At 34.4% G+C, this 63,250-nt stretch overlaps 6 protein-coding genes across 8 annotated transcripts; 5 read left to right on the forward strand and 1 right to left on the reverse strand.

Moving 5' to 3' along the window:
- The first annotated feature begins 10,723 nt into the window (after positions 1-10,723).
- On the forward strand, positions 10,724-27,295 carry LOC106103770 (obscurin-like). Its single transcript, XM_013283636.1, has 6 exons — positions 10,724-10,796; positions 11,648-11,853; positions 12,396-12,609; positions 23,972-24,149; positions 25,792-25,928; positions 27,042-27,295. The coding sequence occupies exons 1-6, from the start codon at positions 10,724-10,726 to the stop codon at positions 27,125-27,127; spliced, it is 894 nt and encodes a 297-aa protein (XP_013139090.1). The 3' UTR covers positions 27,128-27,295.
- Positions 27,296-30,141: 2,846 nt separating this feature from the next.
- Positions 30,142-34,761, forward strand: LOC106103776 (UDP-glucuronosyltransferase 2B19-like). The gene is made up of 5 exons (XM_013283650.1): positions 30,142-30,150; positions 32,214-33,059; positions 33,374-33,596; positions 33,902-34,121; positions 34,436-34,761. The coding sequence occupies exons 1-5, from the start codon at positions 30,142-30,144 to the stop codon at positions 34,722-34,724; spliced, it is 1,587 nt and encodes a 528-aa protein (XP_013139104.1). The 3' UTR covers positions 34,725-34,761.
- A 5,648-nt stretch (positions 34,762-40,409) lies between these two features.
- LOC106104006 (UDP-glucuronosyltransferase 2B14-like) lies at positions 40,410-43,589 on the forward strand. Its single transcript, XM_013283944.1, has 4 exons — positions 40,410-41,274; positions 41,457-41,679; positions 42,227-42,446; positions 43,268-43,589. The coding sequence occupies exons 1-4, from the start codon at positions 40,453-40,455 to the stop codon at positions 43,554-43,556; spliced, it is 1,554 nt and encodes a 517-aa protein (XP_013139398.1). The 5' UTR covers positions 40,410-40,452; the 3' UTR covers positions 43,557-43,589.
- Positions 43,590-45,259: 1,670 nt separating this feature from the next.
- On the forward strand, positions 45,260-47,507 carry LOC106104025 (UDP-glucuronosyltransferase 2B15-like). Its single transcript, XM_013283968.1, has 4 exons — positions 45,260-46,156; positions 46,321-46,543; positions 46,684-46,903; positions 47,115-47,507. The coding sequence occupies exons 1-4, from the start codon at positions 45,335-45,337 to the stop codon at positions 47,398-47,400; spliced, it is 1,551 nt and encodes a 516-aa protein (XP_013139422.1). The 5' UTR covers positions 45,260-45,334; the 3' UTR covers positions 47,401-47,507.
- Positions 47,508-47,928: 421 nt separating this feature from the next.
- Positions 47,929-49,715, forward strand: LOC106103781 (UDP-glucuronosyltransferase 2B17-like). The gene is made up of 4 exons (XM_013283663.1): positions 47,929-48,753; positions 48,827-49,049; positions 49,415-49,612; positions 49,690-49,715. The coding sequence occupies exons 1-4, from the start codon at positions 47,929-47,931 to the stop codon at positions 49,713-49,715; spliced, it is 1,272 nt and encodes a 423-aa protein (XP_013139117.1).
- A 955-nt stretch (positions 49,716-50,670) lies between these two features.
- LOC106105602 (UDP-glucuronosyltransferase 2B14-like) lies at positions 50,671-55,966 on the reverse strand. Of its 3 annotated transcripts, XM_013286032.1 has the most exons (5): positions 55,500-55,960; positions 54,714-55,270; positions 51,582-51,804; positions 51,246-51,465; positions 50,671-51,050 (listed from the first exon to the last, which is right to left on the reverse strand). In XM_013286032.1, coding segments are annotated over exons 1-5 (1,290 nt in total). In that variant the 5' UTR covers positions 55,501-55,960; the 3' UTR covers positions 50,671-50,761. The 3 variants fall into 3 exon arrangements, with proteins under 3 accessions (XP_013141486.1, XP_013141478.1, XP_013141469.1); XM_013286024.1 differs by having other exon boundaries at positions 54,714-55,966; XM_013286015.1 differs by lacking the exons at positions 54,714-55,270; positions 55,500-55,960 and adding an exon at positions 52,589-54,683.
- Between the last annotated feature and the right edge of the window lie 7,284 nt (positions 55,967-63,250).

The following is a 63,250-nucleotide window of genomic DNA, read 5'->3' on the forward strand; positions in this document are numbered from 1 at the left end:
TGTCAGTCAATGTAGATTCATTACTTAATTGTTACTATACTTTCAATTGTCAATTGTTATGGTAAAAATATGGAAACCCTTACGTAGAAATCTTTTAACACGTCTGTTAGTTTTTTTATGTGTGTGTTACGGCATATCACCGCTCCTAGTAGATCGATTTTGAAAATTCTTTTTTTATCCAAAAGGTTGTGCTTGCAGGTCGGTCCCATTTTTGGTTTAATTTTTGTAGTCAGTATTTCACCGGGTCAAATAAGTTTGTCAAACTATACATCTGAGTGATACTGCATTTACATATATATTTGGTGTAAAACATTTTTACACATCATAATTACCACACTGCGGTTTATTCATAACATCTGCAAAGGCGTCAGTAGCTTTTGCGAGATAAAAGTTGCTCTAGATAAGTTGGTCTGTGCACGCAATTAGTATCTAATTGCATGCACAGAGTAGCTTTTACAAGTATAAGTGATACTTTCAAAGCAGTTTAGATATAAAATAATTTTACATATTTTATTTCAAACTGTATTTCCAACATGAATTTAATCCTATAATTGGTTATCAAATGTTGTCACCCTAATAAATTCCAACTTAAAATATATTAAAATCGGTTTTAGTTTGAATAAAAACATCCTTTTTTCAAAACTGTAACGTCGTAAAAGACTGTTTTAAATTAAATTTCATTGTTGAATTGAAAACTATTGTTTCTTTACCCTGCGTAATACTACGCTACGTTGGCCACGAACGGCGACCATTTTAGGATTTCCCGACAAGCTTCCGTAAACCTAACTATATTTTCAAAATCGCAATCCAACTTCTATAAAACTACAGCGAAAACTGAAAATTTAAATTCATTCGCATATTCATGTTTAATGGGAACTCCTTTGTGTTTGTTTGAATTTAGTTGTTCGGAAACTGCGCAATTCGGTTCAGAGGCAATTGTTTCTGTTGGGTTTATTAAGTTAGCTAGTTCACAGTGAGTTAGAAAGTTTTTGACTTTCGCTTATACAAAGTTGCAAGTACGAGTTATAATAATAACTTTTACAAGCAAAAATATTGGGTACTAGTTGTTCCCGTGTGACTTCGTCTGCATAAGATTATAAAAAACTTTATTTTATTGTTTACACTAGCTTTCGCTCGCAGCTCCGTCCGCGTGGTATTAAAAAAAAGTAAATTGTCTGTGTGTTCTTCCAGACTATGCTCTACATCTATGCCAAATTTCATCCTGAAGCGTTCAGCTGTTTAGACTATAAACTCTACCAAACATCCATCCATCTAAACTTTCACATTTATAATATTAGTAAGATTTGTGAAATTTAAAATTGCAAAAACAACAACGAAGTCCCTTGTCATTTCCTAACAATTACCGTTACCATGGCAACCTTACTTTCTTGATGTCAGCTTGTAGTTTTAGTCCCTTTCCCACATGACGTATTATTCCAAATTATTTACTCCCTAAGTTTAATAGCGTGAAATGTGTAGCACAAAGCGTGTAGTAAGTGTAGGGCTTTTTATTAAAAAAGAGGATTATTCAAAAATGCACATCCTACGTAACTAAGTTGTGTGTATTAACGCTTTATTATATTAGTACTAGCTTTCGCCCGTGACTCCGTCCGCGTGGCATTAAAAAAAAAAAACCAAGTAGCCTATGTGTTCTTCCAGACTATCCTCTACATGTATGCCAAATTTCATTGGAATCTTTTTAGCAGTTTAGGCTACAAACTCTAACAAACATACATCCATCCATTTAAACTTTCATATTTATAATATTAGTATGATAGACTAGAGACTGAGTAATAACAGTACATGAGTCTTTTCGCGACAACGATTGCACGGATTCGATTTTCTTGCAAAAGGAACAAACGTTAGCTTTTAAATCAAAACTTATATCACATTTTTATTGAAAAGTTACTTTACTAAAGAAGGTTATAAGGATATCCATTTGAAGTTTCTGGATTTTTTATCGCGGCCGCTTTGAAATTACTTGAAACTTTCCTTCAACTGTCTCATCCAATTTCTTTGTAATTGTGAAGTTTTGTCACTAACTTTATTTCTCACTGAACTTTTACTTTATTGCATTCAACAGTGCCATTAAAATTTCAAGAAAACTTTCAGATTCACTTACAGCATAAAATTAAAGTTGTACTTCGAAGTAAAAAACGGTTAGTTTTTAAATTTTCAGTTTACAAGCGCTTGGTAGAAAAATAATTGATATTAAATTTCTTGTGTACTAACTTTCACCCGCGACTTCGTCAGCGTGGAATTAAAAGAAACAAAAACAAGTAGCCTAGTTGCAGACTATCCTCTACATCCATGCCAAATTTCATCGAGATACGTTTAGCAGTTTAGACTACAAACTCTAACAAACCACCCATCTGTACTTCGGAATTTATAATATTAGTCAGAAGTAAGATTACTACATGATCATCTCCCCTGCCTTATCCTACTCCCGTAGGGTCGGGGCACCGGGTTTTCGTCCTCCAAAGCACTCTATCATCCGTCATCTCAGTCATCACTCCCTTCTTGATCATGTCACCTTTCACGGAATCCATCCATCTCTTTCTAGGTCAACCTCTACCAGTGTACCCTTCCACATTCATAACTAACGTCTTGTTACATGCGATTCATCCCTTCTCATAACATGCCCATACCACTCTAACCTTTTACTCCTTATTTTCTCAACCACTGGAGCTACTAAGAAGTAAAGTAGTTACTGCAAACGTATAATTAGTCACTGTTTAGTTAAACATCTGTTTTAACTCTGACCGCCGCTGCTTTCATGCACATTCAATTTTGTTATGTAAAACTATAAATATTTATTTTGGCAAAGTACTTTATTGTTTACTACCTTTTGAAATTAAAAATAAAATAAAAAACCAAAGAAAGCAGCACATATACTCTTCCAGACTATCTTCTACATCTGTGCCAAATTTAATTTAGATCCATTCAGCAGTTTAGACGATGAAATCTAACAAACATCCATTCGTCTAAACTTTTCTAAATCTAGTCTAGATCGCATTTTATTAGCCTACGTAAAATAATGTTTCCATAACTATGATTAATTGAAAATCTAGAAGTCTCGGTCTCGATAAATTTTATTTTCAATGCAGTCTAAGTTTCTTGTGCTTAGAATAATTACCTTTATTTTTAAAAGATTTAGAAAAGATTCCTAGTTTATGTTAGTTTTTGAGAGTACAATGAAAAATTTGAAAACCCACAATTATGTGCTAAATGTTGTCAATTTCTTTTATATCTTTATTTGTATACGCAGATGAAGAAAACAAAGTATTAAATACGGAAATTATGGTCAAGTTCCTTTGTGGTCGCTAAAGTAGAGGAAAACTCCATAGTATATGGTCAATTAGAAGTACTTTCTTAGATAAAGTGAAAACACCAATCACATTCCACTGCAAATAAACTACCCTAAGATGTTATCTCGTAAATGACATGGAGTGAGAGTTTTCACCCGCGACTCCGTCTGCGCCGAATGAAAAAGTAGCCTATGTCTTCTTCCAGACTTTATATTTATGACAAACTAGCTGTTCCCGTGCGGCTTCATCCACATGAAATTATGAAAATTTTATTTCATTGTTTAAATTTGTCAAATTATCAATACTAAATGTCAAAATGACATGACATGACAAATCTTTGCAATCTTGTTTTCTTGATGTTGGCAGCAATTTATGGTCTCTTGCTCAGATTAGGGTTTTTATCCAATTTATTTACCCACTAAATTTAATAGCGGGAAAATATATATCCTAAAGCATGACGAAGGTGTACGCCTTTTTATTGAAAAAAGAATTCAAAAACATTCTGTAATTGCTGACATCTTAGGCAACAAAGAAATGTGTGTTAACGCTTTGTTATAATAGTATAGATATCTCGATGACGAGATCCGTTCAGCGGTTTAGTCGGTAAACTCTAACAAACATCCATCTATATAAACTTTTGTATTTACAAGTATTAGTAAGATTAAACACTGAAAACTAGATTTAAATCTAGTATTCGTTTAGATAAATAAAATAAATAAATAAAAGTTTAAGTGTAAAGTAAATAAACCATGCCAAATATAGAGTTCACAGAGCCGTTGTGATTTAACAAATAGGCAGTAAAACTTTAAATGGTCTAACTCGTCGAACAGTCAATGTGTTTGTCCACCTAATTTAACGCAGCTGTTATACGCTCCGAATGTTTGCCAAACTGCTTGTCACGATCGTGATATGGGTTCTATTAAATGGCTCCCGAAACTTATAGATGAATTACATTTTGGATTTATTTCCTGATAAACTAAAATATCTACAACGTTATCGTAAGTACCTTTAATCATTTTCAACGTTATACTTTTATTGGACACTAGCTTGTTCGTGACTTCGTCCACGTGAAATTTAAAAATATGGCCTATTTTATTAAGCGATAACGAACCTTTCAAATAGTGAAAGAATTTTTGAAATCGGCCCAGTAGTTTTTGAGTTATTTCAATACATACAAAAATACAAATCTTTCCTTTTTATAAATAATACCAATTAAATGCCTTTAAAAACGTAGCTAAAATGTCTTTGTTCTGAATGCTTAAGAATGTTACAAAACAATCGAATTAAAAAACGATTTTTCATAATTACCTAAAATCGATTAATAAACGTTTAAAGTCCCCATCGATTAATGCTTCAATCGATTTTTATGCAGGTAACCACACTTTACAATACTTTGCCTTTCAATTGAGCTTATGTTGAACAATATTTAAATATTATCGTATGAAACTATACTTTGTATATACCAAATGTTTGTTATTGAAAAAATAAAACATCATTTTCTTGTGAGCGCTGTGTACACCTGACATCTAAATGTTCTTCTGCTTCTTTGTTTTTGTTGTCTACAGTATATTACTTTGCTTGTGAACTTTAAACATGCAATTAGTGTACCTTTCCAATAAATAAAATAACAAGATAGCTTAGAAATTACTTAACAATCCAATCCAAAAGATAAACGATATGTCAGAAACGGTAGAGTATAAATAAACTGTCGAGGGAGGCCAACATCGCAGCTCTCAAGGATTGTGAATTGTTTACTTTATTTATCTACGAGATACCTATACATATAATAAAATTGGAGTGTCTGTTCGTAATATCAAAGGAAAAATTCCAGATTTCGGGAAGATAATGTACTTGCGTTACTGATAACGTAAATCGCATTTAAAAAAAAATTGTCTGTCTGTCCGCAACCTGTGTATGTTCCGGGTAATGTCCGAAAAGGCTAGGCCGATTTCGATCGGATTTTCACTGGAGGGTAGCTGACATAGGTGGGCATATTATAGGCTATTTTTTTTTTAATTCCGCGCTGCCAAAATGGCGACCGGACCGCTATCTCTGGAACGGGTGGACAGATTTGGACGGGACTTTGACTGGAAGCTGCTAAAAAGTAGATGTACGCGGGAATGTTATAGACGTCCATTACTTTTAAGTCCACGCTAATGAAATCTGCGGGCGATAGCACGTCTTTTATAAATAATTTCAACGAACAATACTACGAGCTATGGAATAAAATTGTTACAACGCAATTGATTGTTCATTAATAAAATGTAGATATTTAAATTAATTTGATAACTTTAAATTTTATTGAGTTTAATGTGGCAACATTTCAATATTTTATCTTTGATATACTTATTATTTTAATTTGTTTTTTAATTTATTTCCGCCTGCAGTGCGTTTATCAATTTTTTATTTTACTCCTAATAAACATAATTATGCGATCGAATGAAGATATACTCAAATTAAGTAGAAGTCGAGCTTTTTTGGACATCAATAAAAAATGTAGGCCAAAATGCTATACAGAATTTCGTAGATGTCGAAAAAACCATAAACGCTCTGATAGAGAGTAAATACTAAAGAACGCAGTGAAAAGATAACGTTCGCGTGTTCTAACATAATTTATTATCTGCGTGCACAAAAAAATATATTCGCCATAAATCATGTAAGGTTGGAAATTGCGATCGATTAGAAGCTATCGGGGACGATTAATGGGATTTTAGATTTTCAAAGTTAATAAAACATTAAGCCTGATACACACAAAAGGTGTTCAAAACTTTCTTAAAACAGAATGTGTATAGCAGGCATAATGTCACAAAGTTTCTCGCACATATATTGCAAAAACAATCTACATTTTGATATTCTGTTAAAACACAATATAGCTTTTATTTTTTATTAAAATATAGCTGTTGCTCGCGACTACGTCCGCGAAATAAAAAAATGTATTATAAAGCCTATATACTCACAGATAAATTACCTCTCTAACGGTGAAAAAAAAAATAAAATCAGCCCAGTAGTTTTTAAATTATTTCAATACATACAAAAATCTTTTCTCTTTATAATATTAGTGAAGATTTTATGAAAATTTCACATTAACCTACTAATGTTACGTAATGCGTGGCTAATTGGCTGTAAGAACGAAGAACACGTTTGTTCCATATAGAGCAATACTGCCTAAGTACAGTTGGTTGTGTCAATGTTAAAACAAATGTCGGCAATGTTAAAACTTGGTCAGTTGATAAACGGTCGGACTCTCGGAATGTTCTTTAAGAACTGATTGAAAAAATATTGACAACTAATTGATATGTCGTCGTCATTTCTCAATAGTTTATATATAAATTATTAAATTGTGAAGCGATCATTCTCTTAAAAATTATACTAATACTACAAAGACAGATTTTGTTTGTGATAATTAAATTCAAAAACTACTAGGCAAAAACCAAAAAAAATTTTGCTATAAGATAGCTACATTATCACTGAGTAACACATTTTATTTTTCATTTTACGCGAACGAAATCGCAGATAAAAGCTAGTTTTAGATAGTATAAAACAGTAATAGTTAAGCCTTTCTAGAAAAAGGCTTGTGTTTTCGGTCAGTGTAACTTATTTGCTCAATTTTAAAAAAACTGACTTCACAATCTATCGGTGACATACCATTCTAAACGAGAGAAGAGGAAAGGGTGATAACGTATATATTTCACTGGCTTCCCACCACAACACAAGCTGTACGCAATGCGGTACTGTAGAAAGGAATGCGTTGCCTGGGTTAACAAAAGATTGGAATATATCCGGTAAATAACTTCCAATTTTAAATAGCAAAAAAACGAATGAAAATATTGCGAAATACCAAATAACAGGCGTTTAAAGAATCAGTATAAATTAAACTTCTAACAAAGAAAGAAGCTTTTAAAACTATCTAATACCTTGTTATAATGCTGTTTCGTCTCCTGTAAGTTGGACATAAAAGTAACTTGTATTAACTTTTTGTTTCAGATACTTGATTTGATTTATTGAAGAAAATGGTAAGTAAAAAAGAAATTTGTTTTAAATTAAACTCCGTATCAATTAAAGAATTCAAAGGATTTATGGTTCTAAAGGAAATTCTATAAAATCATTCAGTTTTGTTGAGTTTTATTTGACGTTTTCATTAATTTTCTTTCATTGAAGGCAATATTAAAACTTAAACAAATGTAAACTACTCTAGTTTTCTCAATGTCATCTTTTATATAAAATTAAATAGATAGTCAGTTCTGCAGAAATCCCTGATGTACTCTTTGTCATTTCGCCAAAAACAATACACGATTTTTTCATCATTTCACACATTTTTATTTCTCCAATGGGAATACACGGCAACGATACTATTATGAAAACCAACTTGCTTATTTTTAGGTTAAATAAAAAATAAATGTGAAATTCTATAAAAGCGCTTCTAAATGACAAAATTATTATTATTTATATTAATTTAGTTGAGGTTGTATTTTTATCCGATTTATTTAAAAAGTCCAACTGTCTTTGAAGTATGAAATATAATACGTTGAAAACTCGGAGCATTGCACATACAAATTAAGTATTTAGTTTCAAATCAAATCCGTAGTAAATTATTTAATGATAATTATATAACAATACTAAATTCCCATACTAATAGAAATAACATAGATTTTTAAAACGGCACAGCGTTATCTTCCATTTTGTAATTGAAACTGATGGGACACAACGTTTGTATTTTATGTAACGTGACGCCATTTTTACACTATCTGAACCTCTATCAGACATTGGTGGGAAAGGACCTTAATATTTATTTTTATTAACTAAGTGCTGGAATCAAATTAATGTAATACGTCGGCTCATTAGTTTTCCGGCGTCGTTTGGATCTAAGCTACCCCGTCAAGTTGCTTGGAGTGCGGCCAAGTTGGCCGGTACCCACTAGAAGACTTCATTCTACATTATAAGTAGATGTTTACTAATAATTCTATAATCAATATGTCTTATATTTACTACATAAGTTCTAAACTTCTTTAGCTTGTGTTAAACTGAATAGTACAGTTAGCTGCAAAAATATGTAACCATTAATTTTTTTCGGTTTCAAAAACATTAACTCGCGTGTCTGTCTTTATGCTTCCCACTATGAATTCATGTTAGATTCATGATTCTATCGATGGATAAGTGAATACATCAACACTTATATAATAAAATGTAAACACACTCTTTGTAATGTCTCAGCTATCACTGCATATTTTTAAGTAATTCATTTAAAATGAATACACTCACGCTATTTAATTTAGAGGTTGTATGACTTGAAAAGAAATGCCATGCGTGAAATTCGGAATATTGCGGATAAAGCCACACGGAAATAGCTAGTATTTTATAAAATGGAAGGCCTAGGAAAGTTTCTAAAGTTTTGTAAATGAGTACATATATTTGCAGCTGACTGTACATGTATTTACGATAAGATCTACAGCAGATCTTTTTAGAGACTATGATCTATTTACCTACAAAACGCAGCAACTAATCTCAGGTAGTTTTCGCGAATTTTCTTTCATAATAAAATAACAGGTGAACTTTGACCTCTACCATAAAATAAAGAACATTTAACAGCCGCGTTTCATATTAATATAACCTGCGAAGCTATAAATGTCTTCTAGAGAAGACTAATGTACCAGACGTTACGTGTCTAATCCTTTCGCGCTGTAGATTTAACATAAACCAGAGGTTTATGTGAGAAACGTTGTGGGTGTAAGATAGATAAAAATGGATATATGAACGTGCTCCTCGTGTTCGAATTATTAGAGTAACAGTTATTTAAAAACAGAACCCGCTTTTAAAACAACGCTTATGAATTACATGACTTATACTGGGTTTCTGAATTGTACTTACTTATCACTAGCTTTCGCCCGCGTCTCCGTCTGCGTAGAATTCAAATAAAACAAAAGCAAATAGCCTATGTGTTCTTCAAGACAGATCCGTTTTGCTGTTAAGCTATACACTCTAACAAACATGCATCCATCCATCTAAACTTTCGCATTTATAACATTAGTATGAAGTATGATTAGCTTTTGGCAGCTCCTTCTGCGTGGGATTGAATAAAAGAAAAGTAAGTAGTCTATTTGTTCCTCCAAACTATTCTCTTCATTTATGCTAATTTTATTAAGATCCTTTTAGTTGTTTAAGTTATAAAATCTAACAAAAAGTCATCCATCCATCTAAACTTTAGCATTGATAATATTAGTAAGTCTAGTGTTAGGTTGACTTATGTTTCTTCGGAGTAAAACTCAAGTTAGGTAGCTCGTAAACGCATTACATTGAGTTATCGAACCGAACACTAACGAATGGTTAAACGTAGCTGGGAAACCGGCTATTATAAGGTGGAATTGTTGGACCACATTTGACGTCTATCAGCCTTACAAACAAACGCGGTATAAAGTTAAACTTAGGAATAAACTGAGTATAAGCAAAATTTTTACTAACATTTGCATATACACAGTTTATTCCTAAGTTTATCTTTACACCGCGTTTATTTGTAAGACTGTATAAGTCCTGTATGCTTAGTGAGTTACTTGTGACGTCAGTTGATCTGTGTTGCCATAGACTACAGAGACCTGTTTAAATCGATTAAAGTGCTTTAATCGATGCGGACTTCAAACACATCGTGTGAATTGAATTCAGTTGTTATGAAATATCGATGTTTTAGTTCGATTGTTTTGTAAATACTCTAGTGACATTTTATTTTAAACTAAGTCTTTCATACGTGGCCCGAAATATACAGGAAGTACCATAAGTGTACTATTTTATAAAAATACCATGTATTTAAAAGAACAAAGAACAATATAAAATTTTCAACACGTTGTAATGCCTTGTACGCAAAGAATTTAAAACAAAAACCTCTTCCAATTCGATTTGTTGTCTGTCCCATTTGGACCTTTATTCCACGTATCTTTCGCCCGCTTAATATTCCTGAGGGTATACGAAAACTGCGCTTATAAAATTTCCACAACTTTTTTCAGCTGATGCCAACAATTTCGATTCATATTATACCACATTCGACAATTATAGTGTTCACATTTATTTTACAATACAGGAAAAAACACATGATATATTTATGCTAGTAAATAATGATGTGAAGTTTAGAATTGTTTTACATTTAAGAAATAAGTGTCATTCGAATGGCAGGGTAGTTGTAAATAAATATTTATCTGCATAAGTCAGTGGTTTTGATGTTTATCATGTTAAGACATGAGGCAATGTTTACGGGAGCTAGAGATTCACTCGGTACTTCAACTAACCTGTTCAAGATGAACATTTTAGGGTATCTGATTTCCATTTAAGTTTAGTTTAATTCGGTTTATTTTATTAATAAAATTGTTTGTCGTAGATTGTAAGGCGCCTGAACAGATGAATTCTATGGCTCCAAATTGTGGACGGACAACATGACGCCGGTTGAAGTGATAATACTGTGCTCCCTTATGACCAGGACACTATGCGTGGCTCCACAAATTCCAGGTAATTCTACGTACCCTTTCTCTAATTGTGACCTCAAAAGCTTAGATATTTTCGTGTTTTCCTTTGTTTACCGTTTGTTGTTTGTCCTTGTTATAAGAAAAACGTTATTAGTGTAATGTACCACGGTAGAGGTAGAATTTTTTTCTTTTTTTATAGGGACTTTGGTTCTTAGAACACGTACACTCCCATTATACCTTATACAAAATATCGAAACCATGTAAGTTTAAAAAACATACGAAATAAGAAAATGGAAAATAATAAACAACAATAAAAAGTTCCAACAATAAAATTGGCAATTTATTATTAGGACTTTAACACCATGCTGTGGACTTCGTCCACTGAGGTAGACTTAGAAAAGAATGGATTGCATGAAAGGTGACATGATCAAGAAGAGAGTGATGACAGATGATGTACGTTATGTGTCGGACGAAAACCCTTGGCACCGACCCTACGGAAGTAGGATAAGGGGAAAAGTTGAATATTGTATACCAGTACTATTAAAAGTATAATCTACATGGCTATTGGAATGAGATAGTGACTAATTTCAAGGATAGAAAATGTTAAAAGCAATAAAGGAAATCTCCATTCAAAGGAGACAGGCATTTTAACGTAAGAATGTATCTCCTTATACAACGTTGAGATTGTTTGAGAGTGCTTCTTTTGTAAGGAATATAGCGCTATTTTGTTACCGTACCTTAGAATATCCATTTTGCAAATTACTTTTCTTAACAAATCCTGGTTACATCTAAACTACTTTGGAATGGTTAGAGATAAAATACACCTTAAGAAGCTTAAAAGGTGACAGATAAATTAATAAAGATTAAAAATGGTAACTCTGTATGTTTTTATAGACTTCAAGACCGGTGAGAAAATCATCAATGGTCCCTTTTGGCATGAAGTGTTCACGGAGGTATATGAAGATGGAGAAGATGAAGTGTCCACAACATCTGAACCCCTTCCTTTCTTCGAAGACGATGCATCCACCAATAATGTAACTGCTCAGTTGGGTAGCCGTGTACACCTACATTGCAGAGTCCATGATTTGGGGGATAAAACGGTGAGTTTTGATTATTTCCCCTAACCAACTGTCGCAGACTCTGACCTTATAGAATTAAAAGTAATAAGACAGTGTTCATGCAGACGTTTTTGACATATGTTATAACAAAAATCAATCAGCTCAGCAGTGCCACGAGTGAGGGTTGATTTCACACATTTCTTTAATTTTCTTCGCTGATATGTGCAGACATCACCATGTTTCCTTCACCGTAAGAACGTCAGGTATATTACGTCCATATGAAATTCGAAATTCATTGGTACGGCGGGAATCGAACCCAGGACATGCAGATTGAAATTATTCCTTCATTCATGATGTTCAACATCTACTTGCCCTTATCCCTACAAAGGTTCGGCGCAGTATGCACTGCTTCATACATTTCTATCAGCCATCATATCTGAATTTATTTCCTTCTTAAGCATATCCTCTTTCACACAATCAATCTACTCTAAACTTTTGCTACTTTCAAACTTATATACTTCTAATATACAGTTTCTTAACTTTATCTCTTCATCCATGATATTAATAAGAAATAATTGTTTCAGATATCTTGGGTTAGAAGACGTGGAGAAGAGATCCATCTTCTATCGTTCGGCCGTCATACGTACTCAGCTGATTCTAGATATTCTCTCGCTTTCGAGCAACCAAACAACTGGAGATTGCTTATACAGTACGTGAGTGAGCGAGACGAAGGATTCTATGAATGTCAAATCTCTACCCATCCTCCTCTAGTGCGAAGAGTTTATCTGGTTGTTGTTGGTAAGTGTCAATATTTGAAGTATTCTACCCAATGTACTCAACATTCCGATCTAAAAGTATTACTTTTAAATAACTGACGTATACTTACATATTTGTAGTATTTACAACGGAAACGTTAAACTAAAGAGAGTTAAAGTCTCCTTAACGTAGAAATTTATAAAAGAAACCAACCAATAGAGTTGACAACCAGAACTGATAACTAAGAGCGCACGCACTAAATGATCAAAGTATCTGACTAAATGATCGCATAACTAAACAGTCGTGCGATTATTTAGTCACATGCTTTGATTTGAGCTTGAGAGGTAAGCATACTACTCGATTTTTAATTGTGAAACCAATCAGTTGTATTGGCTGCGAAACAATCGACAATCGCAAAACGGTAGTGCGATAGTTTAGTCAAAGATGCGCCCGCTCTTACAGACAGATCCAAAATTTTTGGCTATCGTGTATTTCAGACCTTATTTTGTAACGTATGTGTTGAATCTTTATGAGCATTTATCATACTGAATTGGATTTTACGCATAAACAATTAAAAACTCGCAAATCATCGACAATCTATAGATCGGTGAGCACATAAAGCTTGTTAATATACTGACCTCACACGTTTCCAATTAAACAAGCATATATTGTGTCCGTATAGTGTTGAATTTTACTATGAATGAAATTTAACGAAATAACAACTTACCACATTATATCTATTTTTGTAACAACCAAAAATATACTTTACTACTTAATGACTTAGAACTTAAGTCTGTGTCGATAAAGATAAGGGAACTGCTAAGTTTGAGAAATGTTTGCTTGTTTGTAATACATTATAAAACTTTTACATTACTTTACACTTTGTTATTTCCGTAATGCATTGTAAAAAAAAGTCTAAAAAGGCCAAAAGCATTAACACAAATGTTACAAGTGTAGGCAATATAATAATGTTGTTGAAACTACCAGCTTTTGCCTGCGAATACGTCCGCCTTCAATCGAAAAAAAGTAAATCTATGTGTTCTTTCAGACTGTATTCTACATATAAACTTCTCAATCTACATAATAAACAGTTCAGACAGAAAATCATTTCACCTAAAATAGTCTTTTGCAAAAGGAATGGTTCAAAAGTGATAAGTTATGTTTTGAGAAAACTTTTAACGTCGAGAATTCCAATGTGATAAATGTCATTTTAAATCTTACATTGAACAGATCAAGATTTTGTTGATAAAGGAATCGAGAAAAGTAACTTTGAATGAAGTTAGAAAAGTCAAGTAAATTCACACAGTCGTTTTGCGTTTCGAGAAAAGTTTGAAAACAATCATGGAATTAATGGCGATAAATGAAAAGTAATTTAACGAGCAAAACTTCATAAGGTCGGTTTCTAAAACGCCATTCAATAGTAATTTAAAATAATACGATTAGGTAGTCTGTACCGCATTGTTGTAGTAACATTAATTGATAAACGAAATTAATGCACCTGCAATCATTCTAGAATAAATTTTAGCTATTATAAATTGTCAGGGGTGATAGTTGAATAGATTAAAAAGTCTTTTCGAAACTGTAATTTACCAAAAAATGATGTTAAATGTAGAAATTTTTTTAATTTAATTATGATTTAAGATAGGACTGTAATTTTCACCCGCAAGGATGTTTATAAACATTTGACAAGGGTCACCCTTTTGTTGGCATAAAATATTTGTTTAAGAAAAGGCTTTAACTTGTTGGTTTTGTGAAGGATAAACAATGTAAACAGACACTTGTTATTTAAATATTAGACACTTTCTGCTTTCGTACAGACGTACAAACATGTTTCCGGAATAATGTAACCAAAAATGTTTACCAAAACAAAGGAATTTTCATGTGTTTATTTTCTTCAGTTATTATTTCCCTAGAGAAAAACTTGTTAATTTTGTAAACCCGCTTGGAAATTATTTGTATTATCCCAAAAATAGTTAGACAGTGTTTAAACACGTGTTTTAATTCTAACCGCCGCTGATCGGTATTATGGACGTCTGAAATTCATATTTTACCATAAATATGTATCATACCCATATGGTATAAAAATTCTGTATAAATATAACTTTAGGGAAATTGTTTTTTTTTTTAATTTTACAATTAAATACCAAATGCCAGTAGATGATTATAATAAAGAAAACTAAAACATAAACACAAGACTTTCTTGAAAATGTAAATGAATCTCGGTGGCAAAATGTACCACTTTTATTGGCAAAATCAAGCTTGGATCGCCTAATAAAAACCCAGTTATGTCGTAAATCTCAGAAAGTATCGAGCCTATAAAATTTCGCAGGAGGCTGATAAGTTCTACGATTCCTGGAAAGGTACTGATAAGATTTTTGCCACTACCAAAATAATGCTGATTTAAAGTTTATTAAAATTTATGGTGAAATTATGCTATTTTCATTTCTAATGGTTGCTTACGTTTGGAATAGTAAGAACAGCGCCTATATTTTAGTAAGGTAGTATGTATACGGAACCTTTACGTTACAATTCATTATTCTAGAGATATGCTTAAAGCGCACACCTGAAACTAATCTACCGCACAACTGTTTAGTCTCTCTTTGATTTTTTTTGTTAATAATATAACGCTGGCAAACGAGCAAGCGGCCACCTGAATCCACTAAAATGGAAATCGACCGCTACCCATAAACATCCGCAATTGTAGATGCGTTGCCTACCCTTAATTGACGGAGGAGGAGACGCACATCAAGAGGACATTTCCCCTTCACATGCGTCCTGTCCACCATCAAATCCACTTTTCCTTTCCATCCTTTCCTCTTAAGAAAAGGGTGGAAAGATAAAGGGACTATAATAAGGCCTCCAGCACTACACTCATCCGACAAAACGTAGAATTGCTTCCACTACACGCCTGTTTTCTGTGTGGTCGTGGTACCACACTGGGCGAGCCGGCCCTTTCGTGCGAAGATGTTAAAGCGGGCTCTACCACTGTCAAAAGATTTCTAAGGCTTATATGAAGGTGCACACACTATTTGATTTTAATTGGGCAACTAAACAGTTGAATTGGCTGCGAAACAATCGACAGTCGCATAACAGTTGGGCTATAGTTTAGTCAAAGGTGTGCGCCAGTTTCAACGGATGATTTTAAGGGTAGGAATACAGTTGGCATTCAAATGGAGTAGCTACTGTCATGATCCTGGTACTGGCGTAATGCGTATGCACATGCCAGTACAATGACAAACTTCGTACCTTTACCAACAACTTACTTTTAGCTGTAACAAAATCTATCCAGTAAGCGTTTACCCATGTGTATTCCCGCCTTTAAATTTATCTCTTAACCTGACCACTTTACGTTGCTATGGACCATAAAATAGACTTGTCTAGTGACGGATCTGTTTCAACCGTAAATACAGATCTCATTTTTCTTTTTACAACTTCGGGTAAAATAAAAGAAATCGTGAAACTTTATACTCTGGCAATATGGGATTTTATATTTTAGTTCATATGTTTATTTACATCTATACTAATATTATAAAGAGGAAAGATTTGTTTTTCTGTATGTTTTGACATAGCACATACTACTCGCCCGATTTCAATCATTCTTTCATCATAAAAAGCTACGTTATCAACGAGTAACATAGGTTATATTTTTTTTGATATCACGCGAGCGAAGTCGCGAACTACAGATAGTTTTTTTATATTTTAGTTAGATTAAAATTCGATTTAAATCAAAATTGGATATGAACGGTGGAATGGTTATATCGAAATTTAATTGCAAATATTTATCAAAATGTTATTAAGCTAATTTGTATTTATTTTCCGGCTATCGTTATTAATTGTATTTTTAACTTTAAATTCTTAGTATGTATTATAAAGATGTAATTCTAGTATAGATTAACTACAAAGGAAAGATTTGTATTTTTGTATGTATTGAAATAACTCAAAAACTACTGGGCCAATTTTAAAAATTCCTTCACCGTTAGAAAGGTAATTTATCTGGGAGTAACATAGGCTACATATTTTAATTTCAAGCGAAGCCGCAAGCAACAGCTAGTTTAAAATAAATTTTAAATCAAATTAATATGAACATTGAAACATTTCTTCTTTAGCTTCGAAGGCTTTCTATACCAAAATGTAAAGGATTTATTTTATTTTTAAACCAAAGGCTTATTTAATATAATATTCCTTTAGTTTCAATAAAATAAACCTTTCATACGTCTTGACCCAACTTAGAAAAATTAATCTCGAATGATCCACTTCAACAAAAAGCTCTTTTGATGGAGTTAGAGAAAATAGGCATAAAGTCTTCAAACTTATTTGTTACATTTACAAGTGAAAAGCAACTTAATCTATACATATAATAAAATGAGAGTGTCTGTAGTGGATGTGAAAGTAGTTAATGTATATGCGTTACTAGTAACGAAAATAGCATTAACAAAATTTTGTCTGTCTGTCCGCAAGCCGCGTTTTTTTTCAGGCAATCTCCGAAACGGCTGGGCCAATTTCGACCGGACTTTCATTGAAGGATAAATGACATAGACGGACATATTATATGCTTCTTTATATCTCAATATTGCGTGGACGATGTCGCGGGCAACAGCTAGTGAAAACTATATTACTATCATCTTATTTGTCTTTGAAAAAAGAAAAAAAAACAATAATTAATGTCCAAAATATAAAGACTCATCATCATCATCATCATCATTAACAGCCTTAGGTCGTCCACTGCTGAACGTAGGCCTCCCCCATCGATTGCCACGATGCCCGGTCCTGTGCCGCCCGCATCCAGTGCACTCCCGCAACCTTGACCAGGTCATCGGTCCATCTTGCGGGAGGCCTACCTACGCTGCGACGACCTATCCGTGGCCGCCACTCCAGAACTTTTCGGCCCCATCGGCCGTCCGTTCTGCGGGCAATATGGCCGGCCCATCGCCACTTAAGGTTTGCAATTCTTCGGGCAATGTCGGTCACTTTGGTTCTGCTGCGGATCGCATCGTTCCTAACGCGATCTCGCAGAGAAACTCCGAGCATTGCCCTCTCCATTGCCCTTTGAGTGACTTTGAGCCGCCTGATGTTGCACGCAGTGAAGGGCCACGTCTCTATTCCGTAAGTGATCACTGGCAACACACACTGGTCAAAGACTTTTGTCTTGAGACACTGCGGTATGTCTTGGGACGAGAGGATATCTCGCAACTTCCCGAACGCTGCCCATCCGAGTCGGATTCGGCGATTGACCTCCCTCTCGAAGTTGGACCTACTAAGCTGGACAGTTTGTCCCAGGTAGACATACTCGTCAACAACTTCGAGAGTATGGCCTCCGATGGCTATGGGAGTGAGTGGAACACGAACATTCGACATGACCTTCGTCTTATCCATGTTCATCCTCAAACCCACTCGTTCGGAGGCCCTATTGAGGTCATCGAGCATTGTACCGAGTCCCTCCATGGTCTCAGCCATGACTACAATGTCATCGGCAAAGCGCAGGTGCGTGATGTACTCGCCGTTGATATTGATGCCAAGTCCTTTCCAGTCGAGGACTTTGAAAACGTCTTCCAACGCCGCGGTGAAGAGTTTCGGGGAAATAACGTCACCCTGTCTTACACCGCGGTGCAGTTGAATTGGTTTTGTGTCCTGACCCTGTACTCGGACTGACATGGTGGCGTTTTCGTACAGGAACCTTAGCGCTTGGATGTACCGGTAGTCAATTTGGCACCTCTGGAGGGACTGCAGTACCGCCCAGGTCTCGACCGAATCGAAGGCTTTCTCGTAGTCCACGAACGCTAAGCATAGTGGCAGGTTATACTCCTCGGTCTTCTGTATAACCTGCCGCAGCGTATGTATGTGGTCTACGGTGCTAAAGCCTTTACGGAACCCGGCTTGTTCGGGAGGCTGGAAGTCGTCAAATCTGCGAGCGAGACGATTCGTGATGACCCTCGAGAACAACTTATAGACATGGCTCAGAAGTGAGATGGGCCTGTAGTTCTTCAGGAGAGATTTATCGCCCTTCTTGAAGAACAGGACCACCACACTTCTGCTCCATGCCTGTGGCGTACGTCCCTCGAGAATGACGGAATTGAAGAGCTTCTGAAGAACCCTAAGTGCTGGTTCTCCAGCTGCCCGTAGTAGCTCTGCTGTAATTCCGTCATCTCCGGGCGCCTTGTTGTTTTTAAGATGTTCGAGGGCTGCACTAATCTCGTCGAGACTGACGTCCGGGATGTCTTCGGTATAGTGTCGGGTTAATCTGGCTCTTGGGTCTTCAGCCAGATCAGTGACGGGTTTCTGCGTCGCGTAGAGCTGTCCATAGAACTTCTCAACCTCACTTAAGATCTCAGGTCTAGCGGACACAACCCTACCCTCCTCAGTCTTCAGTTTCGACAGTTGGCTTTGCCCAATAGACAGATCTCGTGCAAACACTTTGGAGCCCTTGTTCCGCTCAATAGCCGTTTTAACACGGTTTGTGTTAAATTGGCGTATATCGCGCTTTATGCTCTTTGAGATCTGTCTATTTAGCAGCCGAAACTGCTTCACATCTTCTGGAGAGTGTAGAGTCATGTCACGCCTTTCCTTCATAAGCTCAAGAGTGTGGTCCGAAAGTTTTCTGGACGAGCTTCTGCGGTGGGTCTTGAGGAACTTAGTACCCACCGTCTGAATAGCTTGCACGAACCCGTCATTCATATCGTCCACGCTACTCTCTAGGCAATCAAACCGGTTCTGGAGTTCGAGCTGAAAGTTTCCAACGTCTTGGATATGGACGGATGCTGGCCGGAGCGTAGACACTATCAGCCGACTGCGCTCGAGCTTGACGTCGATATTCAATGTGCCTCGAACAATTCGGTGATCGCTCCCGGTTTTAACCGCATTGATCACTGAGACATCATTGAATATTTGCTTTCGCGTCGACATGATAAAGTCTATCTCGTTCTTTGTAGCACCGTCTGGGCTCATCCAGGTCCACTTCCGTTGCTCTTGCTTCCTGAAGAAGGAATTCATCATAAAGAGTCCCTCCTTCTCCATGAAGCCTGCCAGTAAGTGTCCCCGGTGGTTGCGCTGTCCATAACCAAAGTTACCTACTCGCAGCTCGTCTCCGTCCCGTTTGCCCAGTTTCGCGTTGAAGTCCCCCATGACAATGGTGTAGAAGGTTTTGGAACTATGTATGGCTCGTGAGATATCCTCATACATAGTTTCAACCTCCTCGTCGGAGTGTGTCGAAGTCGGTGCGTAGACCTGTATGACCTTCAGCGAATACCGTTTGGTTATTCTGAGTATCAGGTACGCAACCCTAGACGACACACTCTCGATCTTCACCACATTGTTCACGAGGGACTTGTGGACGATAAACCCGACACCACCCTGTGACTGTTGGTCGCCTTCCCGGAAGAAGAACAAGTTGCCGGACTTAAGGGTCATCGTGTCCTCCCCCTGTCTTCGGACTTCGGATAACCCTATAACGTCCCAGCGCAACTTGCTCAATTCTTCTTCCAGCTCCACGATCCTCTCGTCCGTCCGCAGTGTGCGCGTGTTCAACGTTGCCAGGGCCAAAGGTCGTCGTTTGTGGTAGCCGGATCTAAACCGGGGATTCTTCGCACCCCCTGCCCCGCCGTCGCCCTGGTCGCTACCGTAACCAGAAACGGCGGGGCCGCCGGGTACTAGGGGCCGTGGTTTACTTGCAGCAATCATTGGGGGGAGTTTGCCATAATCGCCACGCTTGGCAGGCGGGTTGGCGATCGCAGTAAGTTCCACCGTACGTAGGGACGCTGCTGCCCGTCCTCCGGTGGTCTGGGCGCAGTTTAACGACGTGCCCGGGTCAGAGTCATAAAGACTCATTGATTAATAAATATATATTAAACTAACTCCCGCCCGCGACTTGGTCTGCGTGGAAATGATAAAAATGTGTTCTTCCAGACTATCCTCTACATGTAGCATACTTCTCTATGCTAAATTTTATCTAATTCCGTTCAGCCGTTTAGGCTACAAACTCTAACAAACATTCATCCATCTAAACTTTCGCATTTATAATATAACTAGCTTTCCCCCGCAATTTCGTTCGCGTGAAATTAAAAGAAACAAAAGTGAATAGCCTATGTGTTCTTCCAGACTATGTTCTACATCTATACCATATTACATCGAAATTCGTTTAGCAGTTTAGGCTACAAACTCTAACGAAAATTCATCTATCCATCTAAAGTCAGCTTTCGCATTTATAATGTTAGGACGATTATTATCTTTTTTAAATAAGGTCGTAGTCTACATAAGCAGTAGGCTTTCATAATTAATTAAATATTAATTAAATGTTCATTTCAAAATAGCAAGCTTTATTTTCTACAGAACTACTTTGGTAATGGAGTTTTAAATGAATGGAATAAAAGTTTTTATTCCTGACTGCACTATTTTAAATATGCACCATTATATAGACTCATGTCTTATAAGTCTATTGCGTCTATTTGACTTGACTAATGTAACATTTTCATTTAGTTCTGAATTTCATTAGTTACCCCGAGGACTCCCTAGTTATCGACTAATTAAATTGCGTCCTTTCATAGCTTACTTAGAGACAAAATCGTAGAGCTAGCTGTAACTATGCTCATACCTTCACCAATCACACAACTGTTCACTCGTAGTCTCGCTTTGAATCCAATAAGCTTATATAGGGGCACATAATTCGAATTTTAGTTGTGCAAACAGTTGAATTTGCAGCGAAACAATCGACAGTCGTACAACTGTTGTGCGATAGTTTAGTCAGAGGTGTGCGCCGCTTTTAGGAATAATTTTCATTTTATTACAGTTAATATCCCTGGCAGTCACTTGATGTGATGGCGTTAGGGCGCGTTTGGGCGACCGCCCAGGGCGAAACAGTAATGCGAATTGCTCTCATACGTACAGCCCAGGGCGCTAGTAGGGCTAAACCTTACTTCTTACTAATGAAAATGAGAAATTTAGATGGATGAATGTATGTTAGAGTTTGTCGCCCAAGCTGCTAAGCTGATCTTGTTAATTTTAGTTCAAATGCAGAGAATAATCTGGATGAAAACACGGCACTTTTGATCTCGGAAATATTATATGTTTTTTTTTTTTGTATAACTTGATTATTCTGCGACGGTTAAAACATCTAGTATTGAATTTATCACAGATATAAAACAAAGTCTGGAGTAACATATAGGGTAATGTTGATCTCTGAAAAATGTCTAGTTCCCGAGGGATACGTAGTATTTTATAGTTTGTATGTTTTTAAATATCGTGCAAACGAAGTCACGGCAACTACTAGTAACAAATACATTGTAAACAGTAACTCATTTCGTTCAGTTATAAAACTTTTCCTATTCATCCGAATGGTATTCATTTCGGAAACATATCGGAGAACAGCTGCGTTATATTACTTGAAGGATTTATTGAACACTTTTTGAATATCCTGCAAGTTTTCGATGTTTGTTTTATTCCATCTTTTTACTAAGATTTTGTCATTAAGGGAATAATTACGCCCTTATTCTGCAATTTCTAAGACGACAGAAAATAAGCATTTTCCTGGGGGTGCAGCACGAAAATTAGCGTGTAAGTTCGTAATGTCGTGTAGTACATTTAGCGGTACATATAAAACCTAGTAATTTACACCTCATATAGCGCCCTCTACGCAACATTTTAATAGCTGATTCCATGATTTGTTAAACATCCGTTTGGTGCTGTTTGCATATTTGAGCTAAAATGCATTTAAAACATAATCTAAGTTTTTGTGGAACGACCGTAAGTTTACGTTATTTAGGCCAAAATTATAAGCAATGTAGAAATAATAAGAATAAATATTTTCCTTTAATTTATATTTTATATGAAAAGCAAAGAAACTGAGTACTAACGAGCGAAATCTTAATTTGTTGCAGAAAGTTTAATTGTAATTTAGTGGACAGTAATTAAGAAGAAAAACGACACAACTTTTGCTGAAGGAGGTTTTTTTAATGAAATTAATTAGCGGACAGAAGTAGAACATAAAACGTATAGAAGCGCCAATAGGGAAATGGTTAATGTACGTTCAGGTGGTCCAGGGTTCGAATCTTGCCAGTAACATAAGTCTAGAGCTTAGTTGAAATAATACAAGAAATAATATTATAAAGAGGAAAGATTTGTATTTTTGTATGTATTGAAATAACTCAAAAACTACTGGGCCGCTTTCTTACAATCTTTCACCATTAGAAAGCTACGTTACTGAGTAACATATGGTAGGCTACGTGTCTTATAAGTTTTGCATCACGCAGGCGCAATCGCGAGCAGCAGCTAGTTAATATTAATATGCTATGATTACAAACATGTAATCTAAACGAACTGATGGGTTTAAACAAGTTAAGTGTCATCACAGCGGCGCCGTTTATGTGCAAAGATCACTTCGCTATTTCAGCGAATTCAGATGGATGCTCGTTTACCATCTTATGATATTAATGGTACATTGCCTCTAAATAACGAAAAATGTTGCCGTTACGAATACGTTTTCGGAACTGTCACGTGATAGACCCTAGATTTGTCGTGAATGTTTTTAATATAATTCATCCCATAATTGAAAGATTCTTTAGTGTATTTCCAATATGAAATACTTGACTTTGTGTCTATTTTATCTCTTGGCTCGTAGTTCTCGAAGTAATTATTTTCAGTCTACATTTTACGAGCAAGACAGATTAGGTTAACAGCTAATATTCCTAATAGCGTTTCGTCACATGCGTCAGATGTCGCTGGACCCTTTACGCTTGAGGTCCGGTTAGGGATGTCATAACTTACCAAAACGCCAACATAGTACTTGTTAAAGCAATTGATAACATCTGCTGCCCCTAATATTGTGTTTTGTTTTTCCTTATTAGTCTACTTCTGTAATTCACTGGAATTAGGAAAATTTTATTTGTAGGCAGTGGGGCTGAGACGGATTATTCCCAACCGTCACGCCGCTCTGTCCCCACGTGAAAATAAAAAGTTTTATCCGTCCCACCTTTTAGTTCCACCATCACCAATAAGGTAACAGATGGAACCGTTATGAAAAAAAACATACAGACGACTTGAGTATCGCCTTCTTTTGGGAAGTCAGACAATAAAATAAGTTCCAGCCGTCCCTTCGTCGCAAATGTTGGGACGGATAAAGCTTTTTATTGTCATTGGTCTTCACGTGGGGACAGAGCGGGGTGACGGTTGGGAATAATCCGCAGAGACAAGATTTTACTGAATACAATCTCTTAGGTTTGTCGTTTCCGTAGTTGCATAAATATAAAACGACTTGACCGATTTAAAAGTGTTCTTTGGCGTTTAGGAAATATGTCTTTGCTGTTTTTGTTTTAATTGAGATAATTTAAAAAAGAAAATTAAACTTTAGTTAAGAATCCCTTATCAGGAGTTCTACATTGAAATCCGTTTAATGATTTAACAAATTCTATTGTTACAGTACCAAAAGTTGAAATAGTCGACGAAAGGGGGAAGCCTCTACAGGACAAATTCTATAAAGAAGGGTCCATTATTGAACTTCGATGCGTCGTCAGCGAGGTGCCGGAACCATCGAGACAAGTCAACTGGAAACACGGCAGTAGATTGTTGAACTATGACACCAAGCGTGGAGGAGTCAGGTAAGATATTTTTTTTGGCAACTATGGACAACAACAACTTGGTGAACTATGTAAATCTGGCTATTTTTATTCCGCATACGGCGAAATAGATGGCGCTAATCTCATGTTTCATAATATAGCCAATTTGTCATGTGTAAAGATCGTCAGATAAACTATAAAAGGTAAATCAACCTTACCAAATATAAAAAAATAGCAAACAAATAAAGTACCTGATAACGTAAACATGTTTTTATTAATTAAATAGAAAATTAAGTAAAGTGTAATATAAGAGTGAATTTAGTACTAAAAACAATGGAAGTAAATACAGTATGCTTGACAATTGTAAAACTCGTAAAAACGTATTGAATACGCGCCTAGCACATCTGCTACGATTTCCACTCGTTAAAACGTCGTACCCGAGCCGTTCTCCTTTAATTTACACAAACAAATTAAGCGAATAAAATTCATGGAGTGTTAACAACGCTTATTTGTGCGAATCGCTGAAAAGATTTATAAGGGGCTTGGAGTAATTAACTTTAAGACAATTTAAACACGGAGCTTACTTTCTTACAGCTTCCCCTGTGTGCAATAAAGTGGAAAAAATCGCTTGATTTACTGTAGTAAAGAAATAGAAGGAAAAAACAATCGGAAATTGGTGTTTATATTGTATCAATTAAAACAAATTTTAAATACAAAAAGTAGCATTGATAGTTAAACACAGTGATATTAATTTAACTCTTTTTAGAATAAAAATATAAAACTAGTTCGTCTACGTGGAATTTAAAAAAAACAAATATGGGTAGCAATGTGCCCTTCATAACTACCCCCTACATCTATGCCAAATTTTATCGAGATCTGTTTAGCAGTTTAGGCTACAAACTCAAACAAACATCTTCTAAACTTTTGCATTTATAATATCATAAGATACAGAGATTTGTAACAATACTATACAATGATACACCAACGTGAACGTTTAATTACTTACGATTTAATCCAAGCATTGAGTAAAATCGTGTACAAGGATTATCGCTTCTGACGAGGGTAAGCAATCGGGTTTAAAAGCGTTGAGCGGAAAATGTCCGAGAAGTTTCGCTTATTGGACTCTCGTCTGAAGTCAAGCCTCGACTGAGAACAATGTTAATTAAAGAAATGCTTTATTGCGGGAATAGTTTTAGAGAATTGTTTAATAATTTAATGATTTTTACATTAATTTTATCACTAAAAAGAATTCTCTAGTAACATCAATTTGAACATGCATCTATTACAAAATTGAGGGAAATTGGCTTGCAGTCCACTTGCGAATACGAACGTATTTATTAAAAGCCTTAAAGCTTAACCACTAATAACTAGCTGTTGCTCACGACTTCGCCCTCGTGAAAAGTAAAAAACAATAACAAAATATAGCCTATGTTACTCACTGATAAAGTAGCTTTTGAATGGTGAAAGAATCTTTAAAATCCGCCCAGTAGTTTTTGAGTTATTTCATAAACAAAAATACAAATCTTTCCTCTTTATAATACGAGTATTAGGCATAGATAAGAAAATCAAACCAGCCAGTTACAAGTCTACCATATATTGTTCTATAACAATAGCTACTAATTCGATACTCTTATTAGTTAGTCGTTTATATGTACGTTTTATTTAATGATATTTTATTCAACAGTGTGAAGACGGAGACTTTGCCCAACGGCGCTCTATCTCGGCTCTACATCGCCAATGCTAATAGAAAAGATTCCGGCAACTACACCTGCACGTTGGCAGACTTTGCAGCGACTGCCGTTTCCGTACACGTGCTAAGAGGTATAAACATTTATACATAGCACTTCAGGTCTTATCTATACTATTATATCTACACTAATATAATAAAGCGTAAACACACACAGTCACACACAGTCTCGAAATAGGATGCCGCATAGAACAAGCCCGGAACGCTTTTTTCAGACTTAGGACACTTCTGTGCAACAAAAAGCTGAACATCGAGCTACGGATGCGGCTAGCAAGTTGTTATGTTTTCTCCATTCTCCTGTACGGCGTTGAAGCGTGGACAGAAGAACAGAATCGATGTGCAAAAAAGTCGAAGCCTTCGAAATGTGGGTATACAGGAGAATGTTAAGGATATCCTGGAGAGACAAAATTAAAAATGTAACCGTGTTAGAACGCATGAAGAAGAAGACAGATGTGATATATACAGTTAAGAAAAGAAAGCTGCAGTACCTAGGTCACATAATGCGAAATGCCAAATACGAATTACTGCAGCTCATCGTACAAGGCAAGATCCACGGAAAGCGAAGCGTAGGTCGAAGAAGAACGTCCTGGCTCAAAAACCTACGCCAGTGGTATGGAAAGAGCACCCGTTCACTCTTCAGAGCCGCGGTGTCAAGAACGAAAGTCGCCCTAATGATCGCCGAACTTCGGAAGAAGATGGCACTTTAAGAAGAAGAAGAAGAAACACACACTTCTTTGTTGCCTTAGATGTCAGCAATCACAACATGTTTTTGAATCACTCTCTCTTTAATAAAAAGCCCTACACTTACGTCACGTTTTAGGCTATATATTTTTAAGCTATTAGACTTAGCGGGAAAATAAATTGGAAAAACCTTCATGTGAAGGATGTGAAGAAATAAAATTGCGATGGTATGATAATTGGTATCCAATGTCAAAGACCTTCGTTGTCATTTGCAATTGTGAATTTGACAAATGTAAACAGTTAATATAGTTTTAATAATTTCATGTGGATGAAGCCGCACGGAAACAGCTCGTCACAATATTGTTGAGAACGTAAAATCTCTCCCACTCTCTGAAGCTTTGTAATTTAGATATACGAAATCGATATTCATAAATTTCGAATCCGATCAAATATTCAATGGTATATTCCCGTGTACTGTAATTATTCAAATCCTTGTCATCTTACAGGTGAGAACCCTCTAGCGATGCAACGCGGCGGTGTATCCAACGTGACACATTCATTGCGCGCTCTGCTCCTCGCGTACGTCAGCTGACAGATTGCCGGCGCGTTATGGTCACGCGCCATTTTGTAAAAATGTTATTGAAGTCGTTTCGTAGTAATATGGTGTACCCCGTCTAAATTTAAATTAAGTCGAACATCTTCACTAATTAAGATGTGACCAGTATAAGTTAAGCCATAGCTTATGAGTGTAAACATGTGAATCAAGAACCTTTGGACGATGGCTGATTTTAGTTGTATATTCAGAGATTAAAATATATATATAGAGTAGGCATAGTTGACGCTTCACTTGAAATATTTAGTTTACTTTATAATAAAAGATGGAGTTATAATTTTGTAAAATGTTACATGTTAATACAAGAACACGAAATTGTGTACTAAACTTGACAACTAACATAGTACCTTTCAAAAAAAGTACCGGTGAATGTTGACTATGCCTAGTCTATTTTTTAATGTCTTTGTGTATATTCAATGCGATTACAAACCCCCTCAATTCTGCTATAATCGACAAACTGCAACTAGAATTGCATATAATTTAAATACCATGTTACTATCGTTATTTCACCTATCATACTAACATTACAAATGCGAAAGTTTAGATGGATGGATGTTTGTTAGAGTTTGTAGCCTAAACGACTGAACGGATTTCTATGCAATTTGGTACAGATGTAGACGATAGACTGGAAGAACACATAGGCTACTCACTTTTGTTTCTTTTTAATTCCGGACGGAGTCGCGGGCGTAAGCTAGTGAAAAATAAATAGAAAAAGTACATGATCATAGTACAAATATGCAAATGGACAAATACATAATTATTTATGTTCAATGACAATCAAACTAATGTTAAACGACTACAGAATTGGGGGCATATTCTTTTTGTTAACTAAACAGTTCAAATGATCGTCTGAATATTAAAGATTTAAGGCCTGTCCCACCAAATTTTAAATTATCTGATAACAATATAACGTGTAAAATATGTGATGGAAATATCGGATTTTGTTACCTTATCTGATATTGACGTCATTAGCGATTTGAGCCTCTATCAGTCAGTGACACACCACCAGTGGACAGGCCCTTGAACTTCCTTCCTTGCTCTAGGGTTGTACAGGGAGGTATTAAGTAATAATTTACTATTTACTTTAATAAATAGATTAAATGAAATGTTAATTTGTCGAATGAAGGACAGTTTTATACTAAAATTTGCTCAATTTCTTTCCTGATATGTTAATTACATAGATATATAGTCTATAGATAGTATTTCTTACATGTTTAAATAGTCGAGAGTTCAATTTCTAAGTGTTATTTTAAACCATAAATACTGACCTCCAAGGTTTATTTTCGCTTGCATTTTCATAGATTATGTAACTTTTTTTAATACATTTCTATATTTATTTATTTAGATCATGCGAATATAAAACAAGCGACAACTTTGCATATCACATTGTATATTTGTATTGTCATTTTAAAATTTTTGGTTGTAATCGAATTTTGATTTGTATAGAGCATATCTTCAAAATTAATTGAAACCCATAAGGTAGAATATATTTATTTTCTTCATTTGCATATGCTTTATACTTTTTTAGTCGAATTCAATGGAAATGAGAAATGACAACAAACTTTTTATATAATATAAGGTGTCAAATGAGCAAGCGGCCACTTGAATCCACCGAAATAGAAAGCGACCGCTGCCCATAAACATCCGCAATTGCAGATGCGTTGCCTACCCTTCATTGATGGAGGAGGAGACGCACATAAAGAGGAAATTTTCCCTTCCTATGCGTCTCCTCCACCGTCAAATCCACTTTTCCTTTCCTCTTAAGAAAAGGGTGGAAAGGGAAAGGGACTAAAACTAGGCCTCCAGCACCACACTCATCAGACGAAACGCGGAATTGCTTCCACTCCACGCCTGTTTCCTGTGTGGTTATGGTATTACACCGGGCGAGCCGGCCCATTCGTGCGAAGATGTTAAAGCGGGCTCTACCACTATTAATTAACTAAACAAATAAACAATATTACCTTTATAAGATTACAGTTTCACACACTTATTAGAACGGACTATTTATGTTAATTTTGACACTAAAACTTTATAAAATAACAAACTTACTAATATTGTAAATGCAGAAGTTGAGATGAATGATTGTTCGATTTTGTGGATAATTCCCAACCGTCACCACTCTCTGTCCCCACGTGGAGATAGATGATAATAGAAAGTTTCATTTGTCCCACCTTTTAGGACGAGTAGACGGTTGGAACTTATTTTATTTTAAAACGATTCCATCTGTCACCTCATTGGCGATTTTGGGACTAAATGGAGGGACGGTTGAATGTTTATTCTCACGAGGGGACAGAGCGGGGTGACGGTTGGGAATAATCCGATTTTGGAGCCTAAACGGCTGTACGGATCTCTATGTAATTTGGCATAGACAGAGGTTAGTCTGGAAGAGCACATAGGTTACTTTAGGTTTTTAATGCCACGCGTACAGTCGTTATAAGACAACATGTGTATAATTTCTTATTTCCATTAAATTTATACGTTTAATATGATACCAATTGTATCATACAAGACACAAAGACTACATTGTCCTTGAAAATAATAGATATACGTCACATGGAAATTAATATCACAACTACAATATTACTATAAGTAAATTAATGTTATGTAAATAAATAAATCAAATCCATTAAATCTAATTAAATGTAAAATAGTTAATATGAATGCATCCAGGGGAACTTTAATAATAAGCGGACGCACACCTTTGACTAAACTATCGCACAACTGATGTGCGATTGTCGATTGTTTCGCAGCCAATTCAACTGTTTTGCACAAGTAAAAATCGAGTAGTGTGCGCACCTCCATATAAGCTCATAGGAATCAAAGCGAGAGTAAACAATTGTGCGATAGTTGAGTCAAATTAACAAAAACTTTATAAATACTATGAATGTATTGACAAGATTTTTAAATTAAAACATAGGTACCACTGCTATATTCTGGACAGGCCATAAGCTGTATTTTTTTGTGCCTATACGACGTTAGCCATTTTTACGGTGATGGTAATGGTGACAGGAACTCGAACGAAAAATTGAGATCAGATTTTTAGCATATAAAACCAAAATGAACTGTCAATAATTTCAAATGGCATTTTCAATTTAGTGAAACATTAAAAAACCCAACTATAGACTTGTCCAGTATATAGCCGTTTAACTTTAAGTTAACTCAGAGTTAACTTATAAACTTGTGAATCAAATCCGACACCTTCAAGTCCAACCAATGTATAACTTTCATTTAAGTTAAGGATTCACTCGTAATCGTATTATTTAAGACTTGTAAATATCTTTATAGCTAATATTAATTGTTAATTTGTTAAATCTTGTTAAGGAGAGACGGTCTAACTTAATATTTAATATGAAATGTAAGGGAATGTGAACAATTTATTGGGAAATAAATATTAAATGCATCTTAGAATTGTGTTTTAATTTCCATTTTGAATCGACTTTTAAAATAACGCGGTAAACGTCTAAGACATGTTTGGGCAACCTTTAGCATGTTGAGGGCCAAACTTTAGCAAATACATTCGCGAGCTGCAACATAAAGGATTTGATGTATGCCACCTCACTGTCACTCCCTGAGTACCTAACGTATTTTTTTTATTTTTTCCAAATATCTTGCGGGCGGGATCATATCTTACAGCTAGCAGGGTACGGCCCGAGGGCCGGTTGTTTCCCATATATGCTCTTAGAGATAATATGCGCTTAGAATGTCATCAGATGATAAGATTTCCGTTTTTTTTTAACAGTACAATTTGTTTTTTTCTTATCGTTATAAGTCTATATTACATAAGGACATTACTGGTAACTGCCACTATTGACTTATCTCCTAGCCTTGTCACTAGCATGTAGGGTTGTCACGTATGTGCTCTGAAATTATGGACTTTAATGCATGGTTTGTTAACGATGGCCTATTTTTATGTTCGATTTGTTATATGTTTGTTCACCACCAATGCGAAACAGCACCGGTTTTTGTTATTTTTTTAAGGCTCTTAGTTTTAATAAATACACGATCACCATGAATGGTTAAATTAACAAGTCGCCGACCAACTATGACATAAAACAAACAAGTTTTCGTGACAAGACATTTTTTTATTTAAATAAAATCTTGTTGTAACATTGTTATCTTAACATTGCATAATCTATACTATTATAATAAAGCGTAAACACACAATTCTTTGTTGCCTAAGATGTCAGCAATTACAGCATATTTTTGAATAATCCTTTTTTTCAATAAAAAGCCCTACACTTACGTCACGCTTTAGGTTATATATTTTCACGCCATTAAACTTAGGGGGTAAATATTTTGGATTGAATCTTTCCCATAGGTCTCTTGACCATAAGTTGCTGCCAACATCAAGGAAGCAAGATTGTCAAGGTTTGTCATGTCATGTCATTTTGACATTTGTTATTGATAATTTGACACATGGAAACAAAAAAATAAAATTTTCATAATTTTATGCGATGTCGAATGGGAACAGCTAATCATAAATAGTGGTAGCTAAGTATTATACAAGGTAGTTCTTGTCAAAACGTTGACGTACTGTCGAATCTAATTAAAATGGGAAATTGTAGACATTTCACTACCTGAAAGTGTCATTTGTTCTCTACTAGTTTTCGCCCGCGTCTCCATCCGCGTTGAATTAAAAAGAAACAAATGTAAGTAGCCTAAGGATTCTTACACCCTGCTCTAGATTTTTGCCAAATTTTATCGTGACCCGCTCCGCAGTTTAACAAACACCGAGGACATTTACGTTATTAAATTGATGATACAAATATGATGATTAGCAAAACCCGAATTCCGCAGTCCTGTCTTCTATAAATCCGACCTTGTGTTTTGTCTAAAATAACCTAAAACTCGATTACTATATTTTTCGTAAAGAGTAGGTATGACATTATTTAAATCTTTCTACAAATAGCAACTGTAGGGGTATACATTTAACAAAGAGCTTCTCCGATAGTAAATATTACAGAGATTGGCATCATTTGATAACCACAACATAAAATACGACAATCATTCTTATTTTGCTAACTTCAAATGTATAAATAAAATACTCATGAATTAATCTCGTTAGTTCACACTCAGCATCTGTCATCTAACCATGACACCTATAGTGTTGTATTTTATATTTCTTTTATTTCCGTATATCGAATCAGCTCGTATTCTGGCGGTGTTTCCATTTCCTTCTATAAGTCATCAAGTGGTCTTCCGCCCTCTCACACATGAGTTAGCAAGACGAGGACATGACGTTACAGTTATTACAACCGATCCAGCCTTCCCGAAAGGACAAGCCCCAAAAACCTTAACAGAAATCGACATCCACGATCTGTCATATTCAAGATGGAATAAACTTCTTTCAAACATAGGTGACGGAGTTATAGATTTTACAAAACTCCAAGATATGATGAAAACATTCATATTTTCCGTATACGAAGAACAAGTGAAAACGGAAAGTGTACAGAAGTTGTTAACAGACAAAAATGAACATTTCGATTTGTTACTAGTCGAAGCCAGTTTGAGATGTACGCTGGGATTTTCGCACGTATTCAAGGCTCCTGTGATTCAAATCAGTTCTTTTGGTGCGTTTGTTGACAATCATCATATAATGGGTACACCAATTCATCCATTACTTTACCCGTCAATATTCAGAGATAGATTTTACAATTTGACATTGTGGGAGAAAATAATACAATTAAAGAAGGAATGGGATTTATGGAGATTGGTTGCAAATCATGACATGGATGATGAGTTATACAAGAGATTATTTGGTCCGGATATTCCATCGCTTGATGAGTTATACAACAATGTACAAATGTTGTTCTTGAACATGCATCCCATTTGGGAGAACAATCGTCCAGTGCCTCCTGGAGTTATATATATGGGTGGACTTCATCAGAACCCGGAAAAAGAATTGCCTAAGGTATTTATTTCGTAAATTCTAATAATAATTCGTTAACTTATCTAACATTAATTTTTAACAAAATATTAAAAATAGTTCAAAATGAAATTTTCAATCTTACTCTTATTCCAAAATTGTATGTATTATATAAGGTTTCGAGTAACAGTCAGACAGCATATTGGAATGAAACTAAAATCAGTAGAAAACGGGACGTTTTCTATTTTAAATGTTATAAATTGACCACTTTTAGCTGTGATAATCGCTATCTGAGTGAAGAGCATCTCTTTAGAAAATATTTGCTGTATAATTTAATTGAATCAAATAGTTTGTTACAGGATTTAAAGTCGTACCTCGATTCCTCTAAGAATGGAGTTATTTACTTTAGTCTTGGCACAAACGTCAAACCATCAAATCTGCCATCGAGGAAGTTAGAGGCAATTTTAAATGTATTCACAAGATTACCTTATGATGAGTTGTGGAAATGGGACAATAATGATTTACCAGGTAGACCACGTAATATAAAAATATCAAAATGGCTCCCACAGTCTGATTTACTGAGTAAGTATACATTGAACAAATACAACGTTTTCTTCACACAAGAAGAACAATAAAATTAAATAGTCGCATTGCTTCCTCATTTAATCTTAAGAATATTTTAAATGCGAAAGTTGACATGGATGGATGTTTGTTAGAGTTTGCAGCCTAAATTGCTGAACAGATCTCAAAGGATTTTGGCATAGACGCGGTGGATCGTGTGGAAGAACACATATAGGCATATAGCATATGTGTTCTTCCACACTATCCTTTAAACTGTTTGATCACATAGAGTCAATAAGTTATAATGTTAAGATATTTTGTTTCAGGACATCCGAAAATAAAATTGTTCATAACTCAAGGTGGTCTACAGTCAACAGACGAGGCGATAACTGCTGGAGTACCACTCATTGGTATACCAATGCTGGGTGACCAGTGGTATAACGTCGAGAAATATATTCACCACAAAATTGGAGCGAAGCTTGATATGGATGACCTGACGGAAGACAAGTTAGAAGCCGCAATAGTAAATGTTATTAACGACAAAAGGTATGGTTGCATATTTTAATGCACTTTTATTTCAGAATACCAAATCAGTTACGAAAGAAAATAAAATAAAAATGTAGTTAAGTGCTTTTGTTGAGCCTTCGCGGGTGAGACGATCAAAAATTCAAAACTAGCCTAAAAGGTATTGATTTTTACGAACGAACTAGTGCTTTAATAACACGTTAATGCCCTAAAATATATCACGACATTCTTTCATTGAGCACATGTTTGCACCGATAATTCTTTTTGTACTTGTTTTGGTAGTGGAATGTATGTTTAATTTGTTAATTTTTGTAATAATTTTGTATTTTTTGCAGCTATCGTGAGAACATATTGCGACTGCGCAGTATAATGAGAGACCAGCCACAGAGTCCGCTAGAGCGCGCTGTGTGGTGGACAGAGCACGTGCTGCGTCACGGCGGCGCGCGTCACTTGAGGAGTCCGGCCGCCAACATCTCATTAACTCAATATCTAGAATTAGAACTTGTATTTACTCTAGCTATTATATTAATAATCTTACTTTTTGTTATATGCGTAATACTTAAATCTATTTGGCGATTTTTACGCTTTAAGTTGCACCCCGAAAATAAAAGTAAAAAATGTTGAGTTAGTCTTTAATCTATACTATTATAATAAAGCGTAAACACACACTTCTTGTTACCTAAGATGTCAGCAATTACAGCATATTTTGGAATAATTCTTTCTTTAATAAAAAGCCCTATGCTTATGTCACGCTTTAGGCTATATATTTTTACTTAGAGGGTAAATATTTTAGATAAAAACCCTAATGTGGAAAAGACACCATGAGTTGCTGCCAACACCAAGGAAGCAAAATTGCCAAGGTTTGTCATGTCATTTTGACATTTGCTATTGATAATTTGACAAATGTAAACAATGAAATAAAATTTTCATAATTCCATGCGGATAAAGCCGCACGGGAACAGCTAATAGTCAGTATTTGTGAAATAGTAATTTTAGGTAACTAGTAATGTTATAATAGTAGGAAATTGTAACTGCCAAACTCGGTCGTTGGATGCATTTTTAATATGTTAAGCAGGGAGGCTAAATAATTTCTATCTATTTAACTTATGAACATTAAAATTAACCCAATATACGTTTATAATGTTTCTGACAATAGAGTTAATGATTTCTTTACTTTATGTAGTTGAACATTTTTTAACGTAAAATTGTGTTGCGATAAAATTATTTTAAAAACAATTTACTGCATCATTCCCAGTCGACTACTTTTCTTGCAGATAAAAGAATTTTTACACAGAACTTTAATTTTAAACTTCTCTCTCGTAGATAACACTTGGAATGTATCTCGCTGCAGATGTAATTTAATTTAAAATTGTTTAATGCTGCATTTATAGTTTGTATTTTACCGTTTTATATATCTAACTAATTGTCGCCCGCGACTCCGTCAGTTTGCCGTGATAAAAACAAAAGTAAGTAGCCTATGTGTTCTTAAATATGACGCTCTACATCTGTGCGAAATTTTATTGAGATCCGTTCAGCTGTGTAGGCTACAAAATATAACAAACATCTATCCATACAAACTTTCATATGTATAATATGAAGAGTATTTCCCGTTAGAACTATCAGCCTACCAATTAATCGACCCAATGGGCCAATAGGAAATACACAATCTAGCGTTTATTTCCGTGAAAAAAAATTAAAAATCAAGTCTAGTCCGTCTAAGCTTCATTTTAATCAGTCGATTAAAATTATATGAGCTAAGTTGTCTATTATTTCTGCTTATCCTTTCCGTTTATCACTGCAAAATTTCTCAAATTTTGGATATAGATAAAACCAAATACGTGTATGAGGAGCAGGACAAATGGAAAACGGAGGCTTTCGCACGAGCGCTTTTATAACGCGCATCTAAAAAGAATGAAAGCATTTCGATGTATCTGTTCTTACGGCAGTGCAACTGCGACACTTTTTTGTCACGCAGTTTTATTTTAACACGCTCACTGGGTAACAGGCCGATATCGGCCTGACGCGGTATTTAAGCTGGTGCGGACGAAGAAAACTATGTCCCTCTCGCTAGTGCGAAATGATTATAGGTGTACCTTACATAATATGTATACATTATGTTTAATGTTATTAATCTATCCTAGTGCTGGTGGGTCTAGAAAGACCTGCCACGCACTGGCGGAAATAACTTTAGGAGCGCATTTTGACTCGCAGCGGCACAAGGTGAAGAATTATGATTTTACTTTCCGCAGTAAACGTGTAAGCTCTGGACGAACGGAACAAGAGTGTCTTTAAAGCGTTCTAGAATCTAGAGTCCAACACCACGTTTTAAAACGATATCATGTTTGGTCAACATTTTCCTACATTTGGAAAAGTGCATGGAATTTTGTTCAAGAAGAAATTGCGTATTTAACTTACAAAGAAAAAGCCTGTGTTGTTATTCTGGAATCCACCCTGTTAAAGCACCCCTTAACAAGTCGAGAGAGAACTTTGTACGACATTGTTCCGAATTCCATAATTCCAGTAGAATTAGTCTGCTCCTCAGAAGAGGCGATATTTTATGCAAATTCGACTGTGAAGCTTTTTGTTAACATTTCCTTGCACTGTGAAATGATCTAACATTTAAGTAAGTTTTTTCCGCAAGATTTACACTGAACTAGGATTTTTTTTAATCTACTTATTAAATGGAAAATTCATCATCATTCATGTAGAAAGTTAAAAATAATGAGTAAATTATAAAATTGTATTTAAAAGTCAGAGGCGACAGTTAGTTCAAGCTGTCGCCTCTGACGCCTCTGCACGAAACATAAAAAAGACTTTGTTCTACATTTATCTCAAACAGCGACATCCGATGTGTCGTTCTGATACGTTTTCAACAAACATCCATCCATTTATCTAAACTTTCGCTTTTATAATATTTGTAAAACAAAAAATGCACTAAAAACAAAACAAAATACACCAAAAACAAAATATTCTCAAAAAAACAGTACACTAAAAAGTAACGAAATAATTCCTTGAAAATAGTAAACCTACCTTATTGTAACTGTTATGTCTATATTGTACAATTATTTTTACTTTGATGTCCGTGTCAGCCAAGGTATCCAGAGATATTTCTACGTAAGGGTTTCCACATTTTTACCATAACAATTGACAATTGAAAGTATAGTAACAATTAAGTAATGAATCTACATTGACTGACACCGACATCAAAGTAATAATAATTGTACAATATAGACATAACAGTTACAATAAGGTAGGTTTACTATTTTCAAGGAATTATTTCGTTACTTTTTAGTGTACTGTTTTTTTGAGAATATTTTGTTTTTGGTGTATTTTGTTTTGTTTTTAGTGCATTTTGTTTTGTTTTTAGTGTATTTTGTTTGGAAGTCGGTTTTGTTTTTTTTTATTTTGTTTATTTATATCTATCTCTTGATAATATAAAAATCATGGACAAGCGTAGTTTATTGTGTCCAGACATATTTATGTTCTGTACTAATAAATGTGATTCCAGCCACATTTGTTCGAGATTTAATAATCCAAAACTACAATATTATTGGCGCGAATAAATACGTATTGTTAACACTCAATGAATTTTATACGCTTCGCAAAATATAAATCGAACGTGTTCTTTTAAATAAGGACCTGCAATTACCATTATATGATGTTAAATTTTATTGAGAAGAAAAGTTAACTGAGACCTCGGTTAATTACGTGACCGGATTGGACCTGTCTATACGTAAATATACCCCACAACATACCACAGGTATTTCAATTTTCAAATGTACTTTTGACGTTCTTCCGGTGAAAGAAACCATCATATTGCAACTATGTATTTGGAAATACAGAAGTAAAAATGCAACGACATATGGGAAGTCAACTCTACTGGGCCAGCGTGGTGAGACCTATCTGGGACAGATGTAGTTGTAATTAAATTTTAAATATACAGAGGTGCTTTTTCATTTTGTTAATGATTCGCCATTTGCTGCAAGCAAAGGTAACACCTTAGGTAAAGATAGTATAAATTATTCGAGATCTAGATTGAGAGGGTCCTTCGAATGTGTCCAGTCTTATGTAACAGGCGATCACAACGAAAACGAGCATTAGCTAACAGTTTTACACAAGATTCGCTGACAATTTATTAACTTTCATTTATTTTCCCATTTAAATATAAATTAGTGTATTGTTAAAGTGAATTGGTTTGTACATTTTCCAATGGATTGAACATTTCGTCGCGCAAACTGCTAAAATTAAATGGCACTGCAATTTACAGAGTACTGAATAATCCTCGTTTAATGAATGAACAGAAAATAAAGTAAAACGCTGGCCTACGTGCTCAGCACGATTTGTGAGATTTCAGTTCCCATATCATCTTAAATGCAATAGTTACAGACCAAAAACATAATTTAGTTTATAAAGTAACTTTATTGCTATAACAGTTATTAGCAATTCATGTTTCTGGTGCACAAAGTCAAAAACTATTTTCTGTTTGTTAGATTTTCTTTGGAAAAAATACACATCAAAACTTTAAACAATAGTGATTAGCAAAACTTTCTTATCCAAGCTTCTCGTGAGGTTAATTAAAAAAGTTTAGAAATCTTCAGAACACAATGATCTGATAAACCCACATCGGAAGTCTGCCCACAAGATATTGCGAACGGCAGCTGCTCTCGAAAAGAAAAATATCAACTTAAAAAGATGTGCCATTTACTTAGTTTCTTTAGTGGTTTGACGAACAAGAACTAAAACTTATCTATCGAATTATCTTGTAGATATTTTATAGAAGAATTCGATTATTTTCTTGTTATGTAAACTTCCTTGTCTGTTGGCATTATCACAATAATGATATTGAAAATGATACATCATCTTCCTTACATTATCATCGTCCCTTAGGGTCAACGACCTGGTTATCAATCTCCAGATAACTATCATACGTCATCTCAGTCATCACACCCTTCTATATCACATCACCTTACACGCAATCCATACATCTCTTTATAGGTCTACCTCTACCCCCCCATCCCGGAACCTTCGTCTATGTCACTAAAGGATGGCCACCGAGGGGGTTTTAGTAGGTCAAATCCTGCATAACCCTGCCTTCCCCCCAGGATGCAAGGTATCTTTTGTACATTTCTCCCCTGACACCAAAAAAAAAACGGTTTACCTCTACCGGTGTACTTTCAAACTCATATTTACTTTCTATGAAATGATAGGCTCGCTTCTAAAAAGACCTATGTCGTGATAGTTTAGAAATACCGCCGTGGACAGACAGTTTCACAACGCGGATGTGTGGGGCAGAAATAGCGCGAAAACCGCATGAATTTCTCTATCACTGAGGCTACTTTCAAACTTCCTCTAATATAAATGACAGTGACATGATAAAAATAATTATACTGTCTAGACGAAGTTATCACAAAACTACACAACGTGTTTACGATACAATATCATGCACAGATTTTTAAACTAGACGTGATCATTGTTACTCAACAATTGCTAAGATTATGAAATGAACGAAGATAAAAAATCAAGTTGTACATCATAAAGAATACAGAAGTGTTTAAATATTGCTGACAAATAATGACATTGCGTAACTATACAAATATTATAAAAAGAAAAGATTTGCATTTTTGTATGTATTGGAATAGCTCAAAAACTACTAGACCCGATTACAAAAATTCTTTCACCATTAAAAAGCTACGTTATCAGTGAGTAACAGGCTCTATTTTATATTATTTTATAATTACATGTGGGCGAGGTCGAGAGAAACACTATAATTTTGTATAACTTATAAAAACATCATGTTGGCTAGCTCAAAATCTTCTAAAGTAGTGATTCTAAATCTACATAAAAAATTGGAGTGTCTTTATGTAATAGAAAAAAAATCCCGATTTCGCGAACTTGATACATTTGAGTTACTGATAACGAAAATGTTAGAGGAAGTCATCGGAAAACCTGCAAACGGGTTATTCGGTCGTTTATAATTTACCTAGGCAATTAGTCGACTGTTTACGACTTGCCTAGAGTCCCGACTATTTGTAAACAAGATTATAAGTTAGTCATAATTTTATTAAATTCAACTCATAACAAAGATTAATTAATGAAAAAAAATCATGAAAGATCTTATTTAATAATTCATAAATGCACAAATGTTTGTTTTATTATAGAGCAAATTTTCTTTATTTGGAGCATTTATTAAAATAGCCAGACATTTTTGTAAATTACAAATTCATTAAATTTACCGTAACATAGGTTGTAGAATAGTAATAACATATCAAGTTTATTTTTTGCAAGTCACCTTAAAATCAAGTTTATATTAACGCGTTTAGCTTGATCATTCACAAATTGTCTGTAAATAACGATGGTGTCTAAATCGGTGATTTGTTTATTGTGTTTTACAATATCATGGACAGAATCAGCTCGAATATTAGCGATGTTTCCGACTCCATCAATCAGTCATCAAGTGGTATTTCGTCCTCTGACACAAGAGTTGGCGAGACGTGGACACGAAGTCATAGTTATCACACCAGACCCAACATTTCCCAAAGGACAAACACCTCAGAATTTTACTGAAATCGATTTACATGATATCTCATATTCAAAATTCAAGAAACTAATGGGAAGACTTAAAGACGTTACCAGAGATGTCATAGAACAAGTAAAAGTGATCATAGAATCAAACAACGCCATTTTTGAAGAGCAAATGAGAACAGAAAGTGTTCAAGAAATATTAAAATACAAAGAAGATTACTTTGACTTGATACTTGTAGAAGCATGTGTGAGACCAACTATTGGATTGTCATATGTTTTCAAAGCTCCAGTTATTCAAGTAAGTTCTTTCGGTGCAGTGATGGACAATCATGATATAATGGGATCTCCAACACATCCAATTTTATATCCGAGTATGGTTAGAGATAGATTATACAATCTAACGTTATGGGACAAATTGACGCAGTTAAGAAAAGAATTCGTGTCAGCAATGTATACGATTAATCGAGAAGTAGATAATGAAGTACTGAAGAGAGTATTCGGAAAGAATATCCCACCTATTGACAAATTGTATGATAACGTTGCAATGTTATTTCTGAACTTTCATCCTATTTGGGACAGCAACCGTCCCGTGCCTCCAGGTGTTATTTATATGGGAGGATTGCACCAGAATCCACAAAAAGAATTACCCAAGGTAAGATGCAAAGGTTATTAAAATATTCTTCGTTTTTTGTTTTATGACCCCGGTCGCGCAGATCTGCGGCAACCATCAACCAAGGTCGAAATGAAAATATCTTTTTGTGTCGGATTACTAACCTATTAATGTCCAATAAAAGTCGAGTATAGTTAATCGTATTACATTAAACGTTATTTCAGGATCTGAAGTCATATCTAGACACTTCAAAGAACGGAGTTCTTTACTTTAGTTTGGGCACAAACGTGGGACCTTCAGATATACCATCAGAGAAATTGAAAGTCATTATAAAAGTGTTCTCACAGCTGCCATACGATGTACTGTGGAAATGGGACAACGATGAGCTGCCTGGTAGATCAAGTAACATTAAAATATCAAAATGGCTTCCACAATCTGATTTATTGAGTAAGTTTTGTTTTATGGCATTTAAAAGGGTGATAACAAAAATTGTGAAGTACATAGTAGTAATTATTTTTTTTGTTTTGTAAGTTTCATTGTGGTCTGTGGGACAGGGGTCTGGTGATTATGTACATAGGGCGCCACCCTAGTTTGGAGACCAGTCCCCTGCCCAAAGGGAAAATCAATAAAGCATATATTTTTAATATGTATAATCATCGAATGTTTAATTTAATCTTACCTATCTGGTAATATTTGTCTTGAATGATTTACAAATATTTAAAGTCATTGTTCCATATCAAATTTAAATAGAAATACAGAAACTATATCTTAATCATACTAATACTAATATAATAAATGCAAATGTTTAGATGGATGAATGGATGTTTGTTAGAGTTTGTAGTCTAAACTGCTAAAAGGATCTCGATAAAATTTAGCATAGATGTAGAGGATATTCCGAAATAACATATAGGCTACTAACTTTCGTATTTTTATCCCAAGCGGATGGAGTCGCGAACGTAAGGTAGTTGTGTTACAATTTTATGTTTCATTTCAGGACATCCAAACATTAAATTATTTATAACACAAGGAGGTCTACAATCAACAGACGAGGCGATCACAGCTGGTGTGCCAGTTATTGGCATACCAATGTTGGGCGATCAGTGGTTCAATGCTGAAAAATACGTTCACTTTAAAATAGGACTTAAACTGGACATTAATACTTTAACAGAAGAACAATTGCATGACGCTATAAAATCTGTTCTTAAAGACAATAGGTAAGATAAGATAAATTATTGTTACGACCGTGAGGGATAGAGTAAAACAGTTTGATAATTTCTTCTTAAATTTATTCACGACTTACAGAAATAGGGATTCACTACACTCACACAGTTGTCCGTTCACACAAGAAGTTTGCGGGCATCTTTGCGGGCATTGCGGGCACAGATTCAGTAACACAGAGCAGTTTACGACACAACAATGACACTATCATTTGCACCTCACTTCGCGGTCACTTAATCTTCTTCGTAATTCGCTTAGGACTTCCTCTTCACAGTTCACTTTCTACCGTAAGACTCCCGAGTCACGTCTGACTTCCCTTATATACCCCGAATTTCGATCTTCCTTTCGTTATTCATTTGTTATTTTATTCCAGAACTTTCTCGATAGTCTGAATTACATAAATTTCATATTGGAACATTCTAGAAGCCGTTTCGGATATTCCAGACATCTTTTCGCGAACGTCATTTCCGCTACTCGCTGCGATCGAAAACTCTGGAAACAGCTTCTGTCTTATAAAAAGGCTGTTCGTACATAATAAAAACATTTTGATTAACGTCGACGTTTTCTTATCAATATGGATTGATAATTTGATGCAACCTACACATATATTTGAAGATATTCTAAGATATGAAGTCTACCAATTCTCACGGGGCCAGTGTTACGCGTTAACTTAGTGTAGCTTAGTGTAACTCAGTCCCGTTAGTGGGGAACTTTTATTAACAGTAGAGTTTAAAGTGTGAGGGAACAAATGAGTAAACGGCCACGTAATTGGGGTGATAGTAGTTTTTAGATTACTTCAATTTGTATATTATTCCAGCTATCGTAAGAACATAGTTCGACTGCGCAGTATAATGAGTGACCAGCCACAAAGTCCGCTAGAGCGCGCCGTGTGGTGGACAGAGCACGTGTTACGTCACGGCGGCGCGCGTCACTTGAGGAGTCCGGCCGCTAACATCTCAATAACTCAATATTTAGAATTAGAACTTGTATTCGTTGTTTTTAGTGTATTTTTACTCTCTGCTTTTGTCCTCGTTGTAGTTACTAAGACGATTTGGAATATTTTAAATGTAAAATTACCAACTGTAATTAAAATCAAAAAGTTTTAAAGACTGATTATTCTATCATTACATTAGCTAAATAAAAACTCAATTATTGTCATGTATCTAAATGTGATATTATTGTTATTAAACATTAAAGTTCAGTTTAAGAATAAACAGAATTTCAAAAGTATTTACTATTTTTTTTCATGGGTTCCCATAGTCATAAAGCGTAAATCTTCTTATGAAAACACCCTTTCTATTATTATATTTCTAGAAACGTATCAAAATCCGTAGCCTAGTTTTAAAGATCTAAACATAAGAACAATCAGCGGGAAGCGACTTTATTTTATAGTTTGTAATGATAACTACAAAAAACTCCATAATATATACATACAGTAAAATTAGAGTATCTGTTTGTAATTTAAAATAACAGTAACAAAACATCCCGCATATCGTCTTCGAATCTGAATTTTAAGGGCCTGTCCTACCATTCTTCTAAATTGTCATCTGACATCGGAATACCAAAATTCGACATTAGACTGTTAGATAACAGTCTAATGTCGAATTTTGGTATTCCGACAGTGGAATCACTTTTAAGTTATCTATGCTACTATCAGCCAGTGGTGGGACAGGGCCGTAGACTCTTCAGGATATCTTATGGATTACTAATCACATTCATGTCTCAAATTTTGAGACAATTATCTCGAGGGCAAAGATTGAAAAAAGGTATTTAAAAAAAAAACTATTATTTCGATTTTAATTAACACATTCCTTTGAATAGTGTTATATGTTTAAACTTCATTATTTACTTAAATTAGGCTTATCAACATAATTATATAATATACATTGATTTCTTCCTTGCATTAGTAATCCAGACACACATGGCATCATGTAACTACAATTATAGATAAACACATCTTGCTTCAATTATTTACATACATAAACAATGACTACATAAAATGTCCTCATTTTACACAATACAATTTTGTAATAAATATATGCTACAAAAGTGTTTTAATTATTTCAAAGTTTATAAATGTAATGTTGAACACTATCACTTGAACACTATCCTGGCTTACCCGTCTACGAACGAGGCCGGCATGGTGTTTATTTTGGCCCACATCTGTTTAAGAAAGTAGTTGGATAACTGTTTTTTGTTTGTTTTAAACTTATGGGCTGTTATTGTCGCTTCGCCACAATGCCTCCTTTATTAATTAATAAATAAAAACATATATGAGAACGCGGAAATATCAAGATGATATTAAAAATTATTTACATCAAAGAAACCATTATTCATCAACTAATATCATTGAGAAACACGTTGTTTCATGTTTAAAGTGATAAGCATAATAAAGAAACGAGAACTGACAAGTTTAGTGATTAATGACTACGATTTAATATATTTAGTCAATATTATCTCCAGCGGTGTCAGCTTGGCTGACTCTTAATATGTATGTATGGTTTTACAATACTGATTTTTCGTTAAGAACTATTTTATCAAAAAGAACGTTAATTCACTAAATAAATCACAGTTAAATTAACTTAATATAGTAAAATCTGAGATTAGTTTTACATTCATCGGACGTCCTTTATGCAATGATAATAATGCTTTATGTTTAACTAAACTACAATAAATCAGTTTAAAAACTGCCCATAAATGTTAAAAATGTCCAAGCATCGCCGCATTGTGACGATAGTAAACATTTATGATTAGATACATAAATAATTTCGGTAATAATAAATAATTTCAACGATAATAAGATAACAAAATAATGAGTCATGTGAAATCAGGTTTATAATATCGTGTCTATAACCATTTGTACCAAACTTGTTCAAGTGTAGCAATGTTGTTCAGTTTAGTGGTTTATTTGTTATGTTTTAAAACATCATGGATAGAATCAGCTCGAATACTAGCGATGTTTCCGACACCATCGATCAGTCATCAAGTTGTATTCCGTCCTCTGACGCAAGAGCTGGCAAAACGAGGTCACGAAGTCACAGTTATCACACCAGACCCCGCATTTCCTAAAGGACAAGCGCCTAAGAATCTCACAGAAATCGACGTTCATGATATTTCGTACACCAAATGGAGGAATATAATGTCGGGAATAGATAACATTCCAAGAGATCCAATAGAGCAAGTTAAGGTAATCATAGATTCAGCTTTTGCTGTATTTGAAGATCAAGTGAAAAGTGAAAGTGTTCAAGAAATACTGAAATACAAAGAAGATTATTTCGACTTGATACTTGTAGAGGCATGTATAAGACCTACTCTCGGGTTATCTTATGTTTTCAAAGCTCCAGTTATTCAAGTAAGTTCGTTTGGTGCTGTGATGAACAATCATGATATAATGGGTTCAGCAATACATCCAATTTTATACCCAAATCTGGCTAGAGAAAGATTATATAATTTAACTATGTGGGAAAAAATAACACAGTTAATAAATGAGTACAAAACAATAATGTACTCGATTAACAAAGACTACGATAATCAAATATTGAAGAGATTGTTTGGCAATAACGCACCACCCATTGATGAATTATATGACAATGTTGCGATGTTATTTTTAAACTTTCATCCTATTTGGGATAGTAATCGTCCTGTGCCTCCAGGAGTTATCTACTTAGGAGGACTGCATCAGAATCCACAAAAAGAACTACCCAAGGTAAGGTATAATAAGTGCTATCATAGAAACATTCTTCTTTTTTTGTTTGATGAAACTAGCCTAGGTCGAAAAGAAACGAACGTTTTTGTATCGGATTGCTAACTTGTTTTAAAAAGAGTAGACGATCACGACGATTAATCTCAATACATTCAATATTTTTTCAGGATCTAAAATCGTACTTAGACTCATCCAAAAACGGTGTTGTTTACTTCAGTTTAGGAACAAACGTCAAACCATCAAATCTACCAGCTGAGAAGCTACAAGCTATAGTTAAAGTGTTGTCGCGATTTCCATATGATGTTTTGTGGAAATGGGACAATGATGAATTACCAGGACGATCGAGTAATATAAAAATATCAAAATGGCTGCCCCAATCAGACTTATTACGTAAGTTTTTATCTCGTTTCCGAAAACATTAAAAGATCATACGAAAACCTCCATCTCTAATCATTATGACAAAGTTTAAAGGTTAAATAAAATTTATTAAAATTAGTCAATGTGTTTTTCTCATGATGTTTTGTTTTCAGGGCATCCTAAAATAAAACTATTCATAACTCAAGGTGGTCTGCAATCAACAGACGAGGCGATAACTGCTGGAGTACCGCTGATTGGTATACCAATGCTAGGTGACCAGTGGTATAACGTTGAGAAATACGTTCACCACAAAATTGGTCTTATGGTTAACATAGACACATTGACGGAGAAAATTTTTGAAAATGCTATAAAAACTATTCTCAACGACAACAGGTAATTTTTACATGTTATTTATAAGAATTGATTTTCTTCTCCTTGTCATCTATATGACGCCTACTGCTGGGCATATGCTTCCCACATCCAGCATTCTCCAGCAACGTTAACCACATCATCGATCCATCTTGTAGGGGTCCTAAGCAAAATGCGCCCTGTCGGTGATCGCCATTCCAGGACTTTGTGGCCGAATTGTGCTATTTTGTTCCAGCTATCGTGAGAACATAGTGCGACTGCGCAGTATAATGAGTGACCAGCCACAGAGTCCGCTAGAGCGCGCTGTGTGGTGGACAGAGCACGTGCTGCGTCACGGCGGCGCGCGTCACTTGAGGAGTCCGGCCGCCAACATTTCGTGGTCTCAATATTTAGAATTAGAACTTGTGTTCGTTTTGTTTGCATTATTAGTCCTCTCTTTATTTGTTTTTATTATTACTATTAAGGTGATTTGTAGTTTTGTATTTCAAAAGTTACTAGCAAATAAGATAAAAAAAGCTTAAATATTTTATTTCGATTTGTTGGACGTAAATTTTATAAATGGTGTCAACAAAACAATTTTCTATTTCATCAATAGAATAGGAAATACGTCATGATCAATGAAATAAAAAGATCATTCCTTTTAAAATATTTTCATTAGGTAAAAAATCTTATATTTTAATAAAAATTGATATTAAAAAGTAATTCATGTACGCTAATCTTGCAATTGTGTTATTTTTTTTTTATATGCAGAAAGTTATGTATTAATAATGGAATTTTATTACTACGTACTTATTTAATGAAGAAAAAACGTTTTGCCACATTAATGAGATGGCCTACTACAAAAACCGATGAATCAATTTCAAAAATAATGACTTCCTCATTTGATAATGTATGTTATTTACTTAATTTTGATCACGATACAATTTACCTTTTTGTAAAATATCTTTCTATTAACTAAAAAGCGTTTTTATCGCCTATACTTAATTTGCAAGTTTCGGAAACTATGTTATCTAAAATTATTTAGAATCAAAACCTTATACTGAGTGAACATGAAAATTGTAGGCGCAATTGTATTGTTTACGTTACATTTTTCTAATATATATGGAGCACGAATTTTGGCTGTATTTCCAGTACCATCGATAAGTCATCAAATAGTTTTTCGTCCAATTATTCAAGAACTATTAAAACGTGGCCATGAATTGGTTGTTATTACTCCTGATCCTGCATACACTGAGAACAAAACACCGGTCAACTTAACGGAAATTGATGTACATGATTTATCATACTCTACGTGGGAGAGATTTATTCAAAGATCAGAACATCCTAAAAGTTGTTGGGTCGATAAAGTGTTATTCATTATATCTGTAGTAGAACAAGTTTTTGAAAGACAAATGAATTCGCAAGTAGTTCGAGAAAATGTACTAAATGGCAACGAGAAATTTGATCTTATACTAGTGGAGGCTAGTGCAAGAATGACTCTTGGTCTAGCTCATGTTTTTAAAGCACCTGTGATTCAAATAAGTTCTTTTGGTTCGGTTGTCAAAAATTACGAAGCATTAGGGACACCGTTTCATCCATTTTTGTATCCAAGTGTATTCAGATATCGCATATACGATTTAAATATTTGGGAAAAGTTTGCAGAGTTGTATAAAGAAATAAAATTCCACTATAGTCTTCAGAATAGCGAAATACGTGAGAATGAAGTGATGAAGCAACTTTTTGGAGCAGATACACCAACACTACATGAATTGTATCCAAAAGTTGAATTGTTACTATTAAATGTGCACGCGATTTGGGAAAACAATCGTCCTGTACCACCGAACGTTATATTTTTGGGTGGATTACATCAAAATGACAAAAAAGAATTACCAAAGGTAAGACTCATTTTATAAAATCACATTGTTTCATTGGACTTCAAAATAATTTTAAAATACTAATAATTTCTAGGATTTACAAACATATCTCAATTCCTCTGTAAATGGTGTAATATATGTTAGTTTTGGAACTAACGTGAGGCCGTCATTGCTTCCGTTAAACAAAATGAAAATATTAACCGAAGTGTTTTCGGAATTACCATACGATATCATATTCAAATGGGATAAAAATGAATTACCTGGACGGAGTGGAAATATAAAAATTTCAAAATGGTTACCGCAGGCTGACTTGTTAAGTGAGTAATTTCTATTTCGTCTTTGTCATTGAATAGTTTTCGCCTGCGATTCCGTCCGCTTGAATTAAAATTATAAAAAAGTTTCCACCTGTTCAATATGTTCCTCCAGAGTATGCTCTATAAATATGCCAAATTTCATCGATGTCCATTCACCAGTTTAAGTTACAAATTCTCACAATCTATCTAAATTTTCGCCTTTATCATATTAGTAGTAAAGTAATAATTAAGTGTGCCAAATGATCCAATTTGAACTCTTAAGATCCACTGCAGTATCAATTCAATGTAATATCACGAAAGATTAGTTATGCATGAAGAAAAACATATTGGTTTTATTTAATACCGTTTAACAATTTTCTCCTTTCCAGGACATCCGAAGATCAAATTATTTATAACTCAAGGTGGTCTTCAATCTACAGATGAAGCGATAACTGCTGGTGTTCCATTACTAGGTATACCGATGTTAGTAGACCAATGGTACAATGTTGAGAAGTATGAGAAATTTAAAATTGGACGTGGTCTTGATATGGATACACTTAGTAAAGAAACTTTAGCAGCTACTATAAGTACCATAATAGAAGACGAAAGGTATAAAATGAAATTTTTATATAATAATATGCTAATGATATAAAACCATCTACAGAACGATTGGAACACATCGTGTCGTAACTAAATCAACTGTACAAAATTGCCATTTAAAAATTTACAGGCGCCAATTGAAATATTAAAAACTTTAATTAAAAAACGAAAATACTAGTGGACACTAAGAACTAGTTATTATGAATCAAATATCAATTTTTCTACAATAATACAACTTATACAAAAAATACTAAAAGAGATTAAAAAGCATGCCATCTATGTCGTAGATAAAATCATACTAATATTATAAATGCAAAAATCTACATGGATGGATATATGGATAGATATTTGTTAGAGTTTGTAGCCGAAACGTCTGAGCGAATTTCAATGAAATTTGGTGTAGATGTAGAGGATAGTCTGGAAGAACACAGGCTACTCACTTTTGTTTTTTTTTCCACGCGGACGGAGTCGCGGGCGACAGCTAGTACGTAATTTTTTTTTTATTCTATAATAACTTTTATTCGTATTGTATTCTCAGTTATCGCAAGAATATAGAACATCTACGTAGAGTAATGAACGACCAATCAACAAGGCCGTTAGACCGTGCGGTGTGGTGGATAGAACATGTGCTGCGACACAGAGGGGCTGGACATCTTAAATCTGCAGGCGCCCATGTCACCTGGTCTGAATTTCTAGAATTAGATCTTATTGTGGCATTAATAGTTTTGACCGTTGTATCTTTAATATTGAGTTTGCTAATTTGTATATCAACTTGGAATTTTCTAAGCAAAATCGTTTGGAACGGTAAGTTAAAGATATTTTAAGATATTTTTTTAATTTTCGTAGAAAATAAAATGTGTGTAACGTATTTGCAATAAAACCATAATCTTTGATGCTTCTCAGTGTTTTCAATTATTTTTCAGAGGTATTAAAGAAAGAGAGCGTTGTAAAATTTTCTGCAAAGATAATGGATGGGACACCTATAGTTACTTTACAGGATGAACATGGATTCAAATATGACTTACATAAAAATAAATAAAAACTGTTTTCACTTCAAATTGTATTTTTTTCTATATTGCACAATTGGTGGCTGTGGTGAGAATTCGAACTAATAATTAGCTAAAATTTACATAAAACTATAACATCTTTTCTTTATAATGAATTTGATAAAGTTGCAACAATTTTTGGAATGTAAACCTTAAAACTAAAGTAATTAATACAAGTGATGTGACTAAACTAATAAGTACTAAGGAAAGTAGTTCTAACTCTAAGTATTCGGACCAGGAAATGTTAGCGGCTGGTGATCTGAGATGCTTAGCACCTCCGTGACGCAGCACGTACTCCAACCACCAGATGGCTCGCTCCAGCGGCTTTTGTGGTTGATCTTGCATCAGACTGCGTAGCCGGATTATGTTGTTTCTATAACTGTAAAAAAGAACGATTAGAATGAATCATTAATCAAATAAAAAATAATACACATAGCTATCTATATTTCTACGACATTTTACGTAGTATAAAATTATATAAGGCCTCAATCAACTATTTTAGTTCATCAAGAAATACATAGAGTAAAAAGTAATGATAACTAAAGAAAATCTATTGCATAAAGTAAACACCAACCTTTCATTTTCAGCTACGTCTAGTAAGGCTTGTTTCAATTTTTCTTCAGTCAGATCTTCAAAGTCCAGCCGCACACCGATTTTATGATAAACATACTTTTCAACATTGTACCACTGATCTCCTAACATTGGTACACCAACTAGCGGTACGCCGGCTGTGATAGCTTCGTCAGTAGACTGCAATCCTCCTTGTGTTATAAATAGTTTGACATTTGGATGTCCTGCAAATATAATTGTAAGTTGTAAAACTTCTGAAGTGAATCAGGCCTAATGTTAACTCACACAGAGTACTCAACATATAAATTTAAATATTATAGTGTAAACATAAATAACTTACTCAACAGATCAGACTGTGGAAGCCATTTGAAAATCCTAACATTATCTGATCTTGGTTGTAAACTTTCGTCATCCCATTTCCATATGACATTGTAAGGTAGCTCGGCGAACACTTTATGGAAAATTTCAATTTTCGCTGGATCCAATAAAGACGGCCTGACATTTGTGCCGAAACTGAAATATATTACACCATTCTTCGAATTGTCCAGTAATTGCGAAAGGTCCTTAAACAAACAACTTTTTATATATTTATATCCACTAATGTTGAGAACCATATATGTAGATATTATTGTACCGCTTATTTAATTTTTATCTGATAGCACTTATTACAGCCACTACAAAGTGTGATAGTGTAAAAACAATTGTAATCACTTCCACGTTTTATCTATTGCAGACATAATATAATAATATTTATCTTCATGGAAGTAATTACTCAAGATAAAATGGAGACGGTTTGTAGAGTATTTTAACTGTTGAAGAAATTTAGAGGTGACTTACTAAGTGATGAATGATGATGAATGGATGGATTGTGTGCAAAAATGAGAAGGGAGTGTCGTCTATGACGATGAATAATGAAAGTTAGATTTATATTAATAAGATCTGTTGCACCAACCCTACATCAAAAGAATAAGAGCGGGAAGAAGATGACCATCATCACAACCGCACTAGACGTCCCCACTGAGGGTTCCGGAGTCTACCCTAGTACGGGGTGACTTACCAATAGTCAACATATAAAAATCGAAAATAATTTGCACATGGCACATGACGTAATTCGCTCTACTAATCAAAAACATTTATCTCTACTAATCAAATAACTTTTTGTCCTTTCGTCCAGGGACGGTATAAATGATTGAAATGTCATATTAAAATTCAAACTATATAATAAATACAAACTATATATTTACATTTATCTACTAAACACAATCCAATCGAAACAATTTAGGTAATGTTGTAAGAAGTTGTTTGACATTTAAAATTATTTAAGAAAATCATGATACACCGCCTTACCTTAGGCAATTCTTTTGGTGGTTTTTGGTGTAATCCACCCATGTGCACAACGGCGGGTGGTACGGGATAATTTCCTTCCCAAATAGGATTTATATTCAAAAACAACATCTCAACTTTATTTTTCAATTCATTTAGAGTTGGAGTGTCAGGGCCGAATATTCTTTTCAAAGCTTTGTTTTCTTCGTCTTCGGAAGCAATCGTTATGTATTTTATTCTGACTTGAGTATAAAGGTCAATTATTTTTTCCCAAATAGTCATATTGTAAAGTTTTTGACTGAAGAAATTACGATATAAATAAGGAGGATTAGTTGGCGCACCGATTATTTCATAGTTGCCAAGAAATGGACCAAAAGAGCTGACCAAAATTGTCGGAGCTTTAAAAAGATGTGAGATACCTAAAGCTGTTTCCAAAAACGCTTCAACTAATATTAAATCGATTCTTTGTTTTTTATCGCTGATAAATTCTTTTACTTCTGTTATGTTCATTTGCTCTTCTATCGCGATTATACTTAACTCCTTTATATTATGTACTTGAGTTATAACCTCGTTTGTTTTCCCAATTATTATTCTATGCAGATTTTTTCTCAATAAATTATATGATACATCATGCATATCAATTTCTGTCAAATTTGCAGGAGTTTTTCCTCTGGGATAAATAGGATCTGTTGTAAGTACAGTCACTGTGTGCCCACGTTTGATCAATTCTAATGTTATTGGTCGAAACACGACTTGATGACTGATCGAAGGACATGGATAATAGGCTAAAATATTTGCAGACTTAACACTAACTATAAAATTTAATAGCAAAATATGTAAAACCTTGACCAACATGATCACAAGCACACTAACTGAAGAATGAAGGAACCTCAAGGGTAAACGCATTTATAAGTTTAATGAATCACGACCAGTGTACGTGGACGTGTTAGATATAAATTCCAAGTCATCATGTCTGTCATCTCTGTTGAGAACCTATAAGATATAATGTACCACTCTATTGATTTTCTTTTATTTGATAACACTCATTACAGCCACTACACAGTTTGATAGCGTAAAAATAATTATTAACACCTCTACGCTTAATTTATTTAAGAAGTAATATAGTTAGTAATGTTTATCTGCATGTAAGTAATAACTCAAGACAAAATGTAAACGGTCTGTTGAGTATTATACCTTTTGAAGAAATTATAGAGATTTCATACTAAATGACGGTTTTATTGATTCGAATGTATCAATGGTTGAAGATATGACTTTAAAAGGCAAACAAATTGATTCGATTTAGTGTACAATGTGGAGAGACATTCCGTTATGACTAATACGAGATGGATGGATTGTATCAAAAAAATGAGAAGATGGATTGTATGAAGAAAACGACGGAATATAGATTGATATCGAGGAAGAAAATCTGGTGCACCGACCCCACATGACAAGTAGAAGAACAAGGAGAAGACGATCATCATCAGCTCGCTAGACATCCCCACTGAGCAGCCCGGAACCTATCCTAGTTGAAGTAAATATGTCATAGACTTGACGTTTAATCGTTGTATTTAGTAGTAGATGTTTTCTTTCACGGAGTGTTGGTTAAATATTTATGAAATTCAAAAATAGAAATATACATATTACATGGTGGAATTCGAACTGTGGACCTGCAGATGACAAGTTAAATCAAACTTTTAAGCCACCAAAGCTCACAATGATAATGTTATCGTAATAATGATAACCGGTGACTCGATATGCTAGAATATCAGAAACAGAATGTATTAATGTGAAAATTTTAACTTTTGTTTTATTAGAGTAGCAAGAATTATTGTTTCTTCGGCTTTGTCAAAAACTAATACTGTATTTGAAAAATGTATACAGTGGCAGTAACCGCTGCTTTGGATGTAACGAAATGTATTTACATTGAACTCTACTAACTTAAGAGCTTTATTTCTTATCGTTTTCATTAAAATCGTTCAGAGGGAGAAGTGAAAATACTCAAAAGCTGTCAGACATACGACACTTCTAAAAGTATACGTCAAAATTTATAGTTGTCTACCGAAACTCGAACCAATGGAAACAATTTAATTTAGTCTACAGGTATTATTTAACATTTAATAACATTAAGTGAAAAGAGCCATATCCTTACCTTGGGTAATTCTTTTGGTGGTTTTTGATGTAACCCACCCATGTATACAACAGCGGGTGGTACGGGATAATTTCCTTCCCAAATAGGATTTATATTCAAAAACAACATCTCAACTTCATTTTTTAATTCATTTAGATTTGGAACATCAGGGCCGAATATTCTTTTTAGAGCTTTGTTTTCTTCGTCTTCAGAAGCTGACAAGTATCTTATTCTGATTTGAGTATACAAGTCATTTAACTTTTCCCACATAGTCATATTGTAAAGTTTTTGACTAAAGATATTTCGATACAAAAGTGGAGGATTGGTTGGTGCACCGACTATTTCATAACTGCCAATAAATGAACCAAAAGAACTTATCACAACTGTCGGAGCTTTATAAACATGTGATATTCCCAAAGCCATCAAGTAAAACGCTTCAACTAATATTAAATCGAATTTTTCTGTTTCACTACTGATAAAGTCTTTTACTTCTTTTATGTTCATTTGCTCTTCTATTACTTGCGGTGCAAACTCCTTTAAAATATTCACTTGATGTACAACATCGCTTCTTTTTCCCACTAAAAATTTATGCAAGTTTTTTTTCAACAAATTATATGAAACATCATGCATATCAATTTCTGTTAAATTTGCCGGAGTTTTTCCTTTTGGATAAATAGGGTCAGTTGTAAGTACGGTCACTGTGTGCCCACGTTTGATCAATTCTAATGTTATTGGTCGAAACACGACTTGATGACTGATCGACGGGCATGGGAAATACGCTAAAATATTTGCTGCCTTAATACTTACTATAAAATTTAATAGCAAAATATGTAAACCTTTCACCAACATGATCACGAGCAAACTTACTAAAGAATGAAGGAACCTTAAGATAAAGCGCATTTATAAGTTTTTATTGAAACATGACCAGTGTACGTGGTCGTATTAGATATAATTTACAAGTCATCATGATTCTTCTTTCATCTCTTATCTACGTAATCATTAATTAAATGTCTGGACGATAACCTTAAGTTGTATGCGTAGTAACAAACATACTTAGGAAAAAATAATTTGGAATCATAGAATTAGCTTAACTTTTCTGACCATTACGAAGGTACACCTATGAAGACATTCTTAGCTTTAGACACTGCCAGTTCAATATTTAGTTTGAAAAATTTAATGTAATTTGATGTGAAATACAAAAATCTATTCTTTTAGTAACACGAAACAGCCAAGTCTATTCTAATAAAGAATAAATACGTAGCTTGCTTATATGCATGTTCTAGTTAATCTTTACTTCTGTCCCGATTGCTATTTGTAGTCTGTTATGAAGGAGTATCTTTAATCAGAGTCTGAGTGTTGAATTCTTATCAAATAGTTGGAGTGATATTTATATAAGGTATGTTATCATTTAACACGTAATTGATTTAGTATACTTATGATGATAAGATGACTCATTGAAAGTAATTTGTCTGACTTCCTATACTACTACGACATTAATTCGATGATTGCATCACAATTTAAAAACCACTTTTATTGTTTAAAAGTTGTAATGGAATAGACGTAAATATCCGTTTAGAGTATTTCCTAATATTTTAGAGATCCAGATAGAAATTGGCCGACTTTTGGTTGTGATATAAAGAACATCTATAAAATGGGGCACAGCGAGTATTGTCTTTTCTGTCGACACTCTCATTTTAATGTAAATACAATACAAGGCAAAATCATAGAATTTAAAATTGGTTAAATGTCCTTCATAATCAATTATTATAAAAAAATTACACCTTTTTCTTATTATGACTTCGATAAAGTGGCAACAATTTTCGGAATATGCACCTTGAAACTAATGTAATTAATATAATAACAATAATCAAAGTAATACGTGGATGTAATTTGATATCATAAAATATTGTTTAGTCATAAAGATAATGTTATAAATAAAAGGTCACCATCATTGATAAGATAATGTAAGTAGTCCTTTTTTGACAATTTTTTGACATGTTGGGTTTTCGAGCTATTAAAAGTGAGAAAGTTGAGATGGTTTGTAAGTGTTTGTTGACCTAAATTGCTAAACGGAATTCGATGAAATTCGGCATAGATGTAGAGGGAATTTTAGAACACATAAGATGCTTACTTTTTTTTAATTCCACGCTGATGGAGTCGCGGATAACCTTATAGCGCGCTAGTAACAAAATAATTTAACAATCGTCTCTGAATTAACCAATTATTGTACTTAAAATCGTTTTTATGTTTATTTAATCATCCAAGCTATAGAACAAAAAAGTAATATATTATCTATATTTATACTACTATTATAAAGAGGAAAGATTTGTATGTATTAAAATAACTCGAACTCAAAAACTACAGAGCCGATTTCAAAAAATAATTTCACGATTAAAATCCTATGTTATCAGTGATTTTTTTTTAATTTCACCCGGCCGAAATTGCGAGCATCAGCTAGTGTTTAATAAATAAATACAAAAAGGAAAGAAACAAGTAGGAAAGTTAACAATATGGAATCAGTTTATAATTGTTCCAAACTATCATAGAGTTAAAAGTACCAGACAACCCTAGCCTAAAAAAATTTATTCACCTTTGTCATTTGGCAAAGTCAAATTATTATACTGAACGCATATGACTGAAAGTTCACCCGACCTTACTATATACGAACAACTTTACTAATGAATAGCCGTTTAATTTAGAGTGTAGTAACGAAGCTTTGAATACGCGTAACGCGAGCTACCAACTTGATTACATTTGATATATATAGATGATACTGGTAAGCTAGACGCGCTAATTTCTGAATCGCTTATTTCTTCATAATAGACGATATTAAAAGTCAGTTCTACCAAAGTCTTGTAAATTTTCAGATAAAAATCCAACGTATAAAATATGTAATAAAAATATCGGATTTTGTTACTCTATCTGACAATGACGTTTTAAGCTATCTGAGCCTCTATCAGCCAGTGGTGGGATAGGCCCTAAGTCTCTAATATATACGAGTACTTATAATAAAAATTGGTGTGTCTGTTATGTAATATTGAAAGAAAAATTACAGACTTCGCGAAGATGATGTATTTCCATGATTGATGATTAAGAAAATATCATTTAAAAAATATTTGTCTAACTGCAAGTCGCGTTTGTTCCGGGTAACCTCCGGAACCGCTGGGCCGATTTTGCTGACATGGATTGGCGTATTATAACCTACTTTTTTAAATTCCGCGCCGTCTAAATGGCGATCTTTGTCTCTGGAACGGATGGAATGATTTAACCGGAACTTTGACTGTAAGTTGATACACGCGGAAATCTTATAGACGAGCATTTTTTTATCCCGCTATAATCAAGTTTGCTGGCGACATCGCGTCAGTAAAAAATATTGTAAATGGTGTATCTTATACCTCAATCAAAACAAAAGAATACACATTATACACACACAAAAACAAGACACTTACACTCGTGAGATAAAACGCGGAATTCCTTCCAGTTTACGCTTGTCTTTTAAGTATTTGTGGTATTACTGAAGCGGGCCATCCACTGGAGCATTATCCGAAGACTTGTGTTATAATGTGGTAGACTTTTAAAGGCACATAAACCAAGTTCCTATAACTATTATTAGTAATAATTAATCCAGATTCACTCCTGTTTTGTATCCCATTATGTATTCTATTAACAATTTGTTTCTCTAACAATTAATTAATTTATGTTTATTACATTTAAACAGGAAGATAATTTATACTGTCGAGTAGAATGGTAAACACAGGTGTTGGGAGCTAATAAATGCAAAGTCACGACCTCCATCTTACAAGAAATGTGACCGAGCAAGACGCTTCGTAAATCGTTTGTATAAAGTTTTACATTAATTTATAATCTGGATAATTAGAGCTACACCCTCACACCTATTGCCTAGAAGTAAGTAAAATTAATAAGATTAGTCGGTTTTAAAGAAGTCAGCAAACAAACCTTTTAATATTATCCCCTATTTCTTTTCTAGGCCAACTCTAATCGTTTTACACTCCAAAACAGATGACTCTCGCGGCGATCTGACAACTACAAGATGGACTACAAGTGAAAGTCATTCCATGTGTTATCTGAAGAACCTTACAAACTAACCGAAGTCTGTAACAAAAATATAACTAATCAGGTTCAATATTTTCGACGCCTGGTTAGTGTTGTGTCACGGGCGACGCTAGAGAGCAGGGCAGGGCAGGTACCCCCCCCCCCTCCTTATATCTACACTAATATTATAAAGAGGAAATATTTGTATTTTTGTATGTATTAAAAGAAATTAAAAACCTACGTTATCACTGAGTAAATTGGCATATATTTCTTAATTTCACACCGGTAAAGTCTTGGGTAACAGCTAGTGCAATACACAAAAGCTACATAACCCACTATTAATGGTAGACAATCAAGTTTTTTTCATGGATTCTTGCGAAATTATTTAAACTATTTTACTTATGTTTTATAGGTACGTGTTTTTATATCCGCATTTGATTTTCCCACAGTCATAAAACAATCATAAAACTGCCTAAATTGTCGCTCAGCGTACGTTTTATTGGCGTCAAAACGATATTTAATGTGGTAAATATCGCTAAATTTGTTCTCAAGTTATATGTATGAAAATATTGCGAAGTATAAAAAAATGATGTAATTCACTTATCTATGCATATTAATAAACTTTTTCTTCAGTTTAAGCGGAAAGCCTGTACAAATCATTTAAACAATTAATTACTTTACAATATACCCATAAAATATGCAAATTGGTATAACACGAGCGTCATGTAAACATTAAATCATAATACCGAAGCGCTTGTTAACAGAATATCCAATGCCTATGAGATTACAATAAACCAATAACGGCCTAATACTAAAACGACATTTAAATATGCAATAGCGTTTAATTAAATTACAAATAACAACGAAAAGTCTCTTGACACCAACTTGATACTTTACTGACATTTAGGTTAATATGTTTCCATTGTAAAAACAATAAATATAGAAAACGTCTGCGAGAATATGTTTTTGCACTTGTAACCCTATTAACTATAACTATAACTTTTACGATAACCGGCGATCTGATGCAACTCACCCTTAAATTATAAGGCGATTATTGAATTACATAAAAAAAACCGATTCAGTATACAGCGGCTGTACAATTGAAAATACCCTAATACATAAGAATCAGATAATAAACTGAAAATATCTCAGTATATTTAATAAAGTACTAGCTATTCGCGTGCGGCTTCATCCGCATGAAATTATGAATTTATATTTTGCATTTGTCAAATTCTCAATTGCAAATGTCAAAATAACAATTACCTTTCTATGGCAATCTTGCTTCCTTGATGTTTTCAGCAACTTATGGTCTCTTTCCTACATTAGGGTTTTTATCCAAAATATTTACCCCCTAAGTTTAATGGCGTGAAAATATATAGCCTAAAGTGTGACGTAAGTACAGTGCTATTTATTAAAAAAAGAATTATTCAAAAATATGTTGTAATTGCTGACATCGTAGGCCACAACGTAGTGTGTGTTTACGCTTTATTATAATAGTATAGAAGAAGAATAGATATAGATATTCTCGTAAATTATATATATTTTTTTCATATAACACAAAGTTTTTAACTCTTTATTTCGGACATGAAAAAAAAAACTTTTATAATATAGAATAATTAGATTATAAATTTCAGTCGCGCAGCCCCTATGGGAAAGATTCAAAACGAAAGTTTTCAACGTTATTAACAAGTTCCTTGGAACTTTGAGCTATTTTTTTAAAGTTAATCCGAAGTTAAGTTGTTTATTTACAAACGAGCTGTTGACCGCAACAATGTAATACATTATGTGCAAGGAAAACTCTAATCTGAAATAACATACACACACTCCAATTTTATTCGTTCTGATAGATATACCTATATATACCATAGTCCAAAATATTTAAAAAATAAGCCATAGGCAATTATCCCCGACTTGTGAAGTAAATGTTAAAATTATTACTATGCAAAAACAACGTAGAGAATTATTTCAATTTTAGTTACGTCATTTTAAAAAGCTTCCATACAGAAAGAATTATAAAATATTAAAGCTTTAGTATACCTCATTAAAGTAAATTACGGAACAAAAAAAAATATAAACAAAATTAGCAAATGTTCCTTCATTAATTTTAAATATGAAATCTGAATACTCTACCAAACCCCTCAATTAAAACTGAAATAGAGCTTTTAGTTTTTTCTTAATCTAATTAAGACCGTGGTTCATGAGTTTACTAGACCTAATTGTAAATCCATAATATCTATTTACCTTGTTACGAAGTTGAGTACAGTATTTGTAACCGTGGGTTTCCATCCCCTTCATTTTCTTAAAAAAAAATAGATAAAACAGGAAATCGAAGTAACTGCTTTACATATCTTATTTCCCCCCAAATCCATTTCTAGGACTAAAGTTAGGCCTCCGGAACGGTTTTTTTTTTATATAACATAAGGTGGCAAACGGGCAAGCGGCCACCTGAATCCGCCAAAATGGCGAAGCAACCGCTGCCCATAGACATCCGCATTTGCAGATGCGTTGCCTACCCTTATACGACGAAGGAGGAGACGCGCATAAAGAGGATATATCCCCTTCCTATGCATCTCCTCCACCGTCGAATCCACTTCCCCTTCCCATCCTCTCCTAATAAGAAAAGGGTGGTAAAGAGAAAGGGACTTAAATTAGGCCTCCGGCACCACACTCATCAGACGAAACACGGAATTGCTTCCACTTCACGCCTGTCTTCTGTGTGGTCGTGGTATTACACCGGGCGTGCCGGCCCATTCGTGCTAAGATGTTAAATCGGGCACTACCACTGTTAAAGAACGTATACTAATGAGACGAAATAAGGAATTATTTCGATTTCACCCCTGTATTCGTGTGGTCGTGGTTTAGCAGCAAAGATGTTACTACGAACTCTACCACTTAAAATTGCGTTTATTAATAAAAAAAAGTTCATTAAAAAAATGTTTGTATTAAGAACAACGTACGTAACTGTATAAAATCCTATGACAAATGTCATTTCTTAGTAAAAAAAAGCTCTAATTTTCTAACAAAGGACGACATTCGTCTATTTTTACGTTACGTGGTATAAATTGCACTCGAGTTATAGGAGCCACTAGAAAATAACGACTCAGTAAATTTTCTCCAAGAGAAGACTAAAGTGACACACGGATACTGCAGTTATAGAACAAAGGTGACCTATTTTCTTACTTTAATTGTTTGAAAACATATCTTACTATAACTATGAATTTAAAAAGTTTTAATATCTGTATACGAACACAATTACTACCTTGCTCTTTCTAATAGGTGTTGCAACAATTCTGTAATGTAGGCGTTTATAAGCGTGTTAATTAACCGTAATATTAAATTAAGACAAATGCCATTATTACATGTTATTTGCAAGCAAAATCTCTTCTCTCTTACCATAAACTATACTATTAAAACTTTAATTTTACTGTCGAGACAGAAAAATTAATTTTAACATAAGTAGCCGTCGAAACTAAACGACTGTGTGTATACGAGAGGCCAGATTTAGTTTCTAGTCTTGCACCTGTTACCCAAGTTCGCAGTAAACTAACGTTTATAAAAGAACTTTCTGTTCAGAAGAAAAATTACACAGCTTTTTAAATGTTTACGCATAATTTATTACTTTTTTTAATGAACAAAAAAAATGTGTTATTAATTAGTAATAAGTTCAATTTTATTTTTATGTTGTTTGTAAATTCATTTTGAAGACAAAGAAATTCATAGATATGTAGTCAACCATTCCTCGCTGGGCTAGCTTTGCCTTGGCCTAGTCACCTCAAATTGTATAGCTCCAAGCTCCGATAGTTTATACATTATATGCTCTCCCGACGATACTTAGATAGTGTTACGGAAACTAAGTCTCAACTTTACCGCTCTTGTACTATTTGGAATTTAATTTAAAATATATCTGCAAAATCTTTAACCAGATATCCTAAAGGTATCATCGCGCACACAATCCCAATAATAAAGTGCAAATACAGGACTACAAAGTTATAATAATTTTACGAAAACAAAAGACTTCATAGTAACTTCCAGAAAATACCAGAAACAAATTTTCAGGAAAATATAAAAGAAATCATGCAACAGAATTGAGTCAGTCTTGGCCGCTACGTGACTATTGTAACCGGAATACAAGTCCCCGGACAGACAGAACTATATTTTATATTCATAGAAATAACAAGTGAAATGTATACAAGAGTAACAATTTGAATTTGTAATTGACGGTTTGGTTACCTCGCCTACGTGAATCCCAGATGTGGAAGATCATACACCTTCCCTGTTGGACCTTCTGCTGACCTTACATCCGGACAGCTATTTGGTTTCCGTCGACGCCCCCCTGGGCTCGTCGGACCACTGCCTGATCCGAACCACAGTGCCTATCTCTCGTCGCCCACGGTTAAATCCGAATGGCCATCGTCGAGTGTGGCACTACAGGTCAGCAGACTGGGATAGGATGCGGTCTTTCTTTGCATCCTACCCATGGGGGCAAGTTTGCTTCAAGCTGGATG

Source organism: Papilio polytes, unplaced genomic scaffold, assembly GCF_000836215.1.
Source record: "Papilio polytes unplaced genomic scaffold, Ppol_1.0 DF824270.1, whole genome shotgun sequence".
NCBI lineage: Eukaryota > Metazoa > Arthropoda > Insecta > Lepidoptera > Papilionidae > Papilio > Papilio polytes.

What these genes read in the sequence shown, in the direction of transcription:
- LOC106103770 (XM_013283636.1), top strand. Translation starts at nt 10,724, where the DNA reads ATGACGCCGGTTGAAGTGATAATACTGTGCTCCCTTATGACCAGGACA. An exon ending in CGTGGCTCCACAAATTCCAG is followed by an intron (nt 10,797 to 11,647) that starts GTAATTCTACGT and finishes ATGTTTTTATAG; the next exon opens with ACTTCAAGACCGGTGAGAAA. An exon ending in ACCAAGCGTGGAGGAGTCAG is followed by an intron (nt 24,150 to 25,791) that starts GTAAGATATTTT and finishes TTTATTCAACAG; the next exon opens with TGTGAAGACGGAGACTTTGC.
- LOC106103776 (XM_013283650.1), top strand. An exon ending in CGGAAAAAGAATTGCCTAAG is followed by an intron (nt 33,060 to 33,373) that starts GTATTTATTTCG and finishes AGTTTGTTACAG; the next exon opens with GATTTAAAGTCGTACCTCGA. An exon ending in CCCACAGTCTGATTTACTGA is followed by an intron (nt 33,597 to 33,901) that starts GTAAGTATACAT and finishes ATTTTGTTTCAG; the next exon opens with GACATCCGAAAATAAAATTG.
- LOC106104006 (XM_013283944.1), top strand. Translation starts at nt 40,453, where the DNA reads ATGGTGTCTAAATCGGTGATTTGTTTATTGTGTTTTACAATATCATGG. An exon ending in TCCACAATCTGATTTATTGA is followed by an intron (nt 41,680 to 42,226) that starts GTAAGTTTTGTT and finishes GTTTCATTTCAG; the next exon opens with GACATCCAAACATTAAATTA. An exon ending in TCTGTTCTTAAAGACAATAG is followed by an intron (nt 42,447 to 43,267) that starts GTAAGATAAGAT and finishes ATATTATTCCAG; the next exon opens with CTATCGTAAGAACATAGTTC.
- LOC106104025 (XM_013283968.1), top strand. Translation starts at nt 45,335, where the DNA reads ATGTTGTTCAGTTTAGTGGTTTATTTGTTATGTTTTAAAACATCATGG. An exon ending in CACAAAAAGAACTACCCAAG is followed by an intron (nt 46,157 to 46,320) that starts GTAAGGTATAAT and finishes ATATTTTTTCAG; the next exon opens with GATCTAAAATCGTACTTAGA. An exon ending in ACTATTCTCAACGACAACAG is followed by an intron (nt 46,904 to 47,114) that starts GTAATTTTTACA and finishes ATTTTGTTCCAG; the next exon opens with CTATCGTGAGAACATAGTGC.
- LOC106103781 (XM_013283663.1), top strand. Translation starts at nt 47,929, where the DNA reads ATGAAAATTGTAGGCGCAATTGTATTGTTTACGTTACATTTTTCTAAT. An exon ending in ACAAAAAAGAATTACCAAAG is followed by an intron (nt 48,754 to 48,826) that starts GTAAGACTCATT and finishes AATAATTTCTAG; the next exon opens with GATTTACAAACATATCTCAA. An exon ending in ACCGCAGGCTGACTTGTTAA is followed by an intron (nt 49,050 to 49,414) that starts GTGAGTAATTTC and finishes TCTCCTTTCCAG; the next exon opens with GACATCCGAAGATCAAATTA.
- LOC106105602 (XM_013286015.1), bottom strand. Translation starts at nt 53,470, where the DNA reads ATGCGTTTACCCTTGAGGTTCCTTCATTCTTCAGTTAGTGTGCTTGTG. An exon ending in CACCAAAAGAATTGCCTAAG is followed by an intron (nt 51,805 to 52,588) that starts GTAAGGCGGTGT and finishes TGTTTGTTTAAG; the next exon opens with GACCTTTCGCAATTACTGGA. An exon ending in GACGTAGCTGAAAATGAAAG is followed by an intron (nt 51,051 to 51,245) that starts GTTGGTGTTTAC and finishes TCTTTTTTACAG; the next exon opens with TTATAGAAACAACATAATCC.